At 30.6% G+C, this 72,089-nt stretch overlaps 3 protein-coding genes and 1 pseudogene across 3 annotated transcripts; 1 reads left to right on the top strand and 3 right to left on the bottom strand.

The window, feature by feature from the left end:
• Positions 1-6,453: 6,453 nt before the first annotated feature.
• LOC130933293 (sister chromatid cohesion protein PDS5 homolog C-like) lies at positions 6,454-13,995 on the bottom strand. The gene is made up of 14 exons (XM_057862872.1): positions 13,595-13,995; positions 11,757-11,960; positions 11,482-11,663; positions 10,695-10,821; positions 10,407-10,604; positions 10,266-10,313; positions 9,254-10,174; positions 9,062-9,169; positions 8,544-8,614; positions 8,096-8,147; positions 7,836-7,919; positions 7,713-7,762; positions 7,410-7,475; positions 6,454-7,331 (listed from the first exon to the last, which is right to left on the bottom strand). The coding sequence occupies exons 1-14, from the start codon at positions 13,694-13,696 to the stop codon at positions 6,842-6,844; spliced, it is 2,703 nt and encodes a 900-aa protein (XP_057718855.1). The 5' UTR covers positions 13,697-13,995; the 3' UTR covers positions 6,454-6,841.
• Positions 13,996-45,108: 31,113 nt separating this feature from the next.
• On the top strand, positions 45,109-47,008 carry LOC130934836 (inositol transporter 4-like). The gene is made up of 3 exons (XM_057864362.1): positions 45,109-45,648; positions 45,729-46,442; positions 46,526-47,008. The coding sequence occupies exons 1-3, from the start codon at positions 45,109-45,111 to the stop codon at positions 47,006-47,008; spliced, it is 1,737 nt and encodes a 578-aa protein (XP_057720345.1).
• A 6,710-nt stretch (positions 47,009-53,718) lies between these two features.
• On the bottom strand, positions 53,719-59,786 carry LOC130934835 (uncharacterized; annotated as a pseudogene).
• Positions 59,787-65,036: 5,250 nt separating this feature from the next.
• On the bottom strand, positions 65,037-69,946 carry LOC130936621 (NADP-dependent glyceraldehyde-3-phosphate dehydrogenase-like). The gene is made up of 9 exons (XM_057866716.1): positions 69,612-69,946; positions 69,159-69,352; positions 68,723-68,851; positions 68,449-68,568; positions 67,692-67,828; positions 67,158-67,313; positions 66,313-66,691; positions 65,821-65,937; positions 65,037-65,359 (listed from the first exon to the last, which is right to left on the bottom strand). The coding sequence occupies exons 1-9, from the start codon at positions 69,754-69,756 to the stop codon at positions 65,246-65,248; spliced, it is 1,491 nt and encodes a 496-aa protein (XP_057722699.1). The 5' UTR covers positions 69,757-69,946; the 3' UTR covers positions 65,037-65,245.
• Positions 69,947-72,089: the final 2,143 nt, after the last annotated feature.

The following is a 72,089-nucleotide window of genomic DNA, read 5'->3' as shown; positions in this document are numbered from 1 at the left end:
AACTAAAAACGTCTGGATCAAAATTTTAGTTAATTTTGTCAGGGACAAATCTGTCCGACCGTGAATTTCTTAGAGACTTATTTAGGGTATTACTCTAAACAAAAATACTAAGTTATTATATGATAACCTTAGTTCAATGATACAAAAAATTTTATATTCAAATAGAAATTTTTGGTTCAACCTTCACTTATAACATATTTTTATATTTTTATATAATATTACTTCGAGTTAGGTACAAAGCATGTTGATCTATATATTACTAAGAACCATTCATTTATATAAAAAAAAATCACTAAGATAAGATCTTCAATTAGAAGTTTAACACTTTTCTTTATATAGAACTAAATCTATTTAGTGATACATAGATACTAAATTATAATCCCAAGATTTTGTCAGATTATTAAATATTGCATTTTTTGATAAATTGCGGTAGATATCCACGAGTTAAGCGCGGATAAGATTAAAATTAGCAAGTTATAAACCCAAAGATAGATAGAATAAGATTCAGTTTGAATAAAAAAATAATTCCAGAATAAAATTAGATTTAAAGACTAAATTTAAACTCTACCTTACCCATTGTCACTTTTAATAACAAGTTAAAATGTTACTCGTGAGTTGTGATACCATATGATTTCAAAAAGAAAGCAGGCACTTACTAGTTTTAAATAAAAAAAAAACTCAGAAAACTAAAAAGAATGAAATTAAATTAACAAACTAATTGAAGTAACAGAAAGAATTGATTCTCACGCATCATAAAATTTTCTCTTCAACAACAACAAAATAACCCTATGAATCATAGGGTTTTTATATATTCATGAACTAATCATAATACAATTTATATCTAACCACATTTCAGGTGAGAACACCACCAGTAAACGAGCACACACTTACCTAATGTGTCCGTGATGAGAACATTACGCATGCCTAATGTAAATATAAATGCAGAGAATTTCTCTCTCTCTCTCTCTCTCTCTCTATATATATATATATAAAATAAATTAAGGGGTAATAATAAAAAAACCATGAAGACTATATAATAAATAAAATAATTGTATAAAACATTTTTTTAAAAAATATAACAATACAAGGTTGTGCATACATGCGTATTAATCCAATATCCTCTCTCTCTATATATATATATAGAGAGACTAGTTGTAAAATGGAATCACCAGAGAAAAAGCTTGTGAGGACCAAAATATATATATATATAAGTCCCATTCCATGCTAGACTACATATATTTGTAACAATATATTTTATTTTCGCATGTATAGAGAAAAAAAAATTTGTCGCTTAAGATCTGCATAGTAATCAGGGCAACTTGTGCACCATCAAAAGTCATAAATTATTAGCAATGAAGAGCAATTGTCAATTGCAATTCAATAAAATAAAATAAGTCAATATATATAATTAGACAATACGATTATAAATAGTACTGAGGAAAATTAATGTACAAAAAACAAATAAATACATAAAAAGAAAGCATATATTATTTTTTAATAATGTTGAAAATGAGATTTATGACTAGAATAAGTAATAAAATTGAATAATTAACAATTATGACTAGTATAGTAAATCACAAAAACAGACCAATACAATGCAAGAAAGAATGTTGAGATTCATCACACACTATTATAATAAAAATGATGATATAGTGTAGAAAAATAATTTATGTAGAATATACTAAAATTATTTATTAAAATCAATCTTTTTATTTTTAATATATAATTTATATTTTAATATATATTTTATATTAGTGAATAAAAAAGTACTGATATATAATTATATTTTGAGTAATGTTGAATAATATGATATTATTACCCTACCATAACTATTAATTAACTTGCTTCACTCAGCGATGTTTGTCTTTGAGCTCCATTGAGAGAGAGAGAGAGGGAGATATATGAGAGAGAAAATGGTTGAAACCCAGAAACAACAAATTTTTGGACAGAATCCGACAGAAAGAGTAGTGAGCACACAAAAAAAATTGCATAAATTTATACAATATATTTTCTATGTGCTCACTCTCTTCTGTCAATTTCTATGTGCCAAATTAATAATTTCCCAAATTTAGAAACTTCCCAGGATGAAACAATTGGGGGAAAAGGAAAGAAAAGAAAACTCATAATTTTACAGATCTGATGAAAAGAGAGTCAAAGAGTTATATATATACATTAATGGAAAGGAAAACAAAACCTATATGTGTGCATCATATGCTCAAAAACAAAACCAATAATTATTTGGTAAAAAAAAATTAGGGTTTGAGACAAAGAACCTGCATCCGTACAAGTAAAAGGGAGAAAATTAAGAGTGAAAAAAAGAAATAAAGAAACATAACAAGAAGTGCATCATCATGAGTAGAGAAAGATTAGACTTTAGAGACAGAGATGAGGAAAAATAATTACATATATGTATAAAACTAATGCCATAATCTAGAAGCAAGAAACTAGTTTTGACACAAACAAAATCAATCTCTCTCTCTTTCTCTCTTCATTTTTAGGTTGTTGATGCAAACTGGATGACACGTATGTCCAATCCAGATCTTAAATATGAGGAACAACATCGAATTGATATTGCTGAACAAAGAAAGTTTGGAGCTTGAAATCTCTCTCTCTCTCACACACACTCTCTCTCTCTCTCACAGACACAACAATAAGCGGATGGAGTAGCCTTTATTGTGAGGTGTGTGAAAGGTCCAAAGAGACTTAAATTATTAACAATAATGATGTTGTGAACGTTATCTTTTCCATTTTTTTTATATTTGGCTAAACTGCTAAAGGAATGCCTAATAGCAATAGTTAGAAGAGTTTGAAAAAAAAATAATGTTATTCTCAAATTGATAGCGTCATTTAATCTTAATTATATTTATTATTTTAATTTTTTTAATTCTTATTTGTCATATCAAAAATTTTTATTTCTTTTTGTTATATATATAGTTTTAGAAAAAGATAAAAACGTATAATTAAGAGTGAGTGGTATTATTAATTTAGAAATAATATTTTCATCTTTTATAAAATTATTTTGTTCAATACCAATTTTTTTTAAAAGCAATACAAAATTAAAAAATGTTTTTTTATAAAAACATAAAAATTCAAATTATGTATAAAAAAAACACACGAACACGGAAGGAGAAGAAAATTGAAGTTTATTAATATATGTAATTCTAAACTAAGAAAAAATATTTTTATGTGATATTTGGATGCCTACAAAATCTTTTAACTCAGACTGGTTATTAAGAACTAATTTACTACGAATCTGAGTTTTATATAAAAGTTTGTCGCTCTTCAATAAATTGCTGGATGCATAATAATAGAAAATTTTTAAGTTTTTAGATGTATTTAATATTTTGAAAATATAAAAATTTATCTTCTCAATAATTTTGAATAAATGATTTTCTTTTTTAGTATTCTTAAAATATGTTTTTAGAGCATATATGTATGTTAATCATATCCTTTCATATATTATTACACATTTTATTCACACTTGAAGGGAAAAAAAATACATATATTTTATTTACTAAAATAAATGAATGAAGTAAATAGTTAATTGCTCATATCTCATTTTGCAAAGAAATATGAAAAATTAATGTGTATAATATGTTTTGGGCACTTTTAGGGTATTTGTTAGGAGTTTGGTTGAATAATGATTTGTTCATCTATTACTATCGTTGTTACCAATATCATAAAAAAGTATCATTGAAAATATTTTTAATACACAAATAAATTCTCAATTTTTTATTATTGTCCTTTGAACAAGTATCTTAAGATGCTTTCTTAGCTAAAAAAAAGTTTTAAAAAGTTAATTTTTCGAATGCATAAAATTTGTGTTGAAAAATTTAAAATTTTGAATTTTTAAGCCATTATTTAAAAGTTTATTTTGATATATTATCAATATAAAATAGTTATATATATATATATATATATATATATATATATATATATATATAATGATATAATTTCACATCAATAAAAATAAATATCTTTTATATATTGATTAGTGAATTGTTATATTAAAAAAAAAGATGTAATTGGACGCAATGATAAAACTTGAAAAAAGAATTCGAGAGCCAAAAATTTTAACAAAAAAAAAAATACATAACAGCATTATATAAAAACAATTTATAAATATCACAATTTTTTAATATTTTGTCATTACCATGACAATAAATAAATATTATAAAATATCTTAAAGTTGTATTTTTCATATTTTAAGTAATTTAAAATTTTTAATAATTGAATTAGAAATTTTTTTTTGTAAAATAAATAATTAAATTATCCAAAAAAATCAATAAAACATAAAATAATATTTGAAAGATAAATAAATTATTCTAATGATTATGATGATGAACCTTTTTAATTAGTCAAATAGTGTATCATATTGAAATTGAAAAATAAGTAGAGTGAATGGTGGGCGAAGAATTGAACAACCCATCACGTTGAATTTGAAAAATTATTTAGTGAATAGATGAAAAGTTGAACAAAAATATTTTTATATTGTTATCTAAGACTTTTGCCAAATGAGTTTATCATGTTAATTATAGTACTTCTACAGTTCTACTATGGGTTGGTTTGGAAAACTTTAAAATTAAATTTTTTGAACTTTTGACTTATAAAAAGTAGTAGTATTAATGTCTAGTTTAAATTTTAAAACTAAATTGCGGCTTTTTAAAAAACTATTTAGAACCTTATAGAGTAGTTAAAAAAAATGACTTCTCTTATAATAATACTACTATTTTTTACTACATTTTTATAAAATAAGTACTTTTAAAACTAAAAATTCAAACACAAAATAATTTATTTATAAGCTATTTTTAATATAGTCATTTATTGTTTAAATTATTTTTTTAAAAAAAATTTAATTATGTTATTTACCCAAATTGAACCTATATATATTTTATAAAACATTTGAGAAGAAGGGGATATTCTCCCATTATTCTCAAAAAATTGAAAGATTGTATAAAATATTTTATATTATTAGTATATTATAATTAAAATTTTATTTTATATGAGAATGTATAAAATTACTTGCAAAATATTTTTAGATAAATACTCTTGACAAGAGCTCCTAGAAAAATCTTTTTTATAATTACAAGGGCTAGAATTATAAATATATTTTTTCTTAAAAATATTATGATTATTTCATGAAATCTATATGTATCATTCTATGGTTTACTAAAACCATTTATTGTGACGAGTCTGATGACCACCCAACCCTATCTCTTCTGTTTTGGGAAGACAAAAGAAGAAAGAAAACGAAACATTTTCCAATGACAAACGACAAAACAAAGAGTAAACGACAAAGTAATAAAGGCAGCATTAGTAGCTGTGATTACAAGATGGTGGTTATGTCACAGCCGTTGATGTCCTTGTACCTTATTCCCTGCCGTTAGATTGTTTAGTGTTGGGGTCCATTCATGTTAGTTATTTAATAAAGTGTGTGGTGTAATCTTCTAGGGAATTAGGGTGATAGGACATAAAGGCTGCGACATTTGGGGAGGCAACCATTGGTTGGAATACTGAGATTGAGATTTTTACCGACACAAAGGATATTGCTATTTGCTACCATTCAACTACTTGCCCTCTTTGGATCGATTTTGATTAGATGTTTGTTATTTTTTCTTAATAAACTTTAAATTAGTCTTAAAAAATTTCATACAAGACATTTCGTCTTCAACAAAATATCTGACCTAAATATTAGGATAATTTAGTTGCATAAAATAAATAGAATTTAAAATAATGTAAATATTTTAAATTAGAACTGGTTACATACATATATATAAATCAAATTAGGATAACTCAATTTTAACTATTTACATGCCGAATTAGTTTACTACAAATATAATATATACATAGTAAATTGAATCAAACAAATTCGATTTACATATAAATAACTAAAATCAAATTACCCTGATTCAATTGTATAGATGTATTTATGATAGAACATGTAACAAGTTCTAATTTAAAATATTTGTATAATTTTAAACTCTATTCATTATATTGACGTGAATTATCCCAAATATTATATAATTAAATTTTTAGAGATTTATTTGTCTATTATACATATTAAAATTTTGATTAAAAAAGACAAAAAAAAACCAATTTATCTAACAAAAATAATTATCAAAGCTTTACAGAGAATACAAGTTGGTTAAGAATCAAAGTATTCTATTTAAAAATTAAAATTCTTTGAAAACCAATTTAAATATATTGGACAATTGGACTGGTACACTTCCCATTTTAAGGTCCTCCAGTGGCACTTTAGGGATTAGTGGGCCTAACTTCCAAAAACTTGCACACGATCGAGAACTATAGTAGTCAAGCAATTATTACCTACTTTTGTCAACACATTTGATCCACTCCACAATTACTTACCGTAGGGACTAATAAATTAATAATGGCATGTAACATACACATTGCTACGTTAACTCAATGTTATCAAACACATTGTTTGAAAAGTAAAATTGACCTATTTATTATTAAATCTAAGTAATCATGTATTCATGCACTTTATGTAGGAAAATTTTGCGAACTTAATAATCACGAGCGCCAAAACATTCACTTAATTTACGGCTAACCAAATGTTTTTCTACTGTACTCCAAACAAAATCCATCTAGAAATCTGGCGATGAAAGAAAACAATAAATACTAGCCCCTACCACCACTAAACTAGGCTAACCACATAATAAAATGCTACCAATAATCAAGGCATGACCACAATATTTAACAGAGATGAAGAACGGCCTAGATCGCACTAGAAGGTCCAGAACATAGAATATCCCAAATGCAGAGACCATAAGACGAGCGAGCAGCAAGGAATGAACAATTACAAAGTAGGCATCAACCTTTAGTTTCTTCCGCGTTTCTTTCCACTCTTCACCTCAGTTCCAGACTTTGATGAACTAGTTGCCTTCACCTTCACTTCTTCCATCTCTTTGGTTGAACCCTCCGAGTCCTCACTCTCTGAATCTTTTACCTGCAATAAACTAGCTTTCATCTTGCCTGTGCCATTGGACTTCCCACCGCTTTTAGTGGATTTTGATTTGGAAGCAGCACTCTTGGATGTTTCTTGCTTTGATTTTCCTGTCTTCGGAGTTTCTTGCTTAGACTTGGCAGAGGGTTTCGATGCACTAACATCATCATCTTTCGGCTTGCTTATCTTCGAACCGTCAGTGTTCTTTGACTTGCCAGATGCTTTCGGTGCAGCATCAATAGATTTACCGCCACCAGTTTTGGGAGTATTGTCCTTGGTTTTGCGATCAACTTTGCTACTGTCTTTGGACTTCTGGCTCGACTTCCCAGATGATCCCTTTGATTTGCTGGATGTGGCTCCTCCACTATAAGGAGATTGAAGTGAAGATCATAAGACAACAATCAAGGGATGAAACATACACCAATTAGTAACATTTACAAACCTTTTAGAAGAAGCGGCCTTTTTCCCATCACTTGTTTTTCCTTTCTTCTTTGTTGGCTCAGGCAGGCTGAATATCATGACAAAAAAAAATAAGGTCAAACATAAAAGCTGACAAACCATATACAGCAGTGACAACAAGATATCCATCAAACATGCACAACAACAGCTGTATAACAGTTAGACCAAGCACACATGGATATGCTTCCCGGGGGTTTGAAGCACAGAAACAAATCAATATTGATTTTTTTTTTTTGGGGCATAACAATAAGTATCTTCTACAATAAACGACATAAGCAGCACTTACATGTCATTATCATCAGAAACATCAGGACTTCTATGCTCGCTCCCTTCGTCCTGTTAACATTATGGCCATCATTAGTATTTATGCAATGCAGTAGAGTTTAAAATTATGAGACAAGAGACCCACCCCATCTGGAGCAGCAGTATCAAGGATTTCCCATCTTTCCTTTTTAAGATTTAATATCTCCATATCACCATCATCATACAAAACCTAAATAGAAAAATCAAGATTGTCAGGAAAGACAAGAATCTAAGATAGAGTGGGTTGTAAGATGTACCACTCAAATAGGAAACCATTCAACAAACAGAAGCCAAAATGTTTTTGTGAGTGACAGAACAGGAAGGAGATGGAAGGGTAAAGAGATGGTGGCATAGCTGCAAAATCACCTTGTGCTTCTTTTTGGAACGATCAAAGGAATCAACTACACCTTCATAATACCTGTAAAGAACATGCCAACAAGAATAGATTTTTATACTATAATTGCACCAAAAGGATAAGGGAATTTATGCACAAACACAGGCACATAATAGACTGAAAAACCAACCCAAATAAATTTATTTATAAAAAAAGTTCAACATAGCGCCTGTTTCAACTAAATTCTTTATTCTCTACCAAAGTCCAATGGACATGCTCTGCGATTATAAAAGCAGTTAAAACAAGAAAGAAATAAGCCTTTAAAAGAAACCATATTATCAAGGAAACAAACAGCTTATGCAGACATGCTTGCATATAGCAAATTTCAGCTAAATGCACTAATATATTACATTCAGTGTCCCAATTCAAATCTGATTTCCAGTTTTAGCATGTTGCAAATGAATAACACCAAGTACTCACATGTCATCATCTGGCCAAAACACTTTTACCCGTGTACCAACAAGACCTTCACCATCTTTGATATTTGATTCCTGGGACATAAGCCAAAAGATTAGGCAACCAAAATGAGAGTTGCAAGTGTAGTCTACCTAACGAGCACAAAAAAGAGAGAGAGAAAAGAGGGAGAGGGGGGGGGGGTTGTCAGAATTAGACTTTTTTGAATTGGTGTATACATTAAATATGTAGGCTGCATATAAATTACCATACTGATACTAAATACTATAAAGGTCGAATAAACCTAGAAGAAAGACAAACGGCACAGAAAGGAAACAAATGGATTGAGCAGTGCTTACTAATCTTTCACCATAACAGCAAGCAAATGAGAAAGAAACAAACAGGATTTGACCGTACTGCATATATCTGACATAGTGCATAGCTACTGCTAGATACACTAATAAACTCCAATAAAGCATCCACCCTAATAAATACATCACAAAGTCAAATTTTCAAAAAGCTAAAAAAAAAAACTAGATTCTTACATTTTCTTTTGCTGGAGTGCGCTTCCTCTTTGCACTTGTTTTGGGAGTCTCCTCTGGATGGTCATCTTTAGTTGATTTTGAAGCGGACTTGGGTGACAACACCAATTCCTAAAGTAGAATCATTACTAAGCAAACTGATCTGAACAAATAACAGCATAGTTCCAAAAGCAGGGCAAGAAATGACAAAAATACCTTCTCTTCATCTTTAGTGGCAGATTTTGCTATGCCCTTATCTGAGTTCACTTTGCCCGGTGCACGCTTTTTCTTGACCTCCGACTGCCTTGAAGAGGATCCAACACTACCCTTCTTGCTTTCTTCCAACTTCTTTGCTGACTGCTTTTTAGCGTCTGCGTCACTTATCCCGCTTCCCTTTTTATCCGAATCAGCTACAGTAGTCTTTTTCCCATCAGAACTACGATAAATTGTCTTTTTTCCTGACCGCCTGGAGGGTTTTGCTTCTGAATCACTGGTTCCTTCATCCACCTTTTTCAAACCATCATCTGTGGCCACTTCTTTTATAGTGACTTCTTTTGCAGAGCTATCTTTCTTTTTGGACCGTACATGTTTCTTTGAATCATTTTCATCCTTGTTTTCACTTGGCAAAGGAGAAGCGATATCAGGTTCACCTTCAGTTGTTTTGGGTGATGGAACCTTGGTGTCAGTCTCCTTGTCATTCTCTGATGGTTCTGCAGCCTCAACACACCCATCTTGTTGAGGAGAACTGGGAACTTCCTTTCTGTCACTTTTAGAGTCGGTCTGTTTTTCAGCTTCCTTCTCGACAGCAAGATGTGAACCCTCAGAAGGCTCAGCCGATCTTACTGATGGGTTGGTTTTTCTTCCTCTCCTCTTAGTAGCTTGTACCAACTTTTTTTCACTTTTGTCAGGTTTACCAGCGTCCAAATCATTGGGCTCCTCCTTACCTGGCATATCCATACCTTTCGTCTGATTAGAACAATTGGTATCATCTTCCGTCTTTGCAGATTTTGAATCTACCAAAGCATCTTCTTCTCCAGCCTGTGCAATGCCATTGCTCATGACAGACTTAGGGGATCTGCCAGTGATAGAACTATCTTGCTGTGGTGGTTCAGCTTCTTTAGCATCCTCCCCGGCCACCTGGCGAAGGATAATTGAAATGTTCTAGATTCCAGTTGCCCAGGATAAAAGAGAAAAAAGAAAAATTAACTCAAGAGAGAGAAGAACACACCTGTGCTGACTCCTCGACTGTCTCTTTCGTTGATTTGCTCTCACCTTCCTGGAAGATAAGACACTTAACAATTAGCTACCATGTCATGAAAATTATCCAACCGAATCAGAATATCATTAAGATAAAAACAGATAGATATACCACATGCTCACTCGTAGCACATGCATCATTTTGCTCCATGCTTCCAGGTGTATCTTGGCATATTGAAGCAAGAACATTACTGTAATTATCCAAAGAAATGCCCAATGTATTCACTGCTTGCACCAAAGAAGGTTTAAGCTTGCTTGCACTACATTCAAGGACTCTCTCCCCCAACTTTCGAGCGATTGGCAAAACTTCCTGAATCACAATGATATTGATCGTGAAAATTTATATAATTTGAGAACAAAACGTGCTAAAATTAAACAATATAAAAGAATTGTAACCAACCTCATTGTCTTTCTTTACACTGCCTAAGATTGGGGAAAGTAATTCCAGGGGAATATCTTCACTTTCCTCTATAACAAGGGTCATGATAGTTTCCATAGATGAAAAAACATTCTCTGGATGTTCCTCCCTGTAAGTTTCAAATCAAGCTTGTCAACTCCATTCACACTACAAACACCACCTCTAATCATTAAATAAGTTTTTATCACTTTTACAATATCAGCATTACATCAATTTATTAATCTAGTCAAGTCCATCTAGTGGGAAGAAAACGTTTTGATTGATGTAATGATAATGCTCATTCTACATAGCCTAATAGCAATTGTAAACAATCAGTAAAAGATGTAACATGCCTTGCTAAGAACTAATGATTGGGATGCTGGACATTATCTTGGATCTCTTTTGTTTGGTGGGGGGTACAAGAAAGAAATTCTATTATGGAGAATAGACAGATATGTAAAAATGACGTTCATTTAATTAATGTTCTCATATACTAATACTACCGACATTCATATTATATGCTTTTGCTATGCTAATAATATTATTATTAAAGTGGAATAAATGTCAAAACCTAGCAACACATAAAAAAATCAAGTGGCACTGGCAAGTCACCGGAAACTAACATAATTATCATTTAAAAAGACAAATCAATAACAATTAATTCTCAAAAACTTGCCAACTGAATGAAAAAAGCTTAGGTAGAATATATTCTAAAAGATTACATCATAAAGTAACTAATAAAATCATCAAAAATTATGTTTCAAAGAACTTTATATACAGCAGCTCTTACCTTACAGCCTTCAGGAAATGCTTAAACATCTCTACAATCAGGGTATCACATTCCAGATCCAACATTACCACACACGACCTGACTTTTGCAACTGTTTCGAGAATTGAAGTCCTCTTTGTATATGATCGGCTTGCCATATCATGCAGACTTTCAAATGAAGATACAATTAATTGAAAAACCTCCTGAAAGAGAAAATTATATTGGTAAAAAATTGAGACATAATTCATGATAAAAGAAGCACCAACCAATTTGTGGTAGAAAATAATCATGCACACCTTCATCTGGTCATCGTCATAAGGAGCATCAGGTGCAGTTATTCTTGTTATCTCACTGATGCAAGAGGCAACTGCGACTTTAACATCAACATCCGAATGCTTGAAAAGTTTATCTGCAATTAATGCTTTCAACGCCGGAGAGAGTGCATTTTGTGTAGATTGGCTAGGTGACTGTTCAACCCTTGATAGGCAATTCTCAACTTGCTGCAGTGCCAGTGGGACACATGTATTAAGCAATCAACCTTATTATCAAGTTTCATCAAAAACAGAATTCTTGATTTGACTTTACTTCAAATCATGTTCAGCTTAAACACTTCTCAGGGAATATTGAACAATCCTTTTGTTTTGCAAAAGGTGCAATATTTCTCAAAACCCCCCAACCCCTAAATTTTCTCCAAGAACAGCAACATCAAATGACCAACTTAAGTGTAGGTAAAGAATGAACAAGAAACAGACATCTAAAACAACACACACATACTACTCAATATAGGAAGGCAGCTTTTGCTCAGGTCAAAGTGCTGGGCTTTCCCAAACAGGAAACCATCATTCTGTGGACATCAAGAAGAATCAAAATTGACAGCCAAGTTTGGCCAGAGGAACATTACCAATTTATGTCATTTCTCCAACACAATATTAAGCATATCAACAAACACTAGTATAATGAGGCTTTTTCATAAATAAGAACACCCTACTGTAACATAAGAGCCACTAATGATAAAAATTTTGCACATAATTTCTCTCTCTTTTATATTAAACCCATAAAACCTGCTTTTTCATAGCCAAGTACGGTGTTCTGGCAGCCACAACACTGTTGCAGCACCCACCGTATCAGCATTGCAGTAGTCACAGCAGAACCAAAATTTAAAACTGTGGCCAAGACTTTAACTTGTAAATATAAGATATATGGATTCAAAATTAAAATTTGATATCATGATCATATGTTTAACCTAAATGACTGGATGAGTAAATTTTCCTTGTTACCAACAGTTACCAGCAAACATTTAATGTTTTGTAGTAAAAATTATTATGCTATCACATGATTTTATACGATGATCTTTTTTCTCCCAAAATGAAATCTAATACAGAATAATTTTATCTACAGCAAATGCTACTTATCAAAGAGAAATCCAAACACACCCAGCAGTATCTTCCACTATCCCGAACAATAACTCTGTAATCAATAAAAACTACAGAAGACAGCATACAATTCCATGTTTGCCACTTGCATCAATCTTTTATATCAGCTCAGTCAGTAGATGCGGGCAACTAAAACGTTTTGTTTTTCCTTAAGCAGACAACAGTAGATATTAATGTAACTCACACTCTATCCCAGCACATTGTATACTGAGTAGTCAGTACGGCTGAGAGAAGTGGCAAAAGAACATCACACGTGTAAATACTAAAATAATATTACGAAACAATGTGTTCGGAATCTCAAATACAAAAGGCTTCATTTCATTCACACAAATAATTCATTCAAGTGACAATAAATTAGCAATCTAATTCACTTCCAAATCATCCCCCTGCATCAAAATTTGAGGACTTGCAAACAAAATTGAAATTTTTTTACAAAATTTAAGAATACGGAGCAACATCAGATTCCTACAAATTCAAAAGAAGAACAGAAGAAACACAGAATCAGCAAACGTCACACATCTGCAACTCAAAAACCGATTCACGAATCCTTTGAAAATGAGGTTCAGCAAACAACACAGCACGATACCGTACAGGTATAGAATCACAAGCAAAAGGAAACCATTGTTAACGGTTTAGGGTTAACAACGATTGATGAAAATAACTGAAGGGAAAAAAAAAGAAAAGAAAAAGAAAGCGCTTACATCGAGAAGAGGTAGAAGTTCGTCGACGGATGAAGGAGGATCTAGAAGCCTGTTCCCAGCTTCACGAAGCTGCTCTTCGAGCTGCCTCTCAGCAGAAGCCATTGTTAACGGTCCTTCAAGGGGGGTTCTCTTCTTTGCAGATCTCACAAACGCTGTCTCACTCACTCCATCGAAACCCTAGAAACCACTCGTTCTCTCTCAATTCCAAATCGGAACCCTAAATGCGGAAATGAACACACACAGAGAAAGGTTAGGGTTTTTCGCTCAACGTTTTTTTTTTCCTCTCTTTTACTTTTCTTTCTTCCGTTCCGATACAGAGAAACGGAGAGAGGGGGGAGAGACAGAGAGAGTAAAGTGTGTTTCTTTTTATTTTTTTTTTTTCTGGTTGTGTGAGAAAATTAAAGACAGGGAAATGATTTATATGCGAGTTAAAGAAAATGAGAATTGGAAAAAAAGAAATTAATTTTTTGTTTTATTGAAAGTTTTTGTGGATTTTAATTTGGGCGGTTCAAAGCAGAATTGAGGCTCGGATCTCGCGGGGTCTGTGAATTTAAGTTAAAGTTGGGTTTTGAAATCCGCGTTTTGGATTTTCATTTGTGGTTTTGAGGTCCACGCAGCTATTGCGTCACCCAGGATTTTTTAACTTTTTTACCATAATTTGGTTTGGTATTTAATGCAAGATTTGACATATATATTTTACTATATATATCCCTTATATTTTAGAATATTTTTTAAAAAATTTATTTAATATTAGTCAATAAATTATTACATACATAATAAAAAATTTAAATTTTTAATACTTATTTAAATAAATTAATAAATTAATTTATTATATTAATTTAATTTAATTTTATATTTTAAAATATTATTAAAAAAATTAGGTAACCAATATTTTTTATTGTGTTACATTTGTATTGATGTTAACAAATTTAATTATTTTTATAATAAAAATATTAACTAATTATTTTATCAATTTATAAGTCTAAAACAAATATTAACAACATTGAATTAAATATATATAAGTTCAATTTCCATACTTAGTAAAAATTAATTTTATATAAATAATTAATTATGTATTATCATATTTGTAATGTAATTGTTTAAATTAACTAAATAATTATATAAACACATAAATTTTAGTTAAAATAATTATATATCAAAATTAATCTTAATATACATATAAAAATATATTAATATTTTGATATTCTTTTAGTACAATATATATCAAATTTTTTTCACTGTATTTTCCAATCCGATAAGTCAAAGATTAATTTATCGTATATATGAATTGTTATTTAGAAGTTTGTCGATGACTAATTAATTGTAGTATAATGGATCTAGGATTCAAACTCTCAATATTTATTAAAACGAACTAATAAACTAACTATTAGACCAATTTAAATTATTTACAATATAGATTGAATTAATTGAATATGTATACTATTACCAAAAGAATTTAACAGAAATAATTAATTTTACCTTCTCTCCACAATAAAAATATTTAATTAGTTGCCTGAATTAAATTTTATATTCATTTGACTTAATAACAACATTAAATCTTTCTTCACGTATAGTATTTTTTCAAAGTATTGTTTCACTTATTCTCTATATATATGTCATTTTTTGATACAATTTTATACAAGTCATTTATATTTACGTGCGCCCATTTATTTTTCTGCTGTTATTGCACGTTCTTCTTGCTGCACGTTCTTCTTCTTCTTCTTCCTCTTCTTCTTCTTTTTCTTCTTTGTTATTTTTCTCTTTTATTATCGTCGTCACCAACACCACCTCCTCCTCCTTCTACTCCTCCTTCTTTTTTCATTGTAATTTCTTCTCCTCCTTCTTTTTCCTCCTTATCCTCCATCGTCAGTTATCTCGTTATTGAATATAATGAATAATTCAAGTTTAGATTGTCAATTGAACCATAATGAAATTGATTATTGTTTTGAATCTAATCAAGTGGCTGAAGTGTGGTTCGATTCTACTTAATTTTTCGTTTGAAGTTTATAATTCTGTAGGTGAATAATGTTTCATATTTATCATATTTGTAATGTAATTGTTTAAATTAACTAAATAATTATATAAACACATAAATTTTAGTTAAAATCATTGTACATCAAAATTAATCTCAATATACAAATAAAAATGTATTAATATTTTGATATTCTTTTAGCACAGTATATATTGAATTTTTTTCACTATATTCTCCAACCCGATAAGTCAACGATTAATTTATCGTAGATACGAATTGTTATTTAGAAGTTTATCGCTGACTAATTAATTGTTGTATATGCGATACAGGATTCAAACTCTCAATATTTATTTAAGCGAACTAGTAAACTAACTATTAGACCAATTCAAATTATTTACAATATAGATTGAATTAGTTGAATATGTATACTATTACCAGAAGAATTCTACCGAAATAATTAATTTTACCTTCTCTCCTCAATAAAAGTATTTAATTAGTTGCTTGAATAAAAGTTTATATTCATTTGACTGAATAACAACATTAAATTTTTCTTCACATATAGTATTTTTTCAAATTATTGTTTCAATTATTCTCCATATATAAATCATTTTTTTGATACAATTTTATACAAGTCGTTTATATTTACGTGCGCACGTTTATTTTAGTGCTGTTATTACACGTTCTTCTTCTTCTTCTTCTTCTTCTTCTTCTTCTTCTTCTTTGTTATTTTTCTCTTTCGTTATCGTCGTCACCAACACCACCTCTTCCTCCTTCTACTCCTCCTTATTTTTTCATTGTAATTTCTTCTCCTCATTTCTTTTCCTCCTTATCCTCCATCATCAGTTATCTCGTTATTGAATATAATGAATAATTCAAGTTCAGATTGTTAATTGAAGCAGAACGAAATTGATTATTGTTTGAATCCAATCAAGTAGCTGAGGTGTGATTCGATACTACTTAATTTTTTTGTTAGTAGTTTATAATTTTGTAGGTGAATAATATTTCATATTTATCATATTTGTAATGTAATTGTTTAAATTAACTAAATAATTATATAAACACATAAATTTTAGTTAAAATAATTGTACATCAAAATTAATCTCAATATACATATAAAAATGTATTAATATTTTGATATTCTTTTAGTATAATATATATTGAATTTTTTTCACTGTATTCTCCAACCAGATAAGTCAAGGATTAATTTATCATAGATATGAATTGTTATTTAGAAGTTTGTTGCTGACGAATTAATTGTAGTACATGCTAGGAGTGTTCGCGGTACGATTTGGATCGGTTTTGAGCTAAAAACTCATCCGATCCGAACGTTAATTTTGTTTGCGGTGCGGTTTGAATTGGATGATGTTTTAAAAAATATCTGATCCGATCCGATTCAATTTCAAGCGATTTGGATTGGATTGAATTTGCGGTTTTGTAAATTAGAAAATTAAATGCATATAACAAGTCTTAACATCAAATTTTAAATAATTAACAATGACAAAACAAGTCTAAACAATATTTTAAAAAGTCAATAATAACATAACAATAGAAATAAAATTATAGGTTAGTTAAAATAAATAAATAAATAACATTTTGAATATAAAATATTTATTAAATAATAATAATACATGAATAATATAAAAATATATAACAAATTGAACATGTTATAAGTATAATTGTAAATATAATAATAAAATAATAATATTATAGCACATTGTGAGCTTTGGATTGGATTGGATCGGTTATCAAAAGTAGATCCGAAATTCGATCCGATCCATCGGTTTACAAAAAATAGAATCCACTTAAATCCGAATTAGTGCTGTTTTAATCGGTTTTCGGTTTGGATTGGATTTGATGAACGGTTTAATTTGGATCGGTTTGGATTTGAACACCCCTAGTATATGCGATACAGGATTCAAACTCTCAATATTTATTTAAACAAACTAATAAACTAACTATTAGATCAATTCGAATTATTTACAATATAAATTGAATTAATTGAATATGGATACTATTACCAGCAGAATTCAACAGAAATAATTAATTTTACCTTCTCTCCTCAATAAAAGTATTAAATTAGTTGCCAGAATTAGATTTTATATTCATTTGACTGAATAACAACATTAAATTTTTCTTCACGTATAGTATCTTTTCAAAGTATTGTTTCAATTATTCTCTATATATAAGTCATTTCTAATACAATTTTATACAAGTCGTTTATATTTACGCGCGCACATTTTTTTTCATGATGTTATTGCACGTTCTTCTTCTTCACCTTCTTCTTCTTACTGGACGTTCTTCTTCTTCTTCTTCCTCTTCTTCGTTTTCTTCTTTGTTATTTTTCTCTTTCGTTGTCGTCATCACCAACACCACCTCCTCCTTCTTCTACTCCTCCTTCTTTTTTCATTGTAATTTTTTTCTCCTCCTTCCTTTCCCTCCTTATCCTCCATCATGAGTTATCTCGTTATTGAATACAATGAATAATTCAAGTTCAGATTGTCAATTGAACCAGAACGAAATTGATTATTGTTTTGAATCTAATCAAGTGGCTGAGGTGTGGTTCGATTTTACTTAATTTTTTCGTTAGTAGTTTATGATTCTGTAGGTGAATAATGTTTCATATTTATCATATTTGTAATGTAATTGTTTAAATTTACTAAATAATTATATAAAAACATAAATTTTAGTTAAAATAATTATACATCAAAATTAATCTCAATATACAAATAAAAATGTATTAATATTTTGATATTCTTTTAGCACAATATATATTGAATTTTTTTTCACTGTATTCTCCAACCCGATAAGTCAATGATTAATTTATCGTAGATATGAATTGTTATTTAGAAGTTTGTCGCTAACTAATTAATTGTTATATATGCAATACAGGATTCAAACTCTCAATATTTATTTAAGCGAACTAGTAAACTAACTATTAGACCAATTTAAATTATTTACAATATAGATTGAATTAGTTGAATATGTATACTATTACCAGAAGAATTCTACAGAAATAATTAATTTTACCTTCTCTCCTCAATAAAAGTATTTAATTAGTTGCTTGAATTAAAGTTTATATTCATTTGACTTAATAACAACATTAAATTTTTCTTCACATATAGTATTTTTTCAAATTATTGTTTCAATTATTCTCCATATATAAATCATTTTTTGATACAATTTTATACAAGTCGTTTATATTTACGAGCGCACGATTATTTTCGTGCTGTTATTCCACGTTCTTCTTCTTCTTCCTCCTCTTCTTCTTCTTCTTCTTCTTCTTCTTCTTCTTCTTCTTCTTCTTCTTCTTCTTCTTCTTCTTTGTTATTTTTCTCTTTCGTTATCGTCGTCACCAACACCACCTCTTCCTCCTTCTACTCCTTCTTCTTTTTTCATTGTAATTACTTCTCCTCCTTTCTTTTCCTCCTTATCCTCCATCATCAGTTATCTCGTTATTGAATATAATAAATAATTCAAGTTCAGATTGTCAATTGAAGCAGAACAAAATTGATTATTGTTTTGAATCCAATCAAGTAACTGAGGTGTGGTTCGATTATACTTAATTTTTTCGTTAGTAGTTTATAATTCTGTAGGTGAATAATGTTTCATATTTATCATATTTGTAATGTAATTGTTTAAATTAACTAAATAATTATATAAACACATAAATTTTAGTTAAAATAATTGTACATCAAAATTAATCTCAATATACATATGAAAATGTACTAATATTTTGATATTCTTTTAGTACAATATATATTGAATTTTTTTCACAATATTCTCTAACCAGATAAGTCAAGGATTGATTAATCGTAGAGTTGAATTGTTATTTAGAAGTTTGTTGCTGACTAATTAATGGTAGTATATGCGATACATGATTCAAACTCTCAATATTTATTTAAACCAACTAATAAACTATCTGTTAGATCAATTCAAATTATTTACAATATAGATTGAATTAATTGAATATGTATACTATTACCAGAAGAATTCAACAGAAATAATTAGTTTTACCTTCTCTCCTCAATAAAAGTATTTAATTAGTTGCCTGAATTAAATTTTATATTCATTTGACTAAATGACAACATTAATTCTTTCTTCACATATAGTATTTTTTCAAATTATTGTTTCAATTATTCTCCATATATAAATCATTTTTTGATACAATTTTATACAAGTCGTTTATATTTACGCGCGCACGATTATTTTCGTGCTATTATTCCACGTTCTTCTTCTTCTTCTTCTTCTTCTTTGTTATTTTTCTCATTCATTATTGTCGTCACCAACACCACCTCCTCCTCCTTCTATTACTCCTTCTTTTTTCATTGTAATTTATTCTCCTCCATCCTGTTCTTCCTTATCCTCTATTATCAGGTATCTCGTTATTGAATATAATAAATAATTCAAGTTCAGATTGTCAATTGAACCAACACGAAATTAATTATTGTTTTGAATCCAATCAAGTGGCTGGGGTGTGGTTCGATTCTACTTAATTTTTCGTTAATAGTTTATGATTCTGTAGGTGAATAATGTTTCATATTTATCATATTTGTAATGTAATTGTTTAAATTAACTAAATAATTATATAAACACATAAATTTTAGTTAAAATAATTGTACATCAAAATTAATCTCAATATACATATAAAAATGTATTAATATTTTGATATTCTTTTAGTACAATATATATTGAATTTTTTTTTCACTGTATTCTCCCGCCAGATAAGTCAAGGATTAATTTATCGTAGATATGAATTGTTATTTAGAAGTTTGCCGCTGACTAATTAATTGTTGTATATGCGATACATGATTCAAACTCTCAATATTTATTTAAGTGAAATAATAAACTAACTATTAGACCAATTCAAATTATTTACAATATAGATTGAATTAGTTGACTATGTATACTATTACGAGAAGAATTCTAGAGAAATAATTAATTTTACCTTCTCTCCTCAATAAAAGTATTTAATGAGTTGCTTGAATTAAAGTTGATATCCATTTGACTGAATAACAACATTAAATTTTTCTTCACGTATAGTATTTTTTCAAATTATTGTTTCAATTATTCTCCCTATATAAGTCATTTTTTGATACAATTTTATACAAGTAGTTTATATTTATGCGTGCACATTTATTTTTGTGCTGTTATTGCACGTTCTTCTTTTTCTTCTTCTTCTTCTTTGTCATTTTTTTCTTTCGTTATCGTCGTCACCGACACCACCACCTCCTCCTTCTACTCCCCCTTCTTTTTTCATTGTAATTTCTTCTCTTCCTTTCTTTTCTTCCTTATCGTCCACCATCAGTTATCTCGTTATTGAATATAATGAATAATTCAAGTTCAAATTGTCAATTGAACCATCACGAAATTAATTATTGTTTTGAATCCAATCAAGTGGCTGGGGTGTGGTTTGATTCTACTTAATTTTTCGTTAATAGTTTATGATTCTGTAGGTGAATAATGTTTCATATTTATCATATTTGTAATGTAATTGTTTAAATAAACTAAATAATTATATAAACACATAAATTTTAGTTAAAATAATTGTACATCAAAATTAATCTCAATAGACATATAAAAATGTATTAATATTTTGATATTCTTTTAGTACAATATATATTGAATTTTTTTTTCACTGTATTCTCCAACCAGATAAGTCAAGCATTAATTTATCGTAGATATGAATTGTTATTTAGAAGTTTGTCGCTGACTAATTAATTGTTGTATATGCGATACAGGATTCAAACTCTCAATATTTATTTAAGCAAAATAGTAAACTAACTATTAGACCAATTCAAATTATTTACAATATAGATTGAATTAGTTGAATATGTATACTATTACCAGAAGAATTCTAGAGAAATAATTAATTTTACCTTCTCTCCTCAATAAAAGTATTTAATTAGTTGCCTGAATTAAAGTTGATATTCATTTGATTGAATAACAACATTAAATTTTTCTTCACGTATAGTATTTTTTCAAATTATTGTTTCAATTATTCTCCATATATAAGTCATTTTTTGATACAATTTTATACAAGTAGTTTTTATTTATGCGCGCACATTTATTTTCGTGCTATTATTGCACGTTCTTCTTCTTATTCTTCTTCTTCTTCTTCTTTGTCATTTTTTTCTTTCGTTATCGTCGTCACCAACACCACCACCTCCTCCTTCTACTCCCCCTTCTATTTTCATCGTAATTTCTTCTCTTCCTTTCTTTTCCTCCTTATCCTCCATCATTAGTTATCTCGTTATTGAATATAATGAATAATTCTAGTTCAGATTGTCAATTGAAGCAGAACGAAATTGATTATTGTTTTGAATCCAATCAAGTGGCTGAGGTGTGGTTCGATTCTACTTAATTTTTTCGTTAATAGTTTATAATTATGTAGGTGAATAATGTTTCATATTTATCATATTTGTAATGTAATTGTTTAAATTAACTAAATAGTTATATAAACACACAAATTTTAGTTAAAATAATTGTACATCAAAATTAATCTAAATATACATATAAAAATGTATTAATATTTTGATATTCTTTTAGTACAATATATATTGAATTTGTTTTCACTGTATTCTCCAACTAGATAAGTCATGGATTGATTTATCGTAGATATGAATTGTTATTTAGAAGTTTGTCGCTAACTAATTAATTGTTGTATATGTGATACAGGATTCAAACTCTCAATATTTATTTAGGAGAACTAGTAAACTAACTATTAGGCCAATTCAAATTATTTACAATATTGAATTAGTTGAATATGTATACTATTACCAGAAGAATTCTACTGAAATAATTAATTTTACCTTCTCTCCTCAATAAAAGTATTTAATTAGTTGCCTGAGTTAAAGTTTATATTTATTTGACTGAATAACAACATTAAATTTTTCTTCACATATAGTATTTTTTCAAATTATTGTTTCAATTATTCTGCACATATAAATCATTTTTTAATAAAATTTTATACAAGTCGTTTATATTTAGTATTAACCAAGGTTGCGAGAACCGGACCGGTCATTGAACCGGTCGAGTAACTGGTTTAATGGTTCAATGGTTCAACCGTGGTCGAACCGTGGTCGAACCGGTTTAGTTAAATATAAAATAAAAGTATTAAAAATACCATATACTACAACCATAAATTTAAGAATACATCATATTTAGTTCCACAATGTGAATTCTATATTCGGTAATTTCTTCTAAATTTTTTCAATCATTCATATAATAATAAAATTTAAAATTTCATAACCCACCTACTAAACTATATCTCTCATCATTAATATTCTACATTCAAATTCAAAGATTACAATTTATAACTAAAAGAAATCATGGCATAAAATACTATATCCATATTCAATCAACAATCGCCAACAATCAATAATAATATCAATAATTACTTAAATTAGACAAAACTCACTCAATTAATGCCAAATTACTAACTAGAAATAGCTATGGACCAATCTCAACAGCAACATTTCAGAATTACAACATTTCAGATGTACAAAACAAACTATCCCCTGCCCCCTTAAAACCCAACTTCATGTTTCAGCCATTACAGCAAAATAAAAACCTCAGCCATTATAGCAAAATTCAGAATTACAATTCAAAATCCAAAATTATATCAATTTTGTTCAGCATTATAAAATTAAACATACAACAAATTGAAAAGAGAGAGATGGCTCGAAGACAGAGTGCCATCTAAATTCAGAATGCCACCAATCCAAAATCCAGACCAAATATCAATTCATAGTTCATAGTTCATACAATTCATATAGCATTCAGGCATTCAACAGAGCATAATTGAAAAAATAAAAAATTTGAACATAGCAGAATTGAACATACAAATTCAACATACAACAAATTTAACATACAACAAATTTATTCTTCAGGCATTCAACAGAGCATAATTGAAAAAAATAAAAAAATTGAACATAGCAGAATTGAACATACAAATTCAACGTACAACAAATTTATTCCTCAGACATTCAACAGAGCATAATTGAAAAAATCAAAAAATTGAACATAGCAGAATTGAACAGACAAATTCAACATACAACAAATTTAACAAACAACAAATTTATTCAACATACAACAAATTTATTCAAAACAAAATTAAAAAATAAAAAAAAGACGAACAGAGGAACTGAACTGAAGTCTGAAGAACAGAAGGCCGGAAAAAAAATGAAAAGTTGAAAACAATCCAGAGAAAAAAAAAATGAAAAGTTGAAAACAATGCTAGAAACCCAGAACTTACCGTCTTAGCCGCGACGGTGAGTGACCCACGACGATGAGTGACCCGCGACGGTGAGTGGCCCTAGCTCCGGCGTCGGTTTCGATTCAGGTCCCTCCTTTGTATGCAGGCATGCAGCAGCTCCAGGGGAAGAAGAAGACGACGGACGCTCAAGGAAGAAACAGCGTGCCTGCGACTGGTGAGTCTGAGACCGAACAGCGGTCGGTGCGACGGACGGCGCGGCGGCAATAGAGGCACAAGGTGGTGGTGGAGGCTAGGCTTGGGGGCAGGCTTCCTGGATTAGCAGAGAAGCGGCGATGAATTTTAGCTCTGAAGTGGAATGGTGGGTAGTGGCTATTCTTCAAGGAGAAGAGAGGATTATGGGTGGTGGCTGTTCTTCGAATTCAAAGAGAGGTTCTTCGAATTCAAAGAGGGTTAGGGTTTTCTGCTGGGTGAGGGTAGGGTGGGGGGAGGTGTTATGCGCTGGGTGAGAGAGAGAAAGGGGTGGGGTGGGAGGTGTTATGCGCTGGGTTTTCATTTTTCTTTTTTTTTTTTTTGATGTAAACGGCGCCGTTTTGATTTGGAGAAGTGAACCGACCTTATAAAAAATCGGTCCGGTTCTATCGGTTCACCGGTTAACCACCGGTTCGACCGATTTTTTGCAGGACGGTTTTATAGCTTAACCGGACCGGCCAGATGACCGGTTCCCAGTTTTTCCGGTTGAACCGGCCGGTCCGGTCCGGTTCTCAAAACAGTGATATTTACACGCGCACGTTTATTTTCGTGCTGTTGTTGCACGTTCTTCTTCTTCTTCCTCCTCCTCCTCCTCCTCCTCCTCCTCCTCTTCTTCTTCTTCTTCTTTGTTATTTTTCTCTTTCGTTATCGTCGTCACCAACACCACCTCTTTCTCCTTCTACTCTTTCTTCTTTTTTCATTGTAATTTCTTCTCCTCCTTTCTTTTCCTCCTTATCCTCCATCATCAGTTGTCTCGTTATTGAATATAATGAATAATTCAAATTCAGGTTGTCAATTGAAGCATAACGAAATTGATTATTGTTTTGAATCCAATCAAGTGGCTGATGTGTGGTTCGATTCTACTTAATTTTTTCGTTAGTAGTTTATAATTCTATAGGTGAATAATATTTCATATTTATCATATTTGTAATGTAATGGTTTAAATTAACTAAATAATTATATAAACACACAAATTTTAGTTAAAATAATTGTACATCAAAATTAATCTCAATATACATATAAAAATGTATTAATATTTTGATATTCTTTTAGTACAATATATATTGAATTCTTTTCACTGCATTCTCCAACCACATAAGTCAAAGACTAGTTTATCGTAGATATGAACTGTTATTTAGAAGTTTGTCGCTGACTAATTAATTGTTGTATATGCGATACAGGATTCAAACTCTCAATATTTATTTAACCGAACTAGTAAACTAACTATTAGGCCAATTCAAATTATTTACAATATAGATTGAATTAGTTGAATATGTATACTATTACTTGAAGAATTCTACTGAAATAATTAATTTTACCATCTCCCCTCAATAAAAGTATTTAATTAGTTGCCTGAATTAAAGTTTATATTCATTTGACTGAATAACAGCATTAAATTTTTCTTCACATATAGTATTTTTTCAAATTATTGTTTCAATTATTCTCCATATATAAATCATTTTTTGATACAATTTTATACAAGTCGTTTATATTTACGCGTGCACGTTTATTTTTCGAGCTGTTATTGCTCGTTCTTCTTTTTCTTCTTCTTCTTCTTTTTCTTTTTTGTTATTTTTCTCTTTCGTTATCGTCGTCACCAACACCACCTCTTCCTCCTTCTACTCCTCGTTCTTTTTTCATTGTAATTTCTTCCCTTCCTTTCTTTTTCTCCTTATCCTCCATCATCAGTTATCTCATTATTGAATATAATTAATAATTTAAGTTCAGAATGTCAATTGAAGCAGAACAAAATTGATTATTGTTTTGAATCCAATCAAGTGGCTGAGGTGTGGTTGGATTCTACTTAATTTTTTCGTTAGTAGTTTATAATTCTGTAGGTGAATAATGATTCATATTTATCATATTTGTAATGTAATTATTTAAATTAACTAAATAATTATATAAACACATAATTTTTTGTTAAAATAATTGTACATCAAATTAATCTCAATATGCATATAAAAATGTATTAATATTTTGATATTCTTTTAGTACAACACATATTGAATTTTTTTTCACTGTATTCTCACACCAGATAAGTCAAAGATTAATTTATCGTAGATATGAATTGTTATTTAGAAGTTTTTCGCTGACTAATTAATTGTTGTACATGCGATACAAGATTTAAACTCTCAATATTTATTTAAGCGAACTAGTAAATTAGCTATTAGACCAATTCAAATTATTTACAATATAGATTGAATTAGTTTAATATGTATACTATTACTAGAAGAATTGTACTGAAATAATTAATTTTACCTTCTCTCCTCAATAAAAGTATTTAATTAGTTGCCTGAATTAAAGTTTATATTCATTTGAGTGAATAACAACATTAAATTTTTCTTCATATATAGTATTTTTTCAAATTATTGTTTCAATTATTCTCCATATATAAGTCATTTTTTGAGACAATTTTATACAACTAGCTTTATATTTACGCGCGCACGTTTATTTTTGTGCTGTTATTGCACGTTCTTCTTCTTATTCTTCTTCTTCTTCTTTGTTATTTTTCTCATTCGTTATTGTCGTCACCAACACCACCTCCTCCTCCTTCTACTCCTCCTTCTTTTTTTATTGTAATTTCTTCTCCTCCTTCCTTTTTCTCCTTATCCTCCATCATCAGGTATCTCGTTATTGAATATAATAAATAATTCAAGTTCAGATTGTCAATTGAAGCAGAACGAAATTAATTATTATTTTGAATCCAATCAAGTGGCTAAGGTGTGGTTCGATTCTACTTAATTTTTCGTTAGTAGTTTATGATTCTGTAGGTGAATAATGTTTCATATTTATCATATTTGTAATGTAATTGTTTAAATTACCTAAATAATTATATAAACACATAAATTTTAGTTAAAATAATTGTACATCAAAATTAATCTCTATATATATATATATATATATATATATATATATAAATGTATTAATATTTTGATATTCTTTTAGTACAATATACATTAATTTTTTTTTCACTGTATTCTCCAACCAGATAAGTCAACGATTAATTTATCGTAGATATGAATTGTTATTTAGAAGTTAGTCGCTGATTAATTAATTGTTGTATATGCGATACAGGATTCAAACTCTCAATATTTATTTAAGCGAACCAATAAACTAACTATTAGACCAATTCAAATTATTTACAATATAGATTGAATTAGTTGAATATGTATACTATTACTAGAAGAATTTTAGAGAAATAATTAATTTTACCTTCTCTCTTCAATAAAAGTATTTAATTAGTTGTGTAAATTAAAGTTTATATTCATTTGACTGAATAACAACATTAAATTTTTCTTCACGGATAGTATTTTTTCAAATTATTGTTTCAATTATTCTCCATATATAAGTCATTTTTTGATTCAATTTTATACAAATAGTTTATATTTACGCGCGCACATTTATTTTTGTGCTGTTATTGCACGTTCTTCTTCTTCTTTTTCTCCTTCTTCTTCTTCTTCTTCTTCTTCTTTCGTTATCGTCATCACCAACATCACCTCCTCCTCCTTCTACTCCTCCTTCTTTTTTCATTGTAATTTCTTCTCTTCCTTTTTTTTCCTCCTTATCCTCCATCATCAGTTATCTCGTTATTGAATATAATGAATAATTCTAGTTCAGATTGTCAATTGAAGCAGAGCGAAATTGATTATTGTTTTGAATCCAATCAAGTGGCTGAGGTGTGGTTCGATTCTACTAAATTTTTTCATTAGTAGTTTATAATTCTGTAGGTGAATAATGTTTCATATTTATCATATTTGTAATGTAATTGTTTAAATTAACATAATAATTATATAAACACATAAATTTTAGTTAAAATAATTGTACATCAAAATTAATCTCAATATACATATAAAAATGTATTAATATTTTGATATTCTTTTATTACAATATATATTGAATTTTTTTTTCACTGTATTCTCCAACCAAATAAGTCAATGATTAATTTATCGTAGATATGAATTGTTATTTAGAAGTTTGTCGCTGACTAATTAATTGTTGTATATGCGATACAGGATTCAAACTCTCAATATTTATTTAAGCGAACTAGTAAACTAACTATTAGACCAATTCAAATTATTTACAATATAGATTGAATTAGTTGAATATGTATACTATTACCAGAATATTTCTAGCGAAATAATTAATTTTACCTTCCCTCCTCAATAAAAGTATTTAATTAGTTGCCTGAATTAAAGTTTATATTTATTTGACTGAATAACAATATTAATTTTTTCTTCACGTATAGTATTTTTTTGAAATTATTGCTTTAATTATTCTCCATATATAAGTTATTTTTTGATACAATTTTATACAAGTCGTTTATATTTACGCGCGGACGTTTATTTCCGTGTTGTTATTACATGTTATTCTTCTTTTTCTTCTTCTTGCTGCACTTTCTTCTTCTTATTCCTCTTCTTCTTCTTCTTCTTCTTCTTCTTCTTCTTTGTCATTTTTCTCTTTCGTTATCGTCATCCCCAACATCACCTCCTCCTCCTTCTACTCCTCCTTCTTTTTTCATTGTAATTTCTTCTTTTCCTTTCTTTTTCTCCTTATCCTCCATCACCAGTTATCTCGTTATTGAATATAATGAATAATTCAAGTTTAGATTGTCAATTGAAGCAAAACGAAATTGATTATTATTTTGAATCTAATCAAGTGGCTGAGGTGTGGTTCGATTCTACTTAATATTTTCGTTATAGTTTATGATTCTGTAGGTGAATAATATTTCATCGTTGATGGTTTGAATTGAATGTAATGTAAAAGTTTTGCATTAAAGAAAATATTTTTCTGTATTTGCAGCAAATTTGGGTGTAACACGAAGATATTTTAATGTATTGTTTAAGAATTATTTGTGTATGTGTGCTAATAAGTTCTACATGATTCAAAACTCTTCTTCTCCCTTCTCCTCTTCTTCTGCTATTTCTTCTTCTTCTTTTTCATCATCATCGTCATCATCTTTTTTTTCTTGTTTTATCTTTTCAAGTTTCTTCTTATTTTACTCTTTTAACAAGAATAAAGATAAAAAAATCAAATCAAGAAGAAGAAGAAACACATAATGCTGCAAAATTATTTCAAAGAGGATGAACTTATATTTATTCAACTAAAAAAAAAGAAAGAAATAAGAAAAAAATGCAGTATTAGAGAAAATATTTTTTTTTTGTATTTGCAGCAAATTTGGGTATAACACGAAGATATTTGAGTGTATTATTTAAGAATTTTCAGTATATGTGTGCTGATAAGTTCTGCATGATTCAAAACTCTTCCTCTTCTTCCTCCTCATCTTCTGCTGCTTCTCCTTTTTTTTTTCATCGTCATCACCACCTTCTTCTTCTTTTTTCTTATTCATCTTTTCTTTTTTATTTTATCTTCTCAAGTTTCTTCTTGTTTTACTCTTTTAACTAGAATAAAAATAAAAAAAATCAAAAAAAGAAAAAGAAAAAACACGTAATATTGCAAAAATATTTAGAAGAAGATGAACTTACATTCATTCAACTAAAAGAAAAAAAAGAAGAAAAAAGATGTAGTATTAGAGAAAATATTTTTCTGTATTTGCAACAAATTTGGGTGTAACACGAAGATATTTGGGTGTATTGTATAAGAATTTTCGGTGTATGTGTGCTGATAAGTTCTGCATAATTCAAAACTCTTTCAGTCTTTCTCTTCCTCCTCATCTTCTGCTACTTTTTCTTCTTCATCTTCTATTTCATATTTTCATAATTCTTCTTGGGAGAAAAAAACCAAACAAAGAAAAAAAATACATAATATTGCAAAACTAATAGAAAGATGAGGAGAAAAAAATGTAACAACAACAACAGTAATAAAAAAACGACGATGAAGATGAAACACACGAAGAAAAAGGAGGAGAAACGCAAAAAAGAAGAGGAGGAGGAGGAACGCATAATACAAAGAGGAACAACGTGATTTCACGCGCGCGTTATGTAATAAGTGACTTGTATGACTTGTATGGCAAAAGACTTATATGTGTAGCAGTACTCTTATTGTTTCTATATATTTATTGTATTTGAATAACATTTACAAGCATTTTTTTAATTAAATTTAACTAAATTGATACAAATTCAACAAAAAAATGTGTATGTCCATTATGTGGTATTTTGTTTTCGTCTTTCTTTAGCACTGAAATTTTGTTACGAAATACAAAAAAAATTATTATAGAACACATAAATTTTTATACACCACACATAAACTTATTAATATAACATAGAATTTTTTGAACATAACACAAAAATTTATTAATATAATACAAAAGTTTATTTGTGTTGTACATCAAAATTTATTATTTAGTATTTTTATTTAATATATACAAAAACAAGAAGTGAAAGAAAAAAAGACAATGATAATAATAAAGGAGGATGAAAAAGAAAAAGAAGGAGGACAAGAAATTAAAGAATCGATGATAACATTGACTATAGTGGCAGCAACAATGATGATAACGGAGATGATGGTGGTGGCAATAGCGACAACAACACTAAAAAAAGAAAGAAGAAAAAACAGCGACAACGACGGTGTGGCAACCACGACTAGCATTATTATATTTTAGGGTTATGCTACGTGTATACTAAAATCAGCCACCAAAGTCAGCCACCAGTATAAAATACATGCTGGGATATAAATACACTGTGAAAATAAATTAAACCACACATGTATTTATTATACACAAATACATTAGTGGCTGATTTTAGTGTACAAATAGCATTTCTCTAACATTATAAATATATGGTAAGTTCTACCTATCCCCCTCTAAATCAACATATAAATTACCCTCTATGACGTGACACATGTTAATTGGATGTTTAGTTTTAGTTTAAGTTAATTTAACCCATATAAGAGTCAACATCTTAACTAAAGTAGGACTATTTTATAATTAAATATTTTTTTAAGATGAATGATTAGATCATTTTTGTAAATATTAAAAAGTAAATTTATATGTTTTTACATTTTATAAAAAAAAGAAATCCTAAATTTATATGTTTGCATCTTTAAGACGAGGGGCAACCCAACCAGCCTTTCCTGTGAAAAATGAGAAAATAAACTGAGAAATTCAATTGAAATTGTACTTATGTTTCTTATGAATGATCAACATTGGGGCAATTACAATCAATTTCAACTTCGATATATGTGACAAAATTAGTGAACATCTGCCTCGCTTTCTTTTCTTCCTTTCCTCTCTTTTCTTATACCAGATAATGAACAACGGATGGATGAAAGCATTGTATCAAATATGTGCACAGCGGCGGCGTTGCTTGTGACGACAGCAGCAGTGCTGCTTGTGACATCAGCAGCGGTGCTGCTTGTGACAACAGCAGCGGTGCTGCTTGTGACAACAGCAGCAACGATGTTTTGGAGGTCGGCGACGGCATGACAGATGGAGAGAACGGGACACCCAATGAGATAGTTATGTTCGGGTGGTAGAGAAATTAGGGTTCAATCTCTAGAAGCATGATTTGGGAAAGAAGCAAAGATTTAGTTTTTAGTATTTTAATAAATTATACAATTATCCATTTTGGGTTGTAATTTAATTTCAAAATAATTTAACCATAGTTAATATAACAACTAATTAAAAAGTGACATGTCATAGAGGGTAATTTACATATTATTATAAGAAGAGTAGAGTAGAATTTACCTAAATATATATATATATATATATATGTGATCATTTCATATTCTTATATGTATCGTTGCTGCAGTGGTTAATTATTGGCTAATTTTTTCGTTAATATATATATAACTAACACATAATTAAAATTTGGATAAACTAAGCTTTTAGAATTTATATTAAATATGTCCTAAAATTATAAAAATATTTTTTAAATTTTATAATTTCATGAAAATAGAAATATATATGAAATGTGACTACTTTCAAAGTTTGTTTTAGGATTTTTTTTTGAGAGATGATTTCATGAGAATGTTATCTTTATATCAAGTACTAGGACTTATTGTATTGTATTAATGTCATCTTTCTCTTAATAGACTTTATGTTTTATTGCGTTCATAAATTGACCAAGTGAATTGTTCTTTTATTTTTTTTTTTTGTTGATTTGTTTACAACTAAATAAAAAGAGTCTTGCGTATGGATATTAAAATGCATACATACAAATTTTAAAAGTCATACAATATGAATAAAGAAGGCATAGATGTAAATAAATAAGACAATAACATAAACATAAGTACTATCCTAACCTATTTAATCACGCTACTCTCTATCGCCACTATCATGGCCATGAACATCAAAACCACCAAACAAGTGAAACCCTGTACTAACACGTCGTTGTCACTCAATACGCTTGTTATCAGGTACATTTGGCACTTGCATCCTGGCAGGTGCTTGAAATGCCCCTCTATGATGAGCTTCGGCTGAGATATCCGTTGGCCTAGGATTATCAAATACGACATCTAAGGACAGAACCCTATGAACCACCCGATGCCACCAGTCAAAGTACCCAGCAAATGGACTTAGATTAGCAACTCTTTCGATCCTGAGGACGGAATCAACCTTGTTATTCCAATGCAGATGCCACGTCTGATAATAAGTGGAGAACCATTGATCTCCATCCCTACCATCCTTCGCAAGCAGCTAGTCTGTGTTAAGAGCCGACTTCGAAAGATGTTGTATGTCACCGAGCTGCGGTACTACTCTATCAAGGCAAAATATATCAAGCTTGTGATCGCTCGCCGTAACCTATAGTGCTCCTCAACTTGGATCTCTGTATGAACAATAGGTACCACCTCAGCATCACAATCAAGTTCCCACAAAAACTATAAAGGATAAGCTAGGACTTAGAAAAGACCATAAAAAGAGGCATAATGTCAACTGTGTATGCTACAAATGCCACATCTAAACAATTTATGTGTCGATCACGCAATCTGTCCAAAACAAGGCGCATTTTAACTGCTCTTTCCTCCTTAGCATCGGAGGTTGGTACATATGTCACCCAACTATAATTGTCGTTGTTAGCAGAGCATAAAAAAGGATAATACATTAAAATAAATATGTATAACAAACAAAACATTAAATGATACCTGGATGCCAACGGAAAACCAAATGTGTCAAAACCACTCGGCTTCAGCATGGGGAACTGCCAGAAAATCCAGGACTGTAGTAGCTAAAGTGGTCTGGCCAAGTTAACAACATTTCTTTGGCCACCCGACACATGCATCCATACAACCAGGCCAGTGCAACTGAGCCCCAGCTATAATTGCCCAACTCATCAAGTCTCGCTACAAACAACAACCACCGATGGTGAACCCGGTTGCCATTCTTGTCACCGAAAAGCTGCATGGATGGTAACATCATAATGTAAGCACAAGCGTATATACGTACTGTCTCCTCACTCGCATTGGCTGAGAGCACCCGAAATCTCTCATAAAACCATATGAAGTTGATCTCACTTACTACTTGACCCTATTTGGTGGCGATAGCTCGCCGAATAACTCCTAAAACCACTTCCATACTGGTCTCCCGGTGGGAATGAACTGCTCAAAGTCAGTGAGGCACTCACTAACAACCTCTCCATTAACGGACAACCTCAACTGATAAGCCACGTCTTGCAGCATGGTGCACTCCCCGAATGGCATGTGAAAGGTGTGCCTCTCAGGATGCCAACTCTCAATGAATGCGCTTACCAGAGGCTCATCTATCTAGAACCAATAATCGTTCAGCCTAGCCAAGTGATACAAACTCGCAGTTTTCAAATAAGGTATGTTCTGGTCATGTAGAGGCATATTATGTTGCCTGCTAACACTATAAATACACCTAATCGACTGCATCATGTAAAAAAATTAATTTGGTACTAGTCAATTTTAACAGAAAACCTGCATTATTTATAAATTAAATATTTCACATATAAAAGATGAATACATAAATTAATAAAAAAATAAATTGATACCAATCAAATTTTAATGGAAAAAATACTAACACTTGAATTATATATAAATTAAATAATTCATAAATAAAGGAGTAATACATAAATTATCAAAAATTTCGTATTAATCAAAATTTAATAGATAAATCCCTAACATTTAAATTATTTTTAAATTAAATACTTTACAGATAAAAATCTAACATATCAATTAACTAAAAAGTTAATTTGATACTAATTAAATTTTAACAGATAAATCATTAACACCTAAATTATTTATAAATTAAATAATTTAAAGATGAAAGATTAACACATAAATTAACAAAAAAATAAACTGGTACTGATCAAAATTTAACAGATAAATTACTAACATCTTCAAATTATTTATAAAAATATCCCAATTACACATCAAAGTGACATAAAATATGAACGAAACAACAAACAACTAATATATAAAAAGAACAACCTATAAACAACTAACCTCTTTATTGATGCTTCCAGCTATGTGAATAATGCCGTTCAATCGGTACAAACGATTTTGTTCTCCCATGACCCTACCTTGCCAGAATATCGCTGTTAAGTGATTCTCTTCTAAATTTTCTGAAATCCAAAAATTTAAATATTCAAGCTAATAGTGCAATTTATCATTGGCTATCGCAGTTTTATGCAAATTTTATCTCCTTTGTAAACTGTGGTAGAAGTCTTACAATTTATGTACAAACGTTTCTCTTCATAAACTGCAGTAGAAGTCTCGCGATTTATATAAATTTTAAATAGGACATGTATATAATGAGTTTCATATTATTTGCTTAAATATGAATGCCAATTATTTTATTTAAATAAATTATCTTTATTATTATTATTTAATTTACATTTAACAAATCCATTTTTAAGAATATAATTAATTTAATGTATATACATACGGTGCAAAAAAAAAAAAAAGATTACATCAGACGTTCAATTTTTTGTATTGCCACACCTTAAAAGCTACTCAAACCATTCATCACAAAAGCTGAATAAATACAAGTATTTTTATTAAATAGCATGGCATTTACATTCTTAACTCTTAAGTAATTATTATTTTTATAGATTTTAATAAATTCCATTCCGGGCAAATCCCTATACTAAGTCAAGGGGAGCAAAAAATTACACAAATATGTCAAACCAAAAATTATTTCATGAATCAATCAATGCACATTTTTATATAGTTCGAATTAGGTTGTTTTGAATTTGATTTACATGTAATTCAAATTACCTTGATTTGAATTACACACACATGCACACACCCACTAATTTGAATCAACCTGATTCGAATTACACACATACAGTAATTCGAATCAGGGTGATTCGAATTACACTCTGATTTATTAAAAAAAATAATTTATTAAAAAACTTATAAAAATAATAATTTAAAATTAAAAAAAGCTAACAAAATATTTAATTACGAGACTTTTTTAAAATATTAATGAGCTATCAATTCGAATTCTATACAATACTCTTTTGTCCATTTTTAATAGCTCATGAATATTTTTTAATAATTTTTTAAAATTATATGGTGAGATATTACATGATTAGAATTACACATGGGGAAGTTCGAATCACTCTGATTCGAATTATATGGTGAGCAATTCAAATTCTATACAATACTCTTCTGTCCATTCTTGATAGCTCATGAATATTTTTTAATAAATTTATTTTAATTATACTACAAAAAATATTTTATTCTATGCAAAATAATTTAAGAAATGGCTTAAAAAATGTTAGGAATACTATAAAAATTTGTAATGACTTAGGAAATTAAAGAAATACTCTACATAGTCGATAATAATTTAGAAATTAAAGAAAATATATTTTTATCATGTATTTACCTAAATTACTAGAATATTACAAACTTTTATAGTACTCATAACATCTTTTAAGCCATTTTTTAAAAATTATGTTCTAAAGATTAAAAAATATTTTTTAATTATTTTGGATGGAATAAAATATTTTCTTTAATTTCTAAATTATTATTGACTATGTAGAGTATTTTATTTAAAATTTGTGTACATGCATGTATTTACCTAAGTCATTAGAACATTACAAATTTTTATAGTACTCCTAACATTTTTTAAGCCATTTTTAAAATCATTTTGCATAGAATAAAATATTTTTTGTGGTATGGTTAAAATAAATTTATTAAAAAATATTCATGAGCTATCAAGAATGGGTAAGTGATTCGAACTTCCCCATGTGAAATTCGAATTATGTAATATCTCACCATATAATTTAAAAAAATTTATTAAAAAATATTCATGAGCTATTAAAGATGGACAAAAGAGTATTGTATAAAATTCGAATTGATAGCTCATTAATATTTTAAAGAAGTTTCGTAATTAAATATTTTATTAACTTTTTTTAATGCATGAAATAAAATATATATATTTTATTTTAAATTATTATTTTTTTTATAAATTTTTTAATAAATTATTATTTTTTTAATAAATCAGAGTGTAATTCGAATCATCCTGATTTGAATTAGTGGGTGTGTAATTCCAATCAAGATAATTCGAATTATATGTAAATCAAGTTCGAAACAACCTAATTCGAATTACATAGAAATATGCATTAGTTGATTCATGAAATAATTATTTGTTTGACCAATTTGTGTAATTTTTTGCTCCCTTTAACTTATTTAAGTGATTTGTCCTTCCATTGACGTAAACTTTCATATAAAATTAGATAGCTAATTAAGTTTTTTTGTAATCAACACTTTCGTGTGTGTCTGTTTGTCTGTATTTTCCTTATTGTTACTATATATAAAATATGAAATCTTCATCTTCATTGTGGATTTTTCTTCTTAATAATGTGATGATTAATTTTCGAAAAATCAATAAAAGAAATGTATTTAGCTGTACAATAGCATTTTAACTTATACTGATATGTTTGTATTGTTTTATAATCTTATTATCCAATCGAAAAAGTGAGTGCATCTAAAGAGTGTAGAGAAACAAATTTAAGCCATACTCTATACACGGGTGATGGTGAACAAGATTAAAATTTAGTTTAATTTCACTATAAGTTTCTTTAATTTTATAACTTTTTCAAATTTTTAATTTAGTTATTCAAAGAAAAAACTTTCCACGAGCAAGCCTTTAGATCATTTACCTTTTCTCTATTATTTTTTTATTTTTTGATAAAAGATAACTCTTGTCTTCTTAAGCATTAGCAAGTCATTGCCTATTATTATTATTATTAGTGGAATCTATTATTCTAGTAGCTAAGGTGGTTATATATTTTTGACGCTTATTACTTAAATAGTATTGTTACTATAAAAATTATATATATTTTTTATATTTTTTGTAACATTCTTTAATTTTATTTTTTAATATAAAAAATATCATTTAGTTTTAACAATATCTTTTAAATATTACTAGAATTATATAATTATCGTAACTATTATAATAATAGTTACCATACCATACCCTTTATTATTTACGGAAATAAATTCTCTTAATTGTTAAAAAAAATTGAGAGTGTAAAGTGTGATATCTAATCTTTTATTGTTCTCTCTTTCATATTTATTTTTTGTCACACTTATAAAATTAATAGTGAGAGATCACACTTTACTCCCTCAATTGATGTTAAAAAAATTGAAAAAATCCATTTCCTATTATTTACGGTATGCAATGTTTTCTTTAGGTCTCAATGACAACGATTTTGAAACACTTTCTTCTATGTATGGTTGTTTAAATCCGTTTTATTTACTGAGTATAAATTTTTTGCGCAAATTATTTATAGTTAGTTTGATACATTATTCTTTTATTTTATTTTTAAAAATATTTTAGCAAAAAAATATTATTTTTAAGTAAAAAATCTTAAATAAACAATATTTCATTAATTGATGGGTTAGATCAGAAAAGATATTTACTGAATTATTTTAATACGAAAAAAAATTCACCAGTTTAGCCTGCGAGCTAGTCTGTTTAGCTTGTCATTTAAACGAGTTTAATTTTAGAGACAAAGTTCGCTCGTTTAAATAGACAAACAAATTGACTCGATGGACTTGACCTATTTTAACGATCCAACTTCTATGATAATACAAACAAGAATTAGAAGATATTAGATTATGGTCAAGACAAAAAAAGTGTCATATATTGATATTAAAGTATAAAAAAAATTAGTTATATAAAATATTTTAAATAATATTTTGCATTAAAATATATATTATTTTTAAACTTATTTAAAAAAGAAGCTAAAAATAAAATCAAATATGCCAACACTTGATTATGTTTATATGTGTCTAAACCTATCAAAAACAATACTTTTTATTTTTTATTAAAATATAGTTATACATAAAAAATTGGATAAAGTATATTTTTTGTTCTTGAAATTTGCCAAAAATTTTAAAAATATCCATAAATTTTAATTTATTTTAATTTTATTCTTAACGTTTTCGATTTACATCAATTTTATTCCTATCTTTAAATTCTTTTGGTCAAAATATAAACAATATTTCTTCCAATTTTATCCTTTTAAAAATTATTCACAATCATCATCATTTCTAAAATACATTCTTCTCTCTCTTGACAACATCCCTTCTCAAACCCTCCATGTCCTTCACGGTCGCGTGGTGACACTTGGTCCTTCTCCCTAACCATGTAATTGCCGGCGGAGGACAATGAGCTATCCTTTAGAGAAAATACTGGCTCTGATGAGATTTCTGTTACAAAGGGAAGGATCAAAATCTGGAGCGGACTCGCATTGTCCACGCCACCTTGTGAGAACCAATGGCATGCCGAAATCATCGAAACTCTTTGTCTCCGGCCATACCTTGGTGTCGAGGATCCCGAACTGACAGAATTCCCAACTCCAACCCAACCCGGTAGATGCTGCAAGACGACTCCTCTCCTTCCCTTCTCCATGGCCATCGTTGCTGTGATACGAAGACTACTCCTCACGCTCCCTTGCTTCCGACGTCTTCTCTATCGCCTCAGTTGTTGGCCTTCGTTGTTGCCAATCGGTGGTGGGACAAGGTTTGTCGGTGACGACACGATGCCGCTGCTGAGATTCTCTCCCAGATGCTACCTCAAATACATCTGCCGTCCTTGGATGCAAGACTTCGACCGCCATTGATGACTGAAAGCTTGGTAACCATCGCCGTCGTTGCTATAATTCTATCCTTGTACTGCACCCACAAATTTTTACAATGAAATAACATTTTTATTAAGAAAAAAATATAGGTAAACAACTCCTAACCAGCTATTTTTTACTAGATCTCAGTTGATTATCTAGCAGAAATTGTTTTACTAAAAGCGTTATTCAACAATGATTCAAGGTGCTACATTTTGAATCAATTACTAAAGAAGTGTTGATTAACATAAAGGAATCACTAATTAATACTATATGAAGAGAGAAGAGAGAAGAGAGAGAATAGCGTAACGAAGAGAAAAAAAAGAAAGAACGTAAATCCCTTCGAACTTCCAGCTTTGATTTCTTGAAATTCGTAACTCCAATCAAGAATCTAATCCGGTAAGAGTATTCGTAACCTCCTCCTCTACACGTTGGCACCATTTTTGAGTAGTGGAAGTTGACAGTGACATAGTTCCTCTTTTCTTTGGGTTTGGCCAACGGGAATTTTAGGAGGCACAGACGATTCTGGACATTTTCTTCTTCGATAGCTCAGTCAGAAAGCTTCCCCAGAGCTTCGAATATTTTTGATTTCGTACGAAGGTATGGTTTTGGTTTCTCGTAGTTAACGTTTAATGTCACGTGAAAACTTAGGCTAAAAGACCTTAAGATAGGAATGAAATGAATGAATAAGTGATGGATTGTGTATATGGTATAAAATGTGAGGTTTAGCTGTTGTCAATAATTTGCTGTTGAAGTTGGTCGGTTTGAAAAAAGATTTAATATTGGTATTTGTTTGATTATGAAATAATTTGTTATTGGAAATGATTTGAGTGACTGAGAGGTGTTTGGTTTGATAGTTGGGACCCTTGAAGGGTGGCAGAAATTTGAGTCTTAGAGGAGATATTGCCAAGATTTCTTTAAGAATTGGAGTTTTGATTTGAGGTAATATTTTAAAAGGGAAAGAGATTATTATGTGGCTTGTGTATTTGAGACTGTTTGTTGACCCTCTGTCGCAAGATGTGACCGGGCACTGTAACTCCCCGGATTCCCCCATGGGCATGCATATATATGAATATTGAATATTATATTTGAGCTTGGAGTTCGACTCCATGGAATACTATATTGTTGAGCTTGGAGTTCGACTCCATGGAATACTATATTATACTCCATGGAATACTATATTATTGAGCTTGGAGTTTGACTCCATGGAGTATTATTGAGCTTGGGGATGCGCGCACAGAGGGACTGTCAAATGGTTAACTACTAGGACTTGTCGGGTTGGCTGTATAACCGACAGATGAGACTCATCAGCCATAGGACAGGCATACATCATATGCATTTGTTTGCTTTGTTTGGGTGTGCATTGTTTTAGTTTGCTTAATTGTTAAATTCTGCTTAACTGCTACTTGTTCTACTTGCTGTAAATGCTTCTCTATTTGTGTTTTCCTTGTCTGTAATGTTTGTCTATGTAATTAAGAGGCCCCTTGTCTGGCGAAGGAATGACGAGGGTTGTTGTTGTTCCACCAGTGATTCAGAGGATTAGAAGTGACAGAAAGTAGAAATGTTGGGTTAAAGTTAGATTCAGAACTAGAATACCTTAGACAATTTATCTAACTTCCGGTTTAGTTGAATTCTTAAGCTGAAATCTGAGTGTTGAAGTTCTAGGAATGCCTCTGGCTTTCCCGAGACCTTTTACATTAACTATGCAGGCACCTTTACCATACTGAGAACCTCCGGTTCTCATCCCATACTATGTTGTTGTTTTTCAGATGCAGACCGAGAGACACCTCGTTGAGCGTCTAGGTAATCTCCTTACAAGCGAAGAACTACCTTTTTGACTGTCATATTTTGATTTTGGGCTATGTATACATGTTTATAGAATCTCCATATGTACATTTTGTGTTTTGTCCCTCCGAGAGCTCGACTTGGAGATACAGGGGTTTACTTTGTGGTTTGACTTTTATTTTGGGTTGTATATATATAATCATATACTCTGGCCGGCCTTAGCTTCGCAGGTCGAGTCTGGAGCTTGCTATCTAAGTTTTGGAACTCTGATATGTATATATGTTTTCAGCTTCCTTTTGATTTTTCCTGTCCGTTTTACAAATATCCATGCGAGTGTGACACGATTTCCTGTTTATCGTATTTTTGATTAGCTTATCCTTCAAGGCTCCTAGATATGACTTCATCCAACTATATCTATGTACATATCCTTTTCTTTCAGAAGTCGTAATACCTTGCCACCTCTGCTTTACGACTTAAGCGTAAGGCCCTGTGTGGTAGGGTGTTACAGTGGTGGCAAGCGCTCCCACTACAATTGAAAATTTTTTTGAGTAGTATATGATAATAATATTTATTTGCTCCCATTAAATTATTGAATTTGACCCATCATTATTTTTTATTCAATTTTTGATACTTTATAGTTAATTTAAGAATTTGATATTAGACATAATTAAAATAATCAGTTCTCAATTTAAATAAAATTTGTATTTTTTCTTAGAAATCGACTTGAAAGAATATTATTTATTTATTTTTATATTAGTTTTGATTTTTTCCGTAACAACTGCATTAATTGAAAGAACTTTCTCAAATATATATTTCAATAAGAGTTGGTTTCTAATTGTATGAGAAGTAAATTTTTAAATAAGTATTTACTGATATATATATAAGAGTAATACTATACATCCAATTTTTTTTTTATAAACTAAGTCTAATCAAATTAAACTTTAAGATTTAGAATAATACTAGTCATAACTAATTTTTGTTATCTTAAACTAACTTAGTTGGACTTGGTTAACAAAAAAAAACTTAAATGTGTAGCACTATTCTATATAAAAAGAGAGATATTTCGATTGTATTGTTAAGAAAAATATTACTCAATTTTTTTTAAATATGAAACCTAAATAATAAAATTCTAAATTATATGTTATTATTTAAATTACTATTTTAGTGTTTTAATTTATAAATTAGATATTTTATAAAATAATTATGTTATATGTACATAGAAAATAACCACCTGTATACATATTAAAATAAAAAATACATATTAAAAATAAATTAAAAAATATATGTATTTATATACAAATATATAATAATTAATAAATAATTTGATAACTGATTTTTATATACACATAATATTTTTATTATAAAATATATATATATATATATATATATATATATATATATATATATATTGTCCCCACTATTAAAATTTTTTGGATCCATCCCTGAATGCAGCATATATGCAGCTTTCTTATTTTTATCAATCGAGTAGAGATGGTGCCGATGCCTTTACATATTTGAAAAAATGACGAAGTCAGATCCAAAAGAAGTGAGGTGAGGGCCATAATTTTGATCAATGTGTTTATATATATCACACAGACACGGTTTAAACATGGTCTTTGTGCTTATTATTGTTATAGTACTAGTATCCTCCATATCACACTCTGGACTACCTTTATTATTCGGCTAATTTCTTTTTGAAATGGAGAAAGAGAATGTGTTATTCATTGGTATGGATATGTTGAGTGTTTTTTTTAATACGGAGATAAGAAATCTGAATCGAATTTCATAGTAAAATTTGATCAGTACACAAATATGACCCATAGATTTGTGATTTTAAAATAAAAAAAATTATATACACAAATCTTAGTCTCAATTCACATTAGTAGTGACAATGATTAAGGACGTTCTATGTCTCCTATCTTGATATATACGTATAATTTTTTAAGTCTTGATTTACGACTTATTAGTTATTACCACCTCATATTTTAAAAAGATTGGAATTTAGAAATTATTCAATTGAAATAAATATCTAGCAACAAATTAAATTATTCTTGTGCCTTGTTATTATAATAAATGTGAATTTTTCTTTTGTCATTATGATTCTGAATAAACTTTCGGTATACATAATTCTGAATAATCTCCCCTTCAATCTCGTCTGCTTTGTAAATCTTTTTCAAGATTTTCCTTGACTCCTTTTCATTCCCCTGATTGTACAACCACGTGACTCAGGTAGGGTCAACATTAAAATGAACTGAACCACTGCCGAAAATCCGGCCACCCCAAGCATCCAACGTCATGTTCCAGGAATCTGCACAAGTTAATCAAGATAGATAAGATGTGGACACATATTATTTCAAATAGTTTAGTCAAATACGTTAAATTATCTAACCGTTCTTAGTTATTATCTAAGCAGATATACCTTGGTGAATACAAGATTTATAACGTAGGAGAGGAATTGGCCAAAGGTGATGAGGAGACCATTAATACAAACAAAAGCTCCTCTAATGGCAGTTGGGGAGGCTTCTGAGATGTAGAGAGAGAAAGCCATGGAAGTTATGCCAACTCCAAAATCAACCAAAAATTTTCCAACGATGAGAACCCAAGGAGCAGGGGCAATAGCCATGACTATTGCGCCAAGAAAAAAATAATATCAGCTCCCAAGATAGAGATCTTACGCCCGAGCCTGTCGTTCATCCATCCACCAACTGCACCACCAATGATGGCTCCCTACAGCCATACTTACAATGGCTTCCTGCAACCATAATTTCTTATCAACTTCTACAAAGTCCTCACGAATGTAAAGCAAGGCTCTTGAGATAACACCGGTATTGTAGCCCAAGAGGCAACCTCCAATTCTATCAGATAGAGTAAGGCGCATGATGTAGGGTGAACTGGGTGCTCTTTTCTAGAATTCCGTGAATTCTTGCTTACTTGCTGCCTCTGGCCCTCCTTCCATTCTTACTGATCACCTTATTAATTTAATATCAACCCTATTTATGATTTCTAGCTTACCTCTATCACTTGCACTCCACGCTAAAAATATTATTATTCCATCAATCATAAATCAATTGTTATTATTTATTTATGTATGCAATTAATCTCATACATTTCATAATATCATGAAGACTTCCAATTATAAAGTGAAATATGATCTCAACGGTAATTAATCAATAATATCTACTCTTTCTTATCTAGATTTTAACACCTTACCAGAAAGGTAATTATTATTGTTCCTAATTAACCATGTAAAATTGCAATCACGAACTCAGAAATACTTGGGAATATATCCTATCATATCATTATTATTTATTTATATATAAATGAAAAGTACAATCCAAAAAAGAATTGAGATAAATTAAACAGACGAAGCATGTTATATACTTGTACCACAAAAAAATTAGAGAGAAAATGAGCTTTGTTACGAAACCACAACACTTTGATGTTAAACTTTCGTTGTATCTCTCTAATTCTTGTATTTTGTTATTTTGTTAGAGAACTTAGCTTTAGTTATAGATAAGATACACGAAAAACAGATCAATTTTTACGGAAAAAAACAAGAAATTGGATAGGATTAAAAAAAAACTAATATACGGTTAAGACAGGGTTGAATATAATAAGGCAATCATTGCTTATTATTTACTATAGACAGATTTTGGTGCCTTGTTGTTTGTTAAAGATATGAATATATTAGCTGCCACTAACGGGGAAGATTTATATATAAAGGAGAGAAAAGACAGAGTTTAAACCATTGCCAGTAACTTTAAACTTTTGAGACAAAAGGGAGCGTAATACCACACAACTGATCTGAGAGACCTTATGCGAAAATTTAACATCAGAGTGCTGTGGTTTTCTTAGCAAAGTTCATTTTCTTTCTGTTTTTTTTGTAGTACAAGTACGTAACATATTTTATCTGTTTAATTTATCTCAATTCTTTTTTGGATTGTACTTTTTCTTTATATATAAATAAATAATAATGATATGATAGGATATATTCCTAATTGTTTCTATGTTGTTGATCACAACTCTACATGGTTAATTAGGAACACTAATAATAATCTTTTTGATAAGGTGTTAAGATCAGGACAAGAAAAAATAGATATTATTGATTAATTATCATTGAAATCAAATTTTACTTTATAATTAGAAGTCTGCATAATGTTATGAAATGCATGAGATTAATTGTATGCATAAATAAACAAAGATTAATGGAATAATAATATTTTCAGCGTGGAGTGCAAGTGGTAGAGGTAAACTAGAAATCATCAATAGGGTTGACATTAAATTAATAAGGTGATCAGTAAGAATGGAAGGAGGGCCGGAGACAGCGAGTAAGCAAGAGTTCACGGAATTCTGGAAAAGAGCAACCGGTTCGCCCTATATCATGCGCCTTGCTCTATCGGCCGGAATTGGAGGTCTCCTCTTCGGTTACGACACCGGTGTTATCTCAGGAGCCTTGCTTTACATCCGCGAGGACTTTGTAGAAGTTGATAAGAAATTATGGTTGCAGGAAGTCATTGTAAGTATGGCTGTAGCGGGAGCCATCATTGGAGCTGCACTTGGTGGATGGATGAACGACAGGCTCGGCCGTAAGACCTCTATTTTGGGGGCTGATATTGTTTTCTTTCTTGGCGCAATAGTCATGGCTATTGCCCCTGCTCCTTGGGTCCTCGTTGTTGGAAGAATTTTGGTTGGTTTTGGAGTTGGCATAGCTTCCATGACTTCCCCACTTTATATCTCAGAAGCCTCCCCAGCTGCCATTAGAGGAGCTCTCGTTTGTATCAATGGTCTCCTTATTACCTTTGGCCAATTCCTCTCCTACCTTATCAACCTCGCATTCACCAAGGTATATATATCTACTAGGATAATAATTAAAAAAATTAGATAATTAACATATTTGACTAAACTGTTTACCATAATATGCAGACTCCTGGAACGTGGCGTTGGATGCTTGGGGTGGCTGGACTTCCGGCGGTGGTTCAATTCGTTTTAATGCTAACCCTGCCTGAGTCACCAAGGTGGTTGTACAACCAGGGGAAAGAAAATGAGTCAAGAAAAATCCTAGAAAAGATTTACAAAGCAGATGAGATTGAAGGGGAGATAAAAGTGATGAGAGAAGCGGTAGAACAAGAGAAGCAAGTGGAAGGGTTGATCGGTCAAACTCTTGGAGAGAAAATGAAGGCTGCTTTCAGCAACGTTGCTGTTCGAAGAGGATTGTATGCAGGCGTGACTGCTCAAGTCGCTCAACAATTCGTTGGCATCAACACCGTCATGTATTACAGCCCAACCATTGTTCAGTTTGCCGGCATCGCATCAAAATCTACCGCACTTGCACTCTCCCTTGTCACTTCTGGTCTCAATGCCGTCGGATCTATCCTTAGTATGCTTTGCATCGATAAATATGGAAGGAGAAAGCTCATGCTCCTATCCCTTATTGCAATCATCATTTGCCTCCTCACTCTCACCGGAGTTTTCTATCAGGCAGCTACCACTGCTCCTCCAATTGACAACGTTGACACCCTCAGTTTCGGTGCTAACGCTACATGCCAAGCTTATCTTGATGCCCCTAATGTCTCTTCATGGAACTGCATGAAATGTTTGAAAGCTGAATGTGCCTTCTGTGCCAGCACTGGGGGCAATGTAAGTTCATCACTTCCATCTCTTTCAACTTATATATTGTATTAGTCTAATCTAATCTAACGCAATCAATGAACATGATGCAGCATCTTCCAGGAGCGTGCTTGGCGGAAACAAAGGAAGTTAGAGTGGTGTGCGGTGAGCAAAAACGCGTGTGGTTTTCTGATGGATGCCCAAGCAAAATTGGAGTTCTTGCAGTTATAGTGTTGGGACTATATATCCTTGCATACTCTCCTGGAATGGGATCAGTGCCTTGGGTTTTGAACTCAGAGATTTACCCATTGAGATTCAGGGGAATTTGTGGAGGCATAGCAGCAGTTTCAAACTGGTGTGCTAATCTCATAGTGAGTTTAACATTCTTGTCACTCATCCATGCACTTGGGGCTGCAGGAACATTCCTCCTCTTTGCTGGGTTTTCCACAATTGGACTAGTTGCCATCTATCTATTGGTACCAGAAACAAAAGGGCTTCAGTTTGAAGAGGTTGAGAAGTTACTTCAGAAAGGGTTCAATCCTTGCGGTTGCACCAATCCAAAGACAGATGAAGAGAAAGCAAGTACTGGTAAATAAACAATATGATATGATGAAGCTGTTAGTTATCTCTTTTCATATAGATTGAGAATTGGATGATTCTCTCTTCGAGGAATGGAAATTAAAGGAGGAGATAAATATAATTGCTGCTTCAGTGCGTGCGTTCTCTTCTTCAAAATCCATGCTGACAGAGCGATAGAGAATTTCTCCATGTATGTCGGATTTGTATCCAATATATTAAATAAGAAATTAAAAGAGGCACGTTGTATGAATACTTTTATGAAAAAGTATAAGGAGCCAGCAGTTTTATTAAAATCTGGCCAACAACAAAAAAGTGAGTAATTCCACACCATTAGATATAATTTTACACCATTAAAAATATTAATGATAGCTAATTTGTGACTACAAATCACAAAATCTGTTGGTCCCTAACACTCTTCTACTTTTATTTTTGTTTTCTTTACACATTTGGCATTTCCATAATTATAAAAAAAATCACAAAACATTATCTTTATATAATTAATTTTTTTTACAATAAGTTAGTGACGAATTATACTACCACCATAACAATATAAAATATTAAAATAGTTAAATATTTTTGTATTTCACACAAAAATATATAAAGAATTTAACCTCTTATTTATTTTATTTATTTTTACTATTAGATTAAAACGTGATCATATAAAAAGAGAATATAATTTCTTTAAAAAAATCTCAATATATACATTAGAAAGGTGAAATAATTTATTTTTAATAAAAAGTTTCAAATTAAGCACATAATTAATATATATTTTAGAGAATTAAGTTAAAATTTTCATAAATTATTTTTTTCTCCTAAGTCTTCATTCCATAGCGAGTCTAATACCACATTGCAATTTACAACTTCAACAAGAACCCACCTAAACTAACATAAACTAAGTTGTTATTTTTGTGCATGCGTGCATGACCTTTAGGCTTTAATTTTACACAAGCTCAAAAAATTATTGAATTTTTAAGCAATATATACGTTATTTAGTAAATTTGTGGTACTAAGTGTATGTCAGTTACCTAAAATATTTTTCTTTCTCAAAAACTTTAACACCTCACTATGTTGTTCATCAGTTTAATTAACTGATATTAACTTAACATTATATTAAACTAAACATCATTATTTGCAGCCACTATAAATAAATAAATAAAAGCCTAGGCCATTATTCTTTCGGGTTCTAATTAGGGAAAAAAAGGTTTCATTTAAACTTATATTACGCTTGAAAGCCGTACTACTTTTTGCCCCTAGATTGAAAAATCAACAGTATCGAAGTATCGAATCATTTTACTTAGAGTAGAATGACAATTAGGTTTTTCATGATTTTGATTTTGGATTAATTAGTCTTTGAAGAAAAAAAATTACCAATTAACTAGATCCTTCATGATAGTAAATGATAGACATGCATATCCTTCTGTCAGTAGATAGTACGAAATGAAAGAAGTTGCTCATGTATTTTATTATCTACAGTGGTATGTGTTTTGTTGTTGCTACATGAACATGGAATGAATATAATTTTAGACGGGAAATGATTAAATAACGTGATATATTGTTGCTTATGGATTTTTCATTTAGTTTTTGATGTAGAAGCAGCTAAGAGAGAACAACGCAAACAGCACAGCAGTGCGAACAAGTGGCATGGTGGGTCCTATAAAGAAACAAAATATCAAGTGCGTTGAATGAGTGTAGGTTCCACTCCCACAGGCCATTACATTTTCTTAGACACATTGACACTATTTTAGACTTTTTTAGTTTCGAATTGCAAAAATATTTAGTCCAATTTCTTGTTAATTGTTATTTAAGCATTAGACATAGGGGATAGGGGAGACAATAAGTAGGGTAGGATAGAGTTTGGAGCTAACTCTAACTTTATTCGTAGATCGAGAATATGTCAACTCTAATCTTACAATGAATTTTTATACACAAGGACTTTTCCAAATTAAAAGTAATAACTATTAGTATCTTCTATCTCTCTGCACCTCCGTCTCTAACCAGAACCTAGATTGAAGACTCTCTTCTTCGATATTCAGCAGCGTTTTTCTTCTTCTACCTCAAGGTTTCACCATGTCACCACGCTACTAGGAGTTCCATGTTGCCATCGATCTCTGCACGTTGCTCTTCCACAACACTGTTGGTGCATGCACACACCTCTTGCTTGGCGTGCATAGGCAGGTGCTGCTGCATTGAGCCATTGAGAACCATCCGCTCATCTGCCTAATGACTCTGAATACGCTGTCATTGCGCCAAGGATTTGAATAGTTTGAAAAGAGAGAAGAACATATTTTGGAAATGATGATGATGGTAAATAGTTCTAAAAAGATAAAATTGAAAAAAATGTTGTTGACTATATTTTGATCAGAAGAATTTGAAGATAGGGATAAAATTAATGCAAATCGAAAACATTAAGAATAAAATTAAAATAAATTAAAATTTGGAAAAGTATAGATAGATAATGATAATACTAAACAATGTGAACAATGGATATGTCGGATGTTCAATTCAATAGGTATGCAGATGATTATGTTAATTAGTTTTAATTGGATGGTTATTTCTTTTGATTCGATTTACTCATGCACAGTTAACAATGACTGGATGTTCAATTCACTAGGTGTACAGATGATTATCTTAATAATGTTAAGGTTTATGAGGTAATTTGGAGTGGAGTGTTTTTTTTACTTTATTGGGTCAATTTTAGAATCTATTATTCACATTGTTTACAAAAATTATTGTCTACCTAACAAAATCAATAAAATTTAGATATATTTTTAAAATTTTTAATAAATTTTAAAGACAAAAAATATACTATTAAATGAATGCTAGTTGAGGATTGTGTCCGACATTTTTGATGAGGGAATAATAGGCGTCCAAATGAATTATTGGACTAATCTGTTTAGTCCATTATTTTTTTGAATTAATTGGACCCATTTTATTTAACCCATAATTTAAATAAATTTGATTTTAATAACAAAATATATCTGTTTAAACAAATGAATAGATTAATGCAATAAATTTAACCCATTTTGAGAGGCCTTAGTCCCTTTCGTACTAAAATAAAAAAAAAACGCATCCTAATTCCTCGAAATCTAGGATGGATAAACATGATGTGGCTGAATTGACAATTCAAGTCATAGTAGGAAATAAGATTTCAATATGATCCCACTAAACATTACACACTTGTCACCGGCAAAGATATTAACTATGCCTCGAGCCAAATTATTAGGCCCCAAGTAATTTGGTCCAAAGTATAGATAAAAATATTTCATAAATATAAAATAACCAGAATTAATTAATTTTTTTAAAAAATTATTTCTTTTAATAAAACACTCAATTTTCTATAAATATAAAATCTAAACATGCCACATATCATTGATTAAGTACATTAGTGCATGGCATACCATCAGTCAATACTACGTCTATATGTCATAACACAAGCCACATCAATGTATCACTAATGACTAGTGTTATTGGCTGATCAATAAATAGAATAACTTATAAAATATAACTAGTATTTTACCCATAATAACATTACAAAAATATAATCTTTTTAAATCTACGTCGATTTTATCCTGATATTATAGATTATACTACAAAAAATTTAATAAAATCAAACTATTTTTATAAAAAAATTGCAAGAAATAAAAGTTCTCATCGACTAACAAGATCAGGGTTTTCATAAATAAAAAAATTAAATAATAAATTTTTTAGTTATTATTTTTATATGAAAAAATTTATTTACAGAGACTCTAATCTTCTTAGCCGATGGAGACTTTTGCCCTTTACGACCATTTTGTAAATGTAATTTAATGCTATAAATTTTGTGTCATAATCTATAATATCAGGATCGATGTAATTTTCAAAGATTTATATTCCCATAATAGTATTACGGATAAAAATACTAGTTTTAGTTGTAAAGTTAGTAATAGACAATTAACGACAGGTAAAATTTCAATGTTTAAAATAATGCAATTATTTAAATAACTACTAGTTTTTACTCAGTATACAACTACTGACCTTATTTGAAATGCATGATCAAGAGAAATTACCATAAAATTTTCAAAAAATTAACGGAACAATTACTCTTTATTTATGTTTAATCTGAAGGATGTGTTCAATTTTTAGACTCTCGCCATTCGGTGTCCATAAAATGTTAAACAATACATTCAGTTCATATAGTCGTACATAAATGTCTATTTCAAATATAGAAATTGTTGCAATTACAAGTATGAATTTCAAGACCAAAAAAAGAAAGTTATGAATTTTATATTCCTATACTTCTAAAACATTTTCGGCGAGCTTTAGAAATATTCCCGACTATTTTTTTTTATTTACAATACTTCAAGAAAAGCTTGTATAAGACATTAAATATACCTAAAAAATTACAAGTATTTCCATGATAGGACAGCTATTAGCTTCGACACTTGAAAGGAAAAAAAATTTGCTTAAAGAAGGCTCATTTAAGTTCAAATTAAAAGATATAAAATCACATGACATAAACAACATGACTTAAATAATGTTACACCGTTTCTTTTTCCTTTCACCAACACAACCCTAATCTCCACTTGTGTTGACAATAAGAATTGGAAAGAACAAAAGATTTGCTGTAAACCTTTAAATAAATTTTACTCAAAGCAGCATATGCAGGATACAAAATTTATGCTACCAAAAGTAAGCAGGTTAATGCTCACTTTGATCTCCATAAGTACACGCGTCAGTCATTTAGTTCTCATTGATTTTAACGAGTCAAGTAAAATGATTCACGTGTGTACATAGAAGAACCAAAGTAAGCATTAACCTGCAAAAAAATCATTGTGTAAACTAATTTGTGCATGCCTTTCATGCTCGGCTAAATTTCGTTAGTCTATAACTTGTGTGTGTAAGCCTTAACTCCATATGTGTATGTTAAATTTCAATTTTAACCTTATCAAATCGATTAGTTCCGATTTCATTGATGGAATATTTTTCTTGGCATGATGGAAATGGAGCACAGCAGGAAGCAATGTCGATTCCGGCCACTTCCATAGCATTGCAGACCCATTCAGGAACATCACCTTTGGAGAACTGCAGTAGAAACATGTGAGAAGATTTAATAACAGTCAGCAAATATTTTTGATAGTTTAAAAAAGATGATGTTGGTAAAAATATCTTTCAATTCGAAGATAAATATTTAAATTTCAAACATGCAAACATTAACATGAATGCAGATGAAATTGAGAACAATAATGAAATGAAGTATTAAATACCATTGTTTGTAAAAAATCACATACAAACCTACAAAAAAAAATAAAATAAAAGGGTTAGTGGCACATAGGGAGGCTTTGAACTTCTCAAGGGGAAAAATCTATAATAATAATAGAAGAGAGATCCAATGATAGGAACACATAATTAAATATAAGCATACATTGGGAACCTTCCCTCAACTATTGATGTGTGTAAATTCCTACTAAGCTGCAAATTTAAAAATACAAGGACTTTAGTTGAACATGTATATACATATACTGATCATTAATTTGCAAAATTTTATATAATGTAGAGTTTTCTACCCGCATCATGTAATATAAATTATGATATGATAGAAGCTGAGACCCCATGGCATCTTTAGTGACAAGGCAATGGATGTAGGCCCTGGTGTAGTTCTTGCAAACTTATGAGGAAATATATATATATATATGCCAATTTCGTCAAATAACTCATCAAATAAAGAAGTACCTGGTGGATGAAATTGTGATTCGTTCTCTTTGTATTTGCATGAGATTTATTTAATGGCTCTTTGCTATGTGTGGACACAACTCCGTTCAACTTAACCAGCAAGTGTACTGGGTCATCCAAGTAATACCTTACGTGAGTAAGGGTCGATCCCACAGAGATTGTTGGTATGAAGCAAGCTATGGTTACCTTGTAAATCTCAGTCAGGCGGATTAAACCAATTGATTATGGATTTTCTAAATTAAATAATAAATAATAAACTTAAAATAAGGATAAATGTACTCATGTAATTCCATGGTGGGAATTTCAGATAGGTGTATGGAGATGCTGTGCTCCTCCTGAATCTCTGCTTTCCTACTTCCTTCCTTCAATCCTTCTTACTCCTTTCTATGGCAAGCTGTATGTAGGGCATCACCGTTGTCAATGGCTACATCTCATCCTCTCAGTGAAAATGGTCCAAATGCTCTGTCACAGCACGGCTAATCATCTGTCGGTTCTCAATCAGGTTGGAGTAGAATCTCTTGATTCTTTTGCGTCTGTCATAACGCCCAGCCTTCAGGAGTTTGAAGCTCGTCACGGTCATTCAATCCCGGAATCCTACTCGGAATACCACAGACAAGGTTAGACTTTCCGTATTCCCATGAATGCCGCCATCAATTCTAGCTTATACCACGAAGATTCTGATTAAGGAATCCAAGAGATATGCGCCCGGTCTAAGGTAGAACGGAAGTGGTTGTCAGTGCCCCGGTCTCATAGGTGAGAATGATGATGAGTGTCACGGATCATCATATTCATCAAGTTGAAGTGCAACGAATATCTTAGAATAGGATAAAGAAATTGAATAGAAATAGTAGTAATTGTATTGAAACTTGAGGTACAGCAGAGCTCCACACCCTTAATCTATGGTGTAGAAACTCCACCGTTGAAATACATAAGTGAAAGGTTCAGGCATGGCCGAATGGCCAGCCCCCAAACGTGATCAATAGTCTCCTCAGATGAAGAAATAAAACTGAGACAAAGATGTCTAATACAATAGTAAACTATCCTATTTATACTAGACTAGCTACTAGGGTTTACATGAGTAAGTAATTGATGCATAAATCCACTTCCGGGGCCCACTTGGTGTATGTTTGGGCTGAGCTTAATCTATCCACGAGCTGAGGCTTCTCTTGGAGTTGAACGCCAAGTTATAACGTGTTTTGGGCGTTCAACTCCGGGTCGTGACATGTTTTTGGCGTTTGACTCCAGACAGCAACATGGAACTGGCATTGAGCGCCAGTTTACGTCATCAATTCCTGAATAAAGTATGGACTATTATATATTGCTGGAAATCTCTGGATGTCTACTTTCCAACGCCGTTAAGAGCGCGCCATTTGGAGTTCTGTAGCTCCAAAAAATCCATTTCGAGTGCAGAGAGGTCAGATTCCAACAGCATCAGCAGTCCTTTGTCAGCCTCCTATCAGAGTTTTGCTCAAGTCCCTCAATTTCAGCCAGAAATTACCTGAAATCACAGAAAAACACACAAACTCATAGTAAAGTCCAGAAACGTGAATTTAACATATAAAAACTAATGAAAACATCCCTAAAAGTAGCTTGAACTTACTAAAAACTACCTAAAAATAATGCCAAAAAGCGTATAAATTATCCGCTCATCAGTACCCTCTCAGAAGCATACCATAAAAGGGCAGGTAGGATCAATTGGTCGAGTATCATCATCCATGGCTCTGTGTTTTAGTACTCCCTACAAACATACTGCAAAGAATTAAGTTTAAAATCATGCGGATGCATCAACAAGTGGACTATGATGACAGGAAAAAATTATAAGGTTATGTTCAGCTAGACGGAAAAGAGGGGCTACATTTTGTTATGCTAAATTTTAAAGGAAGAAAGGAAAATTTTCAGAGTAAAATTCACTAATTCTATGGATTTTACTTTATATTTGACTAGGGTAAATGTTTGCCCCTGTTTAGTGAATTGCATATTTGAGCTCTTGAGAATTTTTATTTTCTCTGTATACCAAACAACTTGTAATTTTAAGGAGATAATATTTTCCTCCTTTAATTTTTATTCAATAAAGTTTTGTTCCCAAAAATTTTCATTGTAACATAGCCTAAATTGTCCATAAAATGGAAAAAGATCACCTCAGAAATAAGGGCAGTCCCAAAACGTGCTGTACAGGTGGGGTAGACACAATCATATATGTTTGCACCCAAAGCACTACAAACAACAATATCAAGTGGATAACCAACTCCCTAGAACAAGTACAAGCAAATGGTATGAAATTGATTTAATTTGAAATGTATATCAAAGTAATGGCTGCTGTGATGAAAGTTATTCTGACCATAACGTATCGCGGTTTATCCTCTGGCAAAGCAGCAGTGCACTGAGCAACAACTCGCCAAAATGAATCTTTATCTTCTCCTCCTACAAGACCACCAATAGCATAGCTGTGACAAAAGAAAATTATATCAAGCTCCTTAGCAGCATTACGAAACTATTGATTCAACATGTCCTCCTTTATTTCACAAGGTTACTTCTAACTGTAGTATGTCAATGAAAGAAGACCTTTATCTATTCATGCATATTTTTGGAATGCTATACTATTTGTCTTCACTCTTTTGATAAGTACTAGATACCAGATCAACAATCCTAGTTTTTCTTTTCTTTTGTTAAATTGAATCAGGAATAACACATTAAATTGTCTCGAGTTAGTTTAACTCACAATTTATAGTTTAACTTTAACAAATTACCCAGTAATGATTCATGAATAATATGACCAAGCCCATTTTATGTGGTGCCTAAACAAAAAGAAACTGGAGCTGACATTCAAACCAGCTAGTATTGTATATTGTCTAGTATAGTTCTAAAAGACAGCACAAAATAAAAATAAATAACATTAGAAATGGCAATAAGCTTGAAACCACAAAATAGACTATATGACTAAATAAACTTACGCTTACCCAGGCAAGTTGCGGTCTACCAAACCTTTGACACAGATGTCCCTGAGTACAGCATATTGCAAATTATAAATTTATAGTTAGTTACTTGTTTCACAACATCCACGTTGATAATAGGAAGAACATCATGGTTTGTGCTAAAATTTACCTCAACTCCGGATCTAAACCACCTTGTACAATACCAAACAAGTTCTGATCGTGAGGTCTCTTGTGCGCTGTTAACAGAAGGAATGTCCATTATATTTAGCATTGGAAATAACCAAAGACTTAAATGATACACTTCAATAACATAATTACCTGCTATGCATCTGTCTATCCATCTAAGCGTTCGATACATAGCTTCCTCAATTCTTGGACCGGTAATGGTGGTCGACATCATCCAAAGCCATAATAATATCTGCTCCAATTCTATTCTGTATAATTTATGATGAACATAATAAAGAAAAATCAATTTTCTTAAAATATATTGTTACAGTTTGCTAGCCGTAAGCTCCAACCAGAAACTTCAGAAGCAGGTACAAGAAACCAGAAATTATTGAAGGCATCAAGAAAACGTGCATAAGAACAACGAATCAATTTCCAGTGCTATACTTTGTAGTCAGTACTATAATCTGTTATGCATTGTCACTTGCAATTTTCTATGAGGCTTAAATTATAAACATTAATCGAATATCTAATAAAAGATCATCTTTCTCAATTTGGAAATACTATATTGGGAATAACTATAACTTAAAACAAGAATTCAATGAACAACTTCTATCTGAAAGCAAATCATAATATGTGGAGTCCTAAAAGTTTTTCAAATTTTAAATAAACTATCAAGTATTGATTGAAAGAAACATATGGAGGAAAAACAATTAATCTACATACTTGTATTTGAATTGATTCTTCGGGTGTAAGAAGCATTGGCTTCCCATCCACCAGTGACTGAAGCAAGAAAATAATTCTATAGTTACAAATAACAGAATTTCATTGTAGATTACAATTGCAACCTTTTCTTATTATAATTTTTGTCTTGTCTTAAAATGGAAAAAAAGGTTAGATACAAACTTGCCTGCGAAACTTGAAAATAATATATACCTGAAATGTCACACATTCTTCTGTGATATCAGCAAGATGCAACAATGAGACCTAAAACATTAGTGAGGTAGATTGGTAAGATTTTTAACAAAAAATATAAATGATTTTTTTCAACATTATCCCTGAATACAGTTATCAATTAGCGAAAAGATAATACATATTCACTTCACACAACAAATTTAGCTCCAATGTCATTTTTTTTTGTCCTGCCTAAGTGCCTATCTACACAGCCTTAGGCTTCTTTCTGTTATAACCTTGATTACTTTCAATACTTCTCTTAGTATGATCAACATCATTCTTCATTTTGAAGTGACATTATACTATAACTTTTGATTCTGATACAGATAAACTTGTACAAACGTTGAAGACAGAGACACAATAATAAGAAAAAACACAAGCCACAAACAATGCTGTGGCATGAAAAATTATCAGATAAAATTAGTATGCAACAGTATTACTTGATGGAACCCGATGATAATAATATAATTACTAGAATGCTCGAAATTACAACAGTAAAAGGAAAAAGGTATACATTAAGTCAAACAACAACCATTTGAAAGCCACCGAACTCTGTAAGCATAGCCCGTGGCCAGTTCATAAAATTGTGAAGACCACCAGCTTCTTCGAGATGCTCGGAAGTAGGTCGAAGGGCCAAGTAATATGTGTTTCCCAGAATTATTTGGCAACCAATTCTCTCAAGTTCATTATTTGTCAAGCCTTTGATTGTCCCTGTTCATTTAAAACCCTCCAATTAGGAATGCAAAATTGTGACATCTATAGTACAAGATAACCATTTAGAAATTTGTCAAAAGCCTAGGAAAGAGAAAATCAACTCAACCAATGCAAATATCAACATTGAATGTTCAATGGACATTAGTAACCGATGTCCATAATTTCCCCCCAAAACAACAAACTCAATATGAATACAATATTATATTATAAAAATATGAAACAATTTGGCAACAACTTTGAAGGTGAACTTTGTTATCTTATAGCATGAAATGGCTTGTGCATGAGAATGAAAAACAGAAAACTTCATTTGCTGCATATCTGATACGTGGTCAGGAGCGCATTTTCGAGCTAAGGGACGGAATGGTAATCTTGTCATATTCAAGGATCTGAATACTAGAAGAATTGTACCAAGCCAGTCTTGGACATCAAGAAGACCGAAGACCAAGAATCCGTCTCTCAAAAACAGTGGTGCTGAAAGGGCGACAACTCATAAGGCCCATTTAGGTAAGTCAGGACAGCAAGACGCCCAATAATACTTTTTAAATTCAATGGGAGGCATAATTTATTATTAATTTTCGAATTTTCAGGCATTTATTTTGGTTTTTTTTTTGTTGTTAGAGTTTGTTGGAAGATTTGATTTACTTAGTAGTATTTTTAGGGATTTTAAATTTAAATCAAATCTGATCTAATTTGATTTAAATTAGTTATCATATTTTTAGGATTTTAAAATTTAAATCAAATCTGATCTAATCCAATAAGATCAAATCTAATTTAAATTAGTTATCTTATCTTATCTATTAACTAGTTTGTTTGGGGTCTATTTAAACATCTTTGGTGAGAACCTTTACATAACTTTTGACGAATAAATTTCCGTTGCTTTCAAGCACGTTTTATTGTGTGAGAAGTGAGGTGAGTGATTTGCTTCGCTTGTTGCATGAGGAAGATTGGAGGATCCAACACTAAGGTGATATGCGTGGTGGTTTCTTTCGGTTTTCGTCCCTCTGATTTAGGTTGTCAAGGACAAGTTATTTGAAGGTCTAGTAGGAAATCCTTTCCGGTGACCTAGGTTGCTAAGAACAGACATCTTAGAGGTCTAGTATGAAAACCTTTATCTATCTTTTATGTTTCCACTGTGTCGCTTTATGCCAATAATTTCTTCTTCTTGTTGTCATTCTTTTCTTGTCCCCTTTACTGAATAATCCTTATCTATTGTGATATAATCCCTAAATCCCAGTCTATTCCTTATCATTGATATGAATTAAATTGGGGCTTAGGAGTTATATCACAATAGATAAGGATTATTCAGTAAAAGGGGACAAGAAAAGAATGACAACAAGAAAAGGAATTTATGGGCATAAAGCGATAAAGCAGAAACATAAAAGATAGATAAATATTTTCCTACTAGACCTCTAAGATACATGTTCTTAGCAACCTAGGTCACCGGAAAGGATTCCCTTCTAGACCTTCAAAAAACTTGCCCTTGACAACCTAGATCGGAGGGATGAAAATTGAATCACTGAATCTTCTCCATGCAACAAGCGAAGCGAAGCAAATCACTCACCTCACTTCTCACACAATAAAACGTGCTTAAAAGCAGCTGAAACTTATTCATCAAAGGTTATGTAAATTGTGTCACCAAAGGTGTTTAAATAGACTCCAAACAAACTAGTTAAAAGATAAGATAAGATAACTAATTTAAATCATATTTGATTTAAAATTTAAAATCCTAAAGATATGATAACTAATTTAAATAAGATTTGATCTTATTAGATTAGATCATATTTGAGTTAAATTTAAAATCCCTAAAAATACTACTAAGTAAATTGAAAGTAAATCAAATCTTCTAACAAACTCTAACAACAAAACAAACCAAAATAAATGCCTGAAAACTCGAAAATTAATAATAAATTATGCCTCCCATTGAATTTGAAAAGCATTATTAGGCTTCTTGGTGTCCTGACTTAGCCCAATGGGCCTTATGAGTTGTCGCCCTTTCAGCACCACTGTTTTTGACACGGATTCTTGGTCTTCTTGATGTCCAAGACTGGTTTAGTATAATTCTTCTAGTATTCAAATCCTTGAATATGACAAGATTACCATTTCGTCTCTTAGCTCGAAAATGCACTCTTGACCACGTATCAATATCAAAAATGATAAATTGGAATCTCTAACCTTGAGTACCCACTGGCATAAATAATGGTGTTTGACACACAAAGTGAGGGAGGGTCAATAGAGCTGCACGAGCATGGTTGAACCGGCCAAGAATATGAGAAAGCAAACATAATAATAAAACTTCAGAAAAAAATAACCAAAGAATGGTTCAACAAGTGCACACAGTGCTTCTCAGCCATTATCTAGAGTTATCACTTATTCTCTTGTATGCATACCCATATCATTCTTTTAGCCTCAGTCATCCAAAGGTAAAACAACAACAATAGCAATAAATGAATGTCGTTGATTTTCACATAAATAAGACAACAAAACTTCAACAATGTAAAGGCGTAAGAGAACTAAAATAGAATGGGAAGTTGAACCTCGAAATGAAGTGCCATGGGCTTTGTTTGAGGAGGGGCGTAGGGGACACAACTAATGGTATGTCCTAGCATGGTAGAAGAAGGGCCATAAGCAATGACATTATGAACAACGCAAACAAAGAAGTATTACATGAATAGAAGTTTTAGATAGAAAGAACTTACAGAGAGAAAGAGAGAGATGGGAGGAACAAGAACATGCGACGAATGAAGTGCCCTAGGCTATTGAAATAGTTAAAGCTGTGGTGTGCGTACCTTCATGGCTGTGAAAGCAGGTTGGCCGGAGCTTGTGATGTGGTAGAGTGTTGCTAATGTTTGGTCTCAATCTCAAAGGAACCGCAATGGCAATGCTATTTCTCATTACAGGATGAAAACGGACCAAACTATACCTTGCATTAAACAAGCTACGACAACTTCAGACTAAGCCTGTCCTGTAACATGTTAAAAAATCTATCACTACACTAATAATAGAAACTAAAAAGGATTCAAGAGATAACTATCCCAATTGGTGTCCAACTTGCATACTAAATTATCACAAAAACAAGGGGATATATGAAACAAAAAAAGAATCAAATTTGAAAATAAATAAACTAGCTTACTACTTTATAAGAATATTGTCTAAAACAGGATAAGTAACACGTGCAGTAGATGAAAATTAAATGATTAAAAGTTAATCATTGTGAACAAAAATTGCAGAAATCAATACACATGGAACAACGAAAATAGATGCGACTCAAAATGCTAACAAGAGCATGAATGAAACTGATACCTAAAACAGAGAACTCAATAAGAATCAGTATTTAAAAAATAAAATTAGCTTACTATAGCTAACACGTTCAATTAACTAGGACAAAATAATCAAACATGGTCACATGGACCGTTATGGAAAATTAAAGAAGTCAATGCAGATTCAAGAAAGAAAATGAAAAAAGAGAAAAATTGTAAGGGGCAGAAGAGAAACCTGTGACGCGAGGGAGAGGAGAACAAGGTGAGGGTGCTTTGAAATGTGAAGAGGGGAGGATGAAAATTTTGAGGCGGGCGGCTAACAAAGCTTCGTAGAGTTGAGTTGAATTGACAATTGAGCACCATTAAAGTGGGTTTAGGATTTTAAGGTTGAAGTTTAAAATTTAATTATGTCATTAATTAATCCGTCGGCGGAATAGAATTAAAGGACCGCACTATTTCTGTCTAAAGTAAGATAAAATAAATGCAATGGTTGGATAACCTAGCTCGGGGGTTTGGGCACGTGTTAAAGACTTAAAGTACAAAGAACCCACCGCGGTAAGCCGGTAAATGTTTTTTTTATTTTTCACCGTACTTTTTAATTCGGTACATCAAAAATTAATCTATTACAAATTAAAATTTTATTTAAAAGCTTGTTGCATAATTATCAAAACCGAACCGGTAATCAATTCGGTCATATGACCGAGTCACCAGATCACTAATTCAACCGATAGGTCACTGATTCACCTAATTAACTCGGTCATAATTAAAAAATATAAAATTATATAAATAAAATTAAAATAATATCTTAAAACTTAAAATACAAGTCTTTACAAACATTAATAATCTAATGTCAATGTTTAAACATAACTAATGATCTAAAAAAGATAATAAAGTAGTTTCTAGTACAAAATATGTTCTCAATTTAAATCAACAAAGACGAACAAAGAACACAATCAGTAAATCAAGTCCAAGGAATTGCTGATGATGCTTGTTCTTGAGATGGTGGCGTTTCTGATGATGTTTGAGATGAAAACATTTTTAAAATTCTAGCAAAAGAAATAAAATATTTTCAGCAACAAAAAATTTACCTAAATGAGTTTTTAAGCAACACAACAACAACCACCAAAGTATTCAATTCAAAGTTTCAAACATTATCATCCAGCAACAAAATTCAAGTATTCAACTAAACCATTATCCAACAAGCAACTCTGTTATCTAGAAAGTATTCAAATTTTCTCAAAATACAACAGCAACATTAACCAGATTCAATAACAATTCTAAGTTTCTAACTCAAATTTTCTCAAATTCAACAACACAACAGCAACATTGACCAGATTCAATAACAATTCTAAGTTTCTAACTCAAATTTTTTCAATTTCAACAACTCAAACCAAATATAACAGCAACATTAACTAGACTCAATAACAATTCTAAGTTTCTAATTCTCTCCAGTTCAACAACTCTAAAACCAAATACAACAATAACCACCAGATTCAACATCGATTCTAGTGAAATAACAGAGTAGAAAACTTGAAGGGAGCTCACCTGATTGACCAGTTCCAACACCGCGACTGCCGCGACCCAAGATGACGACCACCTCCACCCGAGGAAGCAACGGTTGCTTGACTGGTTCCGTCTGCTTCTACCGCCGACGAACCGAACGCAGGGGCACGGGACGGCGACGGTGACCGAGGTGAGGGGACAAGATGAGAGACTGAGAGAGTGACGAAGTGAGGCCGTGGGAGGCTGAGAGCGACGAGGTCAAGGTGAGGCCATGAGCCAGTGAGTGAGACGGAGAGAGCACATACCACAGAGATGAGGCTGGAGCTTAGCTGGGTGAGGGGGGTTCCACCGTTCCACACTCTCAGTCACATTCAGAGTCTCAAATTTTGGATTTGGGCATTGGGTTTCATTGAAAGGGAAAAGAAGGGGGGGGGGGGGTGAGGGGTGTGTTCTGAACAACGCCATTTTACTTTGTTGTTGGCGGACATAAAATAAGCTCCGATTTTCATGATCATAAAACATCTGAACTATTAACGATCTTAATAAGAAAACATATTTTTTAGTTTTTTAATAATTATCAAATAATTTATATTTAATTTTATTTATTAATTAATTTTTTATATATTATTTCATTTTAAAATTTACTCTATATTTTATAAATTATTATTTTATTTTTTATGATATATTTTATATTTAGAATTTTATCAATAAGTTCTATGAAGATCAATTTTAAAATCAATTTTATTTTAATTTAAAAATTTTAGTTTTATCTTTTTTCAACCTTAAAATTATTAATTTCATAATATAATTTATCATCAATTTATTTTTTAATTATCTAATTCTATAATTATAATCATTTACGAATTTTTTCTTACTGTGATTATCAATTTGTTGTAGTGACGAACTGAAAATCATTGTTTATGAATTGACAGATATGCATAGTACAAAAATTATAATCTGTAGAAAATCAATAAAAAATCGATTGGTTAGTCAACAAAAATTCTTTCCTTCTACGTTGTTAAAAAACAATCGATTTTTATTTTCAACTAATCGATTGGTTCGCAAAAAATCTTCTTTTAGAACTGCTCGTAAACTAATCGATTTTTTTATATCGATTGATTAGTTATTTTTTTCACAATCGATTGTTTTGTGAGGAAAAGTCAGTTTTTGTGTAATTGAATCGATTTTATTACCCATTCAATTGATATTTATTTAAGCAGATTAGTAAGATAACTACTAAACATATCCAAATTAGTTACTACGGTAAAACTTTTATTAGACATATAAAAATCAATTTTTATTTAGTCAATATTAGTTAATTTTAAAATTTAGATTTATAATTTAGAATTTAAAATTAAGAATTTATAATTTATAATTTATAATTTAAAATTAATAAAAAAATTAGATGATATCGGTCGAAAAATAATAACTTTCTAATATTATTATTATTATTATGAGTAAAGTATCGTTTTTTTCCAACGTTTGGGATAAGTCCTAAAATTGTCTCTAATATTTAAATCGTCCTATTTAAGTCCATAATGTTTCAAAATTGACTCAATGTTGTCCTGCCGTTAGAGATCTGTTAATAGAATTGACGGCAGGACAAAATTGAGACGATTTTGAAACGTTAGGGACTTAAATAGGACGAAAATATTTGAAAAAAAAACGATATATAGAAATAAATTTTAATTTTATCTTTTAATAATATCAATTTTTTACGGTACATAGTTATTTAATTTTTTTTAATCACATATAAGTAAATTACACTTAATCACATTACTTTCATTCTAAATAAATTTTTATAATTTTTTTCTTAAAGATTTTTACTCATCATCAAATATTTGTATAATGACTAGGATCACATTACTTTATTGTATATGTAAAAATTTTTTCGCAAGTTTATGTACTAGCCATTCTACAAACATTTCATGATAATTAAAAATCTTTACGAGTAAAATTATAAAAAAATAAATTTATTTAGAATAAAAGTAATGTGATTAATTGTAGTTTACTTAGATGTGATTAAAAAATAATTAAATAACTATGTATCATAAAAAATTGATATTATTAAAGGATAATATCGTTTTTGTCCCCAACGTTGTCGTCCTATTTAAGTCCTTTAACATTTCAAAATCGTCTCAATTTTATCCCGCTGTCAATTCTATTAGCAGATCCCTAATTGCCGGACAACATTTAGTCAATTTTGAAATATTAGGGACTTATTTAAATAGGACGATTTAAACGTTAAGGATAATTTTAGAACTGACCCCAAACGTCGAAAAAAACCGATACTTTACTCTTCTATTATTATTATTATTATTATTATTATTATTATTTCCTCACGAGTTGTAGCTTGTAGGGGAGAAAACGATTAATGTCTGACTTTATTGAAGTTCGTTATTTGATGGATATGAGATTGACTACAAAATTTATGGCACATATTGTTATTCTAAATATTGAATTTGGAATATAATAATTAAATTAAACAACTTAAACTCCCCCAAGTTAGAGTAATAGGGGAACCAATCTAATCGGTTTAGTTAACCAAAGTACCAAACTCTTTGCATCGAATTAGGGTTATCATGCATAGTTACTTCTTAAAAGTCATAAACATTTATGTAAGATAGAAGTGATGATTCTTTTGTATTTAACTGTGCTTCGGACAAAAAAAAAATCTATATCACATTTCTATTTGAAACTTTTTTTATTTATAATTAAATATTTTGGAATGTTTATTCTGCATCACATTAATAACTAATTTGTGTAGAATTATCATATGATTTTTGAATATAAAAAACTCAAAACCATCATTCATGGAGAAATAGAGCCATAAAATTATTCCATATCCATACCCTACATAATGTACAAATAGCCATAGATAGTGACATAGCATTGCATATATATATATATGGGAGCAAACCCCTCAAAGATTGGCACTCCATAATGCATGAGAGATTGGAAGCACGTCCTCCTAATTATATATGTTTATTTGGCATTATTATTACTAATATTATTTACTTCATCCCATGGTGTAAGATGGGGCTGGTAAGTTGATTACTGTAGTCTTAACCTTTGTCATCATATGAATGCTGTTGGTGATTCCTTGAGAACCAATTCCACTATCCTTAATACCCTGCACAAATCAGTTTTTAAGAATGTTTACTGGAATAATATTGTTTTAACTTTCATGGCTAAATATTAGAATGTAACTAATCTAACTCAACTCCAAAAGCTAGTTTAAAAAGTGAAGATCAAATGACATAATCTCTCCATATTTACTTAAGAGGTCGCGGGTTCGAATCTCCCTATCTTTGGTAAAAAAAAAAAAAAAGTGAAGAATGTCTCGCACTTATTAGCTATCTAAAAATCATATTTTGGAATAATGTGTGACTTGTAATACACACCTTTTACTCCTAAGAATGATCATCTAAAGCAGTATTAGAATTGAGATTGGATAGGCCTAACTCAATCCCAAGCGTTAGATTTTAGGTCGAGTTAGAACCAATCAATTCTACTATCAAACTTCTCAAAATAAATTTTAATTCTACATTTAAACTTGAGAATAATTAAGATGGAGGAGGAGAAAGATTTCACCTGAAATGGAAAGTGATCTGGTCCGCGAGCTGGAGCTGAATTAATTTGAACTGTTCCTGTCTCCATTGCATCACTTATCATTATTGCTTTGTTTATGTCACTTGTGAAGACACATCCCTAAATTATACAAAAAAGGAAATAATCATGGACATGGATCAATGAACTGATTGTGTTGGAGCTAGTTGCTTCCTATAATTATAATCAACATGTTGTAGTGTTAAATGGACAAGAATGATGAGAAGTGGTAACCCTATTAATCCATATAACCAACTCCACTTAATGAAGAAAATACTTAATCCATAAGGTCTCAAGTGTGATATAGAAAAAATAACAACGACGACAACAATGATGACAACAATATTTGAAAGATATCCAGCCAAAAAAGTGAAATGAATCAAAAAATAATGAAACATAAATTGCAATAATTTTGAATGAAGGTTCTCTTATCCTTCCAGTTATGCATATTGTTTAAAAGTGATGCTATATGAATACCTGAAGACCAAAATTGCTAGCATTACAATGGTGGATTCCTTCTTCAACAGAATTTATTCTGATAACTGGCAAAACTGGTCCGAACGGCTCCTCCCACGCAATCCTCATATCCGGACGAACATTATCCAGCAGCAATGGCCATATGAGATTCCCTTTCCTCTTGTATTCCTGGCAGAATGTTGCCTTTTTCTCTTTAGCATCCATTACCAACCCTTCAATGAAGTTAGCAGAGGACTCTGTCACAACCGGCGTGATGTCACAGTCATCCTCCGGCAGACCAACAGTTAGCTTTGCAACTTTTTCGTTGACTTTCTTAACGAGAGAGCTCGCCACCTTTTCCATGACCAAAACAACCTTCACTGCTGTGCACCTTTGGCCACTGAACACAGAATATTATATAATTTATAGTTTGTCAGTGTTTGAGTTAGGAAATTAAGACTTGTCCTTCTTATGAATCTAGAAATGAGCTATATCTGTTGTGCTTAAACATGGTAGGTCCTGTGTTTAATTTAACAAAAGATTGAATTAGTGTAAAGATTTTTTAATGATATTCATTCTAGTTAAATGATTAAACAAGAATATGATAGTGATGGTCCTTTCATGAAATGTTTTCCTTCTTTGGATATGTTTCAAGTAAAGAAATTGATTTCCTAACTATAGATTTCCTACATTACACTCTTTGAGTGCAACTCTTTCTCGGACCCTGCATTGACGAGCGTTACTTGTGCATCGGGCTACCCTTTTATCTTCGATATCTAGACCCTATTATTAGAAATATGATAAATCCAGCACAAGGTTCAGATTAAGCAATTGGATATATTATCGTGTCGCATTGTTCTTGTTACCTATAGGAGAAGCCTCCTTTTACGATGTTAGCAGCGGCCAAATCCAAGTCAGCATCTTCAAGAACAATGCAAGCATCTTTTCCGCCCAGCTCCATTTGAAGAGGAACCATGCCAGCTTTTCTTGATATTGATATCCCAGTGTCTCCACCTGTGAAACTGAGGATTAAGGTGAATTAGATGTCAAATCTTTCAACTACAATTTTTAAAACATCTGTACTAATAACAAAAGGAGCTCAAAGGATCTTTCCTATTAAAACATCTATACTAATAACAAAAACTTCCAAGTTATCTTGCATTTTGAACTATGTGCAAATTACTCACCTAAATTTCTCAAATGTGGAATTATGATCCCTTAAACTTTGTTAAATGCTGTGTTATTTTTTGTAGAAAGTTTGTCTTTGTCAGCATGGTCAGTATGCACATTTAGAAAAAGTTCGAGAGATCGATTATCCGATGAGTGAACCTTTTACAAGTAATAGTGGACAACACAAAACACTTGTATGAAGCAGTTGATGAAGTGAAGAGGAAGTTTACCTTATGCAGTTCACACCTGGATGCATTGTAAGAAAGTCACCAATCTCAGAACCCTTTCCTGTGACACAGCCAATAAGGCCCTTAGGGAAACCAGCCAAATGGAAGCAATGCACCATGTGAAGTGCAGCAACAGCACCCTGTAAAAAAACATAGACATCTTGAACAACACAAATGTGTTTTAATCATAAAATTGTACGAAATTCAGTGTCTCGAATCAGAAACCAGGGTCTCAACATTTTGGAGAGACACAAAATACATGTCTTTTATGGCTGTATGTATGTAACCGTGTCCTTCATAAATTTATATGACTGCAAACAAACAGAATACACATGCCACCGTGTTCATCACTCTGATGGGCATAGACATGAACGAAATGGGGCCTAATGTATGTGGCCCTAGACATCTTTCACACTAAATAAACTACTAATTTGGTTCATCAAAGATACTTGTGACATTAACATAATCCCCAAGAAAATTTGTGACAGCAGCATATCTCATAAAAGATTTATGACATCAATTTAGCACTTGGAAAATATATTTGATATTATTTTAATTCTTGAGAGATGCATGCAACATTTATTTGATCTTTTCTTCTTTTTTTCATGGACTTATTTGATCTTCAAAGTGTAAATTGTTGTCTCAAATCTTTCTGAGATCAAACTGATGTCAAATGTATCTTTGAGGGTACAACTAATATTGCTAGTTTAGTCTAATTTTATTTAATCATAATAATTTATAAGCAAGAATAGTTGCATACCTGAGTAGGGGGTTTGAGAACAATGGAGTTTCCAGCAATAAGAGCTGGAGCAATCTTCGAAATAGCCAGATTAACAGGATAATTAAAAGGCGGAATAGCCAGAATAACTCCAAGTGGAATCTGCATACAAAAATACATGCTTATTGATTTGATCTGAGATTAGGTGGAGAAACTAAGAGAAATAAAAGAATAAGAACATAAATTTATATGATATATTTCAATGTGAAAAAACAAAACTTGGTTAATGCTAGTCTCTAAAAGAGTAAGTGTTTACCTTGGAAGTGAGACAGTATTTGGTTCTATCATTGCCTGGAAAACTATCAGAGACCAGAAACTTTCCTTCTCCAAGAATTCTGACTCCTTCCTCAGCACAATATGATATCAAATCCCCTGATCTCACAACCTTTAATAAAATAGCATATATACCATTTTCATATTAGAGGGCCAATTGGGAAATGGAGTTTCTGAAAATGCATTATGAGTAAACTATCATTTTCTACCATGTTCATTCTTCAGAACATTGACAAATTTACCCATGAATAAGTGAAACAACCTTTCTACCCGCAAAAGATGAGTAAATTACTATTTCTATCTATGAATATTCATAAATGCTGACAAATCTACCTATGAATGAAATTTGTTATGTTTGGTGGGTACAAAGCTAGTTTTTGTCAGCATTGTGAATGAATTTTCAAACTAATTACACATACTTCAGTGACAGAATCTTTGGCTGGTTTTGCAATCTCTTTAACAAGGCACTCAGCAATAGGTGCCTTGTTCTCCTTCAATATTGCTGCAGCCTTGTGAAGCAACTCTGCTCTCTTCCACAGTGGTGTCTTTGCCCACAATTTCTGAGCTTTTTTTGCTGAGTCTATTACATTGTTAACCTCTTCCTGGGTACAAGCTGTCATTTTGAAAATTTTCAATCAGAATTAAAATTGGATCAATACTATAAACACTGACGGTGGAAAAAACCAAAAAAATAAAAAATAAAAAATAAAAAAGGTCTAACCATGCTATCACTTTCCAATTCCATAAACTAAACAAACAAAATAACAAAAGAGTAAGTAAAAACCAACATGAAGATCCACAGAATCGTTTGAATCAGGAAAAAAACAAGAAATTGAGATGGTAGATTAAAAGGGTATATGTAAATTAATTACCTTGAACCTTGTAGTGGGTGTTTCTGGTGGTGGGGTTGATGATGGGAACAGATTTTCCTGATGAGGACTTCTTCCACTGTCCATCAACATAGTATTTGTATACATCACCATCTATGATCTCTGAAAATGTTCCACTTCCAGCCATGAGCCAAGTAGAGCAATAATAATAATAATAATGATATCGATATATGTGATTGAAGTAAATAATAAATGATGGTTATTTTGTATGTGTGGATTCAGACCGAGTCAAAGGAGGGGATGCAGATGTTGCTATTATTTAGCACTTAGTTTTGTGCCGCATTGACTGATCAGCGTGCTCTTCAGGCACTTTACAGAACCAAAGTAGGTTGCTGTATTAAAAAATTCACACTTAATTAAGATTGTTCTCAAAATATTGAGAAAATTTTATTCCACTTTTAAGATGCCAATGTATCATTTATTATTGTTACTACTTCAACATGTCATGCTCATGTTGGTGCTTTTGTTTCTATTATTGTTAGTCTATTCACTCGATTGTTCTCTCCGAATATTCAGATATATATGCCTTTTGAATTCTCAGACTCATGGAATATTTAAAATTAGTTCATTTTGGCATAGAGGATAGGAGCATGTTTGGTACATAAAAAAAAACAATCATGTTACATCTTGAAAAATCAACTATTAAGATATAAAATATAAAATATATATTAAAAATAAATTAAATAATATATTTATTTATATATAAATATATAATAATTACTTTTTAATATGTACATAATTTTGTAAAAAAAAAATTAGTATACAATATCAATCTCCTTTAATCAAAGATTGGGGAGAACTATGTCTATATTCAAAGGATGAAAAGAGTATACATAGCCTCAAGTATCAGTGGTTATTATATATATAAATGTTAAATACACACAAAAAAAATTAATTACTAAATTATTATTTATTTTTATATTAAAAATAAGTAAAATAAAATATATATTCATACACACTTATATATACACATAGCATTTTTATTCTATGTGCATCTTAAATTTATGCCTTTAATGTCAAGTAGAGGCACTCATTTGTCGCTCCCACACACACACATATTTGATACATATTATAAATAATTTAGAGAGTATCATAATTAGAATTATAAGAATTATATTACAGTACCATATAAATAACAAGTTATTAATATTCTTATGTTCTGCATAACTGAAAAAAAATGAAATTATTTTTAACTAAAATTATTTTAAAATATTATGTGATTAAGTTAATTTTATAATTAAGTATGAACCAAACATTATTTACTATACTTTTTGTTTTTTAAACTCGCGGTCTCGCGCGTTCAGTAGAGCTTTATTTTTATGTTTGGTAGGCCACTTATATAAAGATAGCAAAAACAAATTTTTGTAAAGTTGTTTATTTTTATTTTTATTTTTTTTTTTGGTGACTTGTAAAGTTGTTTATTTGATCATGGTTAAAAAATATATTTTAAAAAACATAAATTAATAATAAAAAAGGTAAAGTATTTTTTTATTTTAAATATTTTTAAAAATATTTTTGATATTTAATTTGTTTTAATTTTATTTTTAACGTTTAAAATAAATTTTAATTTTTTTTAACTGCTAATTACAATCAACTATTAGTTAACGTTTTATTTTTCAGTGATGTGAAGAAAGGTTTGTTTTAAGGAGCGATAGTGATGATGATGTGATGGGAAGCGGTGCGGTACTGGTTTGGGCCTTTGGGGTTGGGAGGGCCTGTGATGTAGGGAGGGTTGGTTGGAATTTGGAGTTGTCCAACTCCTACCAACTGTAACTGAGGAAAAAAAAGTATGTAAAGAATGTGTATGTGTGAGTGTGTATTATATTTAAGATTGAAAATTGTTCAATTCATTTGAAGTAATTAAGACAAGAGTAGAAATTGTTTAATCCACCTCACAAAAAAAAGTGATGATGAATTATGGTTGCTGGAATAGTTGAGAGAGAAGGGAAGAGTAGTGTATAATGAAAAGAAGGGTAAAATTGAAAGGAAAAAAAAAGTGTTGATCACATGTTTGACTGAAAAATTGTGACAACAAAAATAAAATTGAAATTTATAAAAAAAAAATTAAAGATAAAATTTAAATAAATTAAACGTTAAAAATATTTTTAAAATTTTTAAAAATATTAGAAATAAAAAATATATTTTATCCATAATTAAAAAAAACAATCCTCTAATAAAATTTTGGTTAAAAATTTATATTTTAAACAAATTAAAATATTAGTATCAAAATTAAAAATAACAATTTTAATAATATAACAATACTTTTTAATAATGACAATACTTTTAATTTATATCATATGTCAAAAATATAATACATAACAATTTTTTTTTTGTCCACGGTATCTCCCAACCCGATAAGTTAATAATTAATTCATTGTAAATCTGAACTCCATTTAAAAATCTACGACTGATTAATGGATTATTGCATGCACAAAACAAAATTTAACATAACAATTTATT

The sequence above is a fragment of the Arachis stenosperma genome, chromosome 6 (genome assembly GCF_014773155.1).
Source record: "Arachis stenosperma cultivar V10309 chromosome 6, arast.V10309.gnm1.PFL2, whole genome shotgun sequence".
NCBI lineage: Eukaryota > Viridiplantae > Streptophyta > Magnoliopsida > Fabales > Fabaceae > Arachis > Arachis stenosperma.
The sequence above is the reverse complement of the archived record's forward strand: the minus strand, read 5'-3'. Positions and strand labels throughout refer to the sequence as shown.

What these genes read in the sequence shown, in the direction of transcription:
- LOC130933293 (XM_057862872.1), bottom strand. Translation starts at nt 13,696, where the DNA reads ATGGCTTCTGCTGAGAGGCAGCTCGAAGAGCAGCTTCGTGAAGCTGGG. An exon ending in GTGCTACGAGTGAGCATGTG is followed by an intron (nt 10,314 to 10,406) that starts GTATATCTATCT and finishes CTTATCTTCCAG; the next exon opens with GAAGGTGAGAGCAAATCAAC. An exon ending in AAGGCCGCTTCTTCTAAAAG is followed by an intron (nt 7,332 to 7,409) that starts GTTTGTAAATGT and finishes ATCTCCTTATAG; the next exon opens with TGGAGGAGCCACATCCAGCA.
- LOC130936621 (XM_057866716.1), bottom strand. Translation starts at nt 69,756, where the DNA reads ATGGCTGGAAGTGGAACATTTTCAGAGATCATAGATGGTGATGTATAC. An exon ending in CCAAAGATTCTGTCACTGAA is followed by an intron (nt 68,852 to 69,158) that starts GTATGTGTAATT and finishes ATTTTATTAAAG; the next exon opens with GTTGTGAGATCAGGGGATTT. An exon ending in AATACTGTCTCACTTCCAAG is followed by an intron (nt 68,569 to 68,722) that starts GTAAACACTTAC and finishes TTTTGTATGCAG; the next exon opens with ATTCCACTTGGAGTTATTCT.
- LOC130934836 (XM_057864362.1), top strand. Translation starts at nt 45,109, where the DNA reads ATGGAAGGAGGGCCGGAGACAGCGAGTAAGCAAGAGTTCACGGAATTC. An exon ending in TCAACCTCGCATTCACCAAG is followed by an intron (nt 45,649 to 45,728) that starts GTATATATATCT and finishes CATAATATGCAG; the next exon opens with ACTCCTGGAACGTGGCGTTG. An exon ending in GTGCCAGCACTGGGGGCAAT is followed by an intron (nt 46,443 to 46,525) that starts GTAAGTTCATCA and finishes AACATGATGCAG; the next exon opens with CATCTTCCAGGAGCGTGCTT.